Below are 72,089 nucleotides of genomic sequence, written 5' to 3' on the forward strand. Positions count from 1 at the left end.
AAACTGTCTAGAGGCATAAGCCACTACCCCTCATCTTGCATCAACACACATCCCAAACCTTTCAGAGATGCATCCGTATACACTTCATATGGCAATCGTGGATTAGGAATAATCAACACCAGTACCGTAGTTAGTTTCTCCTTACAACTTTTGAAATGTGATCTTGCACTTGTCATCCCAAATGAACGGCTGATCTTTTCGGGTCAATCTGGTCAATGATGAAGCTATTTGAGAGAAACCTTGGATAAATTTATGATAATATCCACCCAATCCAAGAAAACTCTGTATTTCAGTCACAGAACTAGGTCTTTCCCATTTCAACACTGCATCTACTTTATGCAGATCGACCGCAATCCCTTCCGTTGACACAACATGTCCTAGAAATTAGACCTCTCATAGTCAAAACTCACACTTGCTAAGCTTGGCATAGAGCTTATTGTCCTTCAAAATTTATAGCACAATCCTCAAATGCTTCACATGCTGCTCCTCATTTTCAGAATATATCAAAATGTCATCAATAAATACCACTACAAACTGATCCAGGTAAGGCTTAAATATGCGGTTTATGTAGTCCATGAAAACCGTAGGCGCATTTGTTAACCCAAATGGCATGACTAAGAACTCATAATGCCCATATTTGGTACAGAAAGCTGTCTTGGGCATATCCTCTAAGCACACTCTTAATTGATGGTATCTTGACCTCAGGTCAATTTTTAAAAACATCAAAACTCCTACCAATTGATCTAACAAATCATCAATCCTTGGTAAAGGATATTTGTTCTTCACCGTTACCTTATTCAACTGTCTATAATCAATATAGAGCTGTAAGCTACCATCCTTCTTCTTAACAAATAGCATAAGTGATCCCTAAGGTGACATACTAGGTTTAATAAATCCTTTTTCAAGTAACTCCTTTATCTACTTCTTCAACTCAGCTAACTCCATTGGTGACATCCGATATGATGCCTTTGAGATTGGTTCAGTTCTTGGCACTAGGTCTATGGTGAATTCCACTTCCTTTTCTGGAGGCAAACCAAAAATATCATCCTTAAATACCTCAGGGAATTCATTTACTACCCCAATCTTATCAATATTTCTATCATAGACCTCATGCACTGATAAGAAAACCATATAAGCCATACACCCTTATTGCATTAGTTTCTTTGCTTGTACCACTGACAAGAACTTAGACTCACTAGGAATATTAACCGGTATAGTATGTACTGGTAAGAAAACTATCTTCCTAGCATAATCCAAGGTGGCATTATTTGCCATCAACTAATTCATACCGATAATCATGTCCAAACCCTTCATAGGAATTTAGATCAAATCTAGAGTAGTCGAATGATTTTCAAACCTCACTTTTACATTCAAACATGCTTTATTGGTCATATCAGATGACTCAGATGGCGTAGACACTTTAATCACATAAGGCAATTTATGCAAAGGAAGTCCTAACCTCTCTACACATTCATATGAAATAAACGAATGTATAGCACCAGAATTAAATAATGCTTCAATTTTCTGCTCACAGGTAGAAATAATACCTTTTATCAAATTTGGCGATGCTCTAACCCCCTCCTAAGATAGTGTGTAGACTCATCCTAGAATGGTAGACCTCTGCTCTTCCATCTCCATTCTTCCCTCGGGGCATTGTCTTACTAGATGGCTAGGTATCCCACATTTAAAACATGATCAGCACCTCCCAGGATGTGACCTCCCATACTTAGCACACGGTGGTGGTTGAGCTGTACTCAAGGTCGAGGCAGGCATATTAGAAGCCTGTTAGGATGGTTGTGGAATACCAGAACTCCTAAATCCACCCCTCTAAAATGTTCCTCGAGTCTGTGGTCCTCTAACAAAACTCTTCTTACTCGGTTCTGCAAAACTACTCAGGCTATAACCCATCTTCTTAAAGACTCCTCCAGAAGGGACTAGGGAGGACAAGAAGCTCCCATAACTATCTCGTCTCTTTTCTGCCTCTACTTCCCGACCCCTTCTTGCTGTAATTTAGAGTCGATTACATATGTCACCATATGTGGTTACTCCTAACAGAGCAATTTGTTGTCTATATTGAGGTGTCATCTTTTCCAAAAGCCTCTTGGCCTTCCACTCACTATCATTGGTCTCATTCAGATAAGTAGAAAATTTTGATAGCTGATTAAACTTCTAGATAAATGCTTCCTCATCAAGATCTCCCTGCCGAAATGCATGAAACTCAGCCTCTTTCTCATCTCTAAAAGCTGGAGGAAATGATGATCAAAGAAAATTTCCTTGAATTGTTCCCATGTTAGCTGGCATCCATCTACTGGTCTTGCAAAATTCTACCAGTGTTTAGCATCTTCAACAAGATATACTGTGGCTATAATCACCTTCTGTTCCGTAGAGCACGGTACTACCTCAAAGATAGTCTCAACTCTCTCAATCCATTTCTCTACTTCTCCTTCCTTCATAGTTCCATTAAAGGTTGGAGGGTTAAACCGAGAGAAAGTCCTTCATGCTCAATCAATAGCCATCCCTTGAACATCTCCATCTGCTTTCGTCCTAGACGATCCAGGTTTACTACCAGAACCATGAGATGGTTCCAATCTGCTCTTATGAGCTTCCTCTTGTCTCCTTTATTCCTCCTCACGACCTCTATTATGGAGCAGAGTATCATGATCTTATACAATTCTCTGAATATTCCTCATCATATCTCGAAATTCTTCTAGAATTACATCATTACCCTGGGGCCTTTGTTGTTGTTTCACTTGTATCTTTGGCTGTACCTCTGGTATAGGCCCATCATTCTCCAGTAAATTACCGGTATTTTGAGTACTTCTTCTAACCATTTTTCTCCCCTCCTAAGGAAGAAATCAAGTAGAAAAGGGGAATTAGTGGGAAATAAAGGAAATGAGACAAAGGGAAAGGGTTGTGTACATAAAGTTGCCAACTAATGAGAATGAATGCAATAGACACATCACCACAACCAAATCTCAAAACCCGAGAAACTGATACCAAAGTGAAATGTCCACCTTGACATTACTAAAATTCACTACACAATCACATCAAACAATCATAATTAGGAGCAAGGATTGCTCCTAAGCTCACATTATCCATATAAGGGTTAAAACTAATAATCTTTTAACAATAATTGTGGAATAATTGAGATCCCATAAAAACCCTTTAAATTGATAGTTTGAGCTCAAACTTAATAATTTATAAAGGTATTGGAAGCATGGAAAAGTTTTGGGAAGCAAAACACTTCAAAACAGGGTTAAATATGTCATTTTTGAGCGTTTTGGTCCATGTGCCGCGGTTCGTGGTCCATGCACTGCGGCATGTGGCACAGAAAGCCAAGTTCACTCACTGTACCACGTGCCGTGGCTTGTGCAAAATGCGTTGCAGCGTACGTGTCCATGACAGCAATGCTGTCATGATAGCTTTTCTGAATGAACTTCGAACGCGTGCCATTTTCGCATCCGATGTCTGATTGGAGTGATTCAAGCGGTCACGTGAAGCTTATTCAATAAGCTAACTAATGGTACAATTTTCGTTACAATCTAACACCACATGAGAATTTTGGACACTTAGATGTAAAAGTCAGTTTTTAAAGAGATTTTCAAGCATCCAAGTACCCAAAACTCATAACTTATACCATTGACCCATTGTGAGGCATGAACCAAGTCCAATGGACTGAAATACACTTAAGTGAACATTCAAACACACAAAAACATACCAAACACAAAATTTGGCCACTCAATGGCCTTTTTGCCCAATATGGCCAAAATACCAATCAACATCATATATGCTATTTAGCCTCTATTGCTACATAATACACTAAAAATACATTGTCACCACATAGATAAAACATTCCTTGTACTTGTAATAGCTTTTTAGCCCATCACTATAAAATTTTCACATATTCACATCATATACAATATTGGGCTAAAATACAAAACAATATAGTATTTATCTAGTTATACAAGGTAATAAATAATGCAAATTATCTAGTTACCTCAACCATTTTGTTACTAAAAGGGTTACTTGTGGTACTAATTCTCTTCTTGTATCAAGGTAAGTCTTCCCACACCACAATCTACATTAACAAGTACTATATAAAAATTTTCAATTAACACAAGCACTATTAGCTAATAATAACCTCTTAATTCTCCCACCTCTCACTCATATTCTCAAGAAAGAGGCTTGTCAAGATTACAATTTGTTCACATAATCCTTTTAAGCCTCCTTCTACTCTATTACAACATAAAACTTAATATCTCAACTTATCATACTTCAACACCCTATGATTAAGTTAGGGCTTGATCTAAAATTCACCAAATAAGAAAGTAGCTTCCTATTACCACATATCTAAGATCAATAAACCCAAATTAAACCTTTAGGGTCAATAGAAACCTTCAAAACATTAACTCATGGCTTAATCCAATTAGACCAAATTCTCACTCTTTTAAATCCCATGGAAAATGAGATGAAAAGGTAGAAGAGAAGGGTAGGAAACTTACTTAAGAGTTTGAAGGCTCAATTTGTCTTCAAAATCCTACCAAAATGATACCCTAGCTATGCCCAAAGTTGCCCCTTTTATGCTCTAGGTTTTCCACCCCAAAATCTGATTTTTTCTAATCATTTCTGAAATTTCAAGTTGTCTGCTGTGCCATGTATCACAGCGCATGCCACGCAAGCCGTGGCTCATGACGCAGGAGCAAAATGTTGATTTTACTCCCCCCAATGCCAACCGACTTGATCAAACTTTCATCCTGTCTCAATTTAGAGCCAAATATGACCCAAAAATCCAATTAGCAACCCAAAAACATAATTAAATAAATAAATCATATTTTTAACTAATTTATCCCTTAATTAATCAACTTTTCTAGATTTAAAATTTTAAGATGTTACATGTAGCTCTGTGCCACATGCCGCGGTGCATAGACCATTTCCTGACTTGATATTATGAATTTAGATGCATGCAATGATTGAGATAGGTGTATATGAGTCCTTTTCGCTACGTGTTGCTTTGATTGCATTGTGATTTGAATGGTTATGTAAAAAGTCTTGGGCCTAAGCTTTTCAAACAAAACGTTTAATTACTAATTGGTGTTTCTGATATGGTAATTCTATTAATCTTCTCCTATATCTGGAGGATATGGGGGAGGGTTATAGCATGTGGTACAGGGAGGCTAATTCGGTTACTATATCGTGCACCACAGTGCACATGTCCCTGTCATGATAGTAAAATGTTGTCATGACAACTTTTCAGGACAAACTTCAAACGTGTGCCATTTTCATATTCAATGTCCGATTGGAATGATTCAAGTGCCCACGTGAAGCTTATTCAATAAGCTAACAAATAGTATATTTTGTTATGATTTGACACTGTATGAGAATTTTAGATGTTTGGATGTAAAAGTCAATTTTTAAAATGATTTTTTCAAGCATCCAGGTATCCAAAACTCAAAACTTATACCATTATCCCATTTTGAGGCTTCAACCAAGTTCAATTGACCAAAATACACCTGCTTGATCATTTAAACACATAAAAACATACCAAACATAAAATTTGGCCATTTAATGTTGATTTCACCCATATGGCCAAAAACACAAAATCACTACCCTATGCACTATTTAGCCTCTATTGCCACATAATACACCACATATACATTATCACCACATATATACAACATTCCTTGCACTTGTATTAGTATTTTACCCCATCACCATAAAAATCACCATATATTTACATCATATACAATATTAGGCTAAAATACAAAATAGCATAGTATAATACAAATGCAACCAATCAATATGGCATGTATTCCTAGTTGGCAACTCATATTCTAATATATTTAAATTTATGTACACACAACTCAAAACAAATTGGGCATTACAATTGTAATGTAGCAAGTATGCTAGCCCTTGCCTGATTCCTTCCCTTGCTCAGACTCAATGGAGAACATACAAAATGATAACTACGGGGTGAGACAAAAAACTCAGTAATTAAATTAATCTACATTATCGATTTACATGTCAAGTTACAAACAAGCTTTAAAATAATCATAATAAACACACCATATATAATCATCATAATTTAAATACATGATTACAAATCATCCAATCTTCTATATTAATATAGAATGGTTACCCGATGTTTGTTCTGCTATATTAATATAGTTTTAAAATTATTTTAATTATCCCTTTTATATTCATGTATTAGATATTTATTTATTTATTTATTTATTTATGAGGGAGGACTTGACTCAGAATTAGACTCTGAGGCCTATGCACCCTGTGATGAGGATCAAAGTCCACGTAGTTCAGGCTTGAAAATTGTTGGTGAAAATATTTTTTGAACAGAAATTAATTAAAAATAATTCACTATTTTGCAAATAAAACAATTTCTGAAATTTTGATATGTGTGTTTTAAGTTGCAAAAAGTAATTTAATTTTAATTATTTTCTTAATTTTTGAATTTTTGCAATAAGAAAGAAAATTGAAAATTTTAACTGCTATATCTGCAGAGCCTTATTAGTTCATGCGATAATGTAGTTGTTCTAAATATCTACGGAGATTTTGAAATCTCACGTGATAAAAGAATTTAGCAATTTAATTTATTTATTTATACCCTTATGTATATTTTTAAGTGTTAATAATATATTTTAAGTGCGTATATACATATTTTTTAAAGAATATTAATCATCATACCTGTAAAGCCTTATTGACTTATATGGTAATATGATTATTCTAAATATCTGTGGAGATTCTAAAATCTCACACGATAAAAAATTAAATAATATACACTTAAATACATTTTTAATTTGATTTATTTAATATATAATTTATATAAATTTTTTAAAAACAACTGAATCACTATATCTGTAGAGTTTTATTAACTTATACGATAATACGATTATCTTAGAAGTCTATGGAGATTCAAAAATCTCACATGACTAAAAGATATAATCAATATATGTGATTATAATTTAAATATATTAATTTGGTTAATTAATTTTCTAAATTGTGTATTATATGATTATTTACAAAAATTATTTATTATTATAAAAATTGAAAATCACTACATCTATGAGGACTTCTTATCCCACACGACGATGAAATTAATTTAAGTCTCTATAGAGATTTTTGAAATCTCACGTGAAACTTAAATATTTATTATAAAAAATTAATTTTAATAATGGGCCTTCAAAACCCATAAAAATACCTACAAAATTAATCCTCATACCTGCAGAATCTTATTGATTTACACGGTATGAAATTATTCTAAATACCTACAGAGATTCTTAGAATCTCAAACGATAAATAGGTAATTGAAATATTTGCATTTGTAATCAGTGTATAATATTATGATTGGCTAAATAATTTATGCAATAAAGGCAATGGAAAAATAAATTAATTTGATAATTCAGTATTCTTTGACTTGAGGATATATTCTAAAAAAATCAGATTTGGCATAAACTTTTAGCAAGATCATAACCACAATAGACATGATTCCAAACCATAATCAACCTCACAAATTATCAATAATATTTTCATAGGCTCTTTTTTTTATTTTGGCCATATAATCTTAGATATTTGGCTTGATGTTTCAGAGATATTCAAAAGGAAGAAAAATAAATAAATGAAACAGAAACATTCTTCCTTTAAAACAACAATCACATAAACTTAAAGGGAAGCAAGGTAGATCACATATAAGGCAACTAGTCACTTTAATGTCTCCATTTTGCAATTTGTGAAAATTAATCATAACCCACATAGCTTGACAAGGCATAAAATAAAACAGAACATCTAATATAATTCTAGAATCATAAGTGAAGATAGAAAACACATTACCAGGTGCTTATCAGGAAGAGGAGAGGCAGACTCAGGGAGATAGTTTCACAAAATTCTTTGATGCCTTCCCTGGTATCTCATGTTCTATCCTAGAAATGTTTCACAATCTCTCTCTCTAAGCTCTCCTAAATCTCTTTGGATTATCCAGCCCCCTCAATCTCTTTCTTATTCTCTCAGTCTCTTCCCTTCTACATCTACCAGTCAATCTGAAATTAGTTTCCCTCATCTTTTCCTTATGAACCCACCACCTAACATATCTTATAAGTGTTTGACCAAAATTCACATTAACTAAAGAACTCAAAAAATAAAACCTAACAAGCAATTGGCTTAAAATAAAGCTTTCTCAACCTAGAAAACAAAACAAGAGTCACACACATCATACCCACTAGAAAACTCTCGCCGACCAATGACCTGTGATCTAACTGTCAAATTGAAGAACAAATCATCCACAAAGCTTGAACCCAAAAAGAAGAGAAAAAAAATATGGGGATCTCGGTGGAAATTGTTAGGGCTTTCTGGCTTTTTACAACATCAAGACTGTGCATGCATAAGTGCCCCAAGCAGCAGGGATGAGCTCAATATATTTCTTATTTTCTCTTTCAAAGTTCTCTCCTTCTGATCTTGGTCTCTTCTTTCTCTCGATCTCCTTTCTAGCTCTCTTTCTCAGTGCCTCTCTTCTCTTCCTTAGTCTCTGCTCTCTTGTTCTCCTCTCTTCTCTTTTCTCAGTCTCCTTTATTACTGTGCTACTTCCCCTCCCTCCTCTTGATTCTAATCCTCCTATCTCCTCTTCTACTTTACCGTTGAGTTTTTTTTTTTCTGCCCGCACCTCCATGCTCTATTTTCTTTTCATTCTCTACAACGTCTTCTTCTTCCCCTCGTCTCGATTTTCTCTCCTCCTTTTTATCTGGTTTTTTTTCTTCTGTGCTTATCGCTGAAGCTTCTGTTCTTGCTATACACATCTCTTTCCTTCCTTCCACTTGTGTGCATGCTGCATTTCTGCTCTGCTTTTGCTTTTTCTATAACATGTATCTCTGTGCTTTCTTCTCTACTATAGTTGTGTGTTTTCAACTGGTGTGTGAGTGCTACATTTTTGCTATCCATGTGTTTCGTGTCTACTGCTCTATATGGCTGAAAGTTTCCTTTTTTTTCTGCGTTTTTCTCTGTGTTTGTTTTCTGCGTTTCTCTCTTTTTCTGCTGCATGGCCTTAGCTCTGCCTTCGCATCATCTCTTTCCACTCTTTGCTTCTAGCTAATCTTGCGTCGGTGCTCATTTTCTTTCTATGTTTTTCTCTGTGTGTATCAGTTGCACGCAAACCATATAATCTTGTGATGAAACATTGATCCATCAGCGCTTCATCCAGCCTTTTTTTCTTTTAATTTTTTTAAAATTAAATTAGCACACACACACACACAGATATATATATATATATATATATATATATTTAATGAAAAATAAGATTTAAAGAGAGAAAAGTTAAGTTTCAAAAGTTGACTCTTAATATTTTTGGATGATTGAGATAATTTGGGAGAGATTTTAAAAAAAATAAGCAAGATTATTATTTTTTTTGAAAATATAATCCTAAAAAGGATTAAATTTTATTTTTGTATTTTTGTATTTTTTGGTTATTTATTATTATTTTTATTAAATTAAAAAATACATGGATAAAATACAATATTCACAGTTGCCCCTCTTTACTTGTTTTTTATGTAAGTATATGAAAAGGTGTGTTTTTGAATTCTTACATAAGTGACAAGTAAAGATAGAACATGTATTTTGATTGGCCGTGCAATGTCTATGAAATGACCTAATTGTCCCTGACATGACAAAATATGATTAAATACAAGACTATTGCATAACAAACATAATGACATGATTTTTTTAGCAATGTGATGAGGTGATATGATGCGAATGAAAATGATCAATTGACAAAGATCCAGACACAATGCAAGACTATTGGATAACAAACAAAGTAAAATAATTTTATTTGTTTTTTTTTTTAGCAATGTGATGCAAATGAAAATAATCAAATAATATAAAAGAATGCAATACTATTGGATAACAAAGACAGTAAAATAATTTTTTTTTTCATTTTTTGATTTTTTTGTTTTAGCAATGTGATGTAAATGAAAAAACCAAATAACATAAAAGAATGCAAGACTATTGGATAACAAACACAATAGAATGATTTTGTTTTTTAGTTTTGGCAATGTGATGCAAATGAAAATGACTAAATGACAATGATCCAAACAAAATATATGTTAACTAAATGCCCCCACTTCATTTGATTTCTAAGCGAGAATTTCATGAGATAATATTCTTATCTGAGAAATGAATGAAGAGAGAAACATGTATTTTGTTTGGAGGAGCAAGACTCTTAGGTACCTATAACTAAACAAAAAAAACAAAAAAAAGACAAAACAAAATAAAACAAAGGGTTTAAAATGAAATGTGATTTAAGAAATAAACAAAACAAAACCTCAATAGAGATGATTATTTATGTTTCAAGGGACTTGGCTAGATGCCTGCCTTCATAAGGCTTTAAAGAATTGTGCCAGTTAATATTAGGCTTTGAGGGTGCCTATCATTACAAGGCTTTAAAGAATTATGCCAGTCGATACTTGGCTTTAGGGTGCCTGCCATTACAAGACTTTTAAAGAATTATGTCAGCCGGCACTGGGCTTTTGGATGCTTGTTATTACATGGCTTTTAAAGAGTTGTGCCAGCCGGTACTAGGCTTTGGCGTACCTACCGTTATAGGGCTTTTAAAGAATTGTGCTTGCCAATACTAGGCTTTGGGGTGCCTGCCATTATAGGGCTTTTAAAGAATTGTGCCAGCTGGTACTAAGCTTTGGGGTGCTTGCCGTTATCGAGCTTTTAAAGAATTGTGCCGGTCGATACTAGGCTTTGAGGGTGCCTTCCATTATAAGGCTTTTAAAGAATTATGCTAGTCGGTGTTAGGCTTTAGAGTGCCTGCCATTATAGGGCTTTTAAAGAATTGTGCCAGCAGGTACTGGGCTTTAGAGCGTTTGCCATTACAGGGCTTTTAAAGAATTGTGCCAGCAAGTACTAGGCTTTGAGGTGCCTGCCGCTTTAGGGCTTTTAATGAATCATGCCAGCCGGTACTAGGCTTTGGGCTGCCTATCTTTACAGGGCTTTAAATAGTAAAGAAGTGCCTACCCAAGTAGGGCCTTGGTGCATGCCTGTCTTTACAGGGCTTTGTACGGTAAGGAAGTGCCCACCTAAGTAGGGCTTTAGTGAGTTCCTATCTTTACAAGGCTTTATACGGTAAGGAAGTGCCTATCCAAGTAAGGCTTTTTGTAGGTGCCTGTCTTTATAAGGCTTTGAACGGTAAGGAAGTGCCTATCCAAGTAGGGCTTTAGTTAGTGCCTATCTTTACAGGGCTTTGAACGATTAGGAAGTGCCTTCCCTAGTAGGGCTTACGGTAAGGAAGTACCAACTCTAGTAGGACTTTTGATAAGTGCCTGTCTTTACAGGGCTTTAAACAGTAAGGAAATGCCTGTCCAAGTAGGGCTTATGGTAAGGAAATACCTACTCTAGTAGGGCTTTTAGTGAGTGCCTATCTTTACAGGGCTTTAAATGGTAAGGAAGTACTTGTTTAAGTAGGACTTACAGTAAGGAAGTGCCTACCCTAGTGGGACTTTAGTGAGTTCTTGTCTTTATATGGCTTTGAATGATAAAGAAGTGCCTACCCAAGTAGGGCTTTGGGTGGGTGAAAGAATGTGTTTCATCCCACATGGCAAATTATAAATAATTCATGAGAAATTCACATGTGAGGCTTCATGTTGTTTCTTCTCTTGCTTCCTTGGGTTCTGCAAATTTTGTTTTGCCTTAATCTAAATGGGGCATACTTTCTACGGCCATGCATGCAATGGGGTGATGTGAAATGCATATTTTTTTATTTGCCCCAACATAAATGGAGGCAAATTTTTGTGTTAAGCATGTAATGGATAGATGATACGTAATGCATGATTTTTTGATCAAAAGTTCAATTTTTTTCTACCTCTAATTTAAATTGTGGCAATTTTGATGCAATGCATGCCATAAGTGATATGGAAGAGTGAATGATTTACTTTTGATTTGTCCCAATCTAAATTGTGGCAATTTTTATGTGAAATATGTAATACATGATTGACTATTTTTCAAGAGTTCAACTCCTTATTTGCCCCAATCTAAATTGAGGCTTACTCTGATGTGAAAAATGTAATTTTTTTTTCAATTCATGTGAACATATGGAATGCTCAATGCATTTGAAATTGTAAAATGTATTTCTTTTTATTTGTAGGATTTTGATGCAAGAGGGAAACAAAAGTTGAAATTAGTAAAATGCTAGGGTTTTCTTGGTCAGTTGCAACAGGAAAGTTATTGGTCTCCCCAACGAAATTGCAAGTCAATGACTTAACAACTTTTGCCACAAGAATTGGACACGAAGGGGTCACACTTTCAGATATTTAAAACTATTTATTCGTCCCATATTGAGAATTTTCAAGACAATTTGTTTGCCTATATGAAATGCTTGTTAGACATGGATGTTTCATTTCGTCTATCTTCATCATCAAAACTTGTATAGTTAATAAGTGAAATTGGTACTAATTTTTATTTAGCAATGTCAATGAAAACAATCATTATAAACAAAAGGCCGTGTCTGAAAATGAAATGGAGTGGCCAATCAATGGAATGTTGGGAATGTTTAGAGACATCTCCATTTGGGTGGAAGAAACATATGAAGAATAGGCATCATGTGGATAAGCCAAACTGTGAAGTGGAAAGTGATGGAATGGTAAAATTGAGGACTATCCAAATTTTATATGATGTGTCTTTGGATGGTATAGAGAAGAAAGGGGATGAATATGGAAATTAAAAGGAGGGTCCCCTCTTTGTTTGGTATGTTTCTTTAAAAATAACACAATTTTTGAGTAAAAGATCTTATGTTGAACTATAAGCTTGCCCCACTTTTAACAATCTACATTTTAGAATGATCTCCAATAAGAAAAATGCCCCAATTATATTCAAGCAAGTCAAATCTCAATGAGGACTTATGGGGTTTATAATGTGGCCTAGGTAAATTGGCTCATAAAAGAAAATGATATTTAGCTCAAAAGTTTTGTGCCCCTATGTAAATTCTTCCTTCAACCTTTTTCTTCTTCTACTCTAACATAAAATTATGCTAAAATTCACCTAACAAGAAAGGATATTCAAGAATTGTGATGTAGCAGAATAGGATAAAATTGCTAGTTAAGAATGGAAAGGATGTGATGGTCTAAACATACAAGTGAAACAATGGATTTTCTTTTTTGGACATGTGATCTTGTGAGGCTTGACACTTTTATGGAGTTATCATTAGGAAAGGAAGAAAAATTCTCTTCTATTTCTTCTTCTTCTTTTGTTTCCTTCCTTCCATTTTAATTTGCCTCTTCATGTCCCATTCAATGAATGAATGCTAGTGGAGGGATAATCTTTTTTTAATTTTTTATCAGTAGGAGTGCTTTTTTTTATTTTTTTATTTATTATTAGCTCTTGAGCTTTGATTTCATAAGCTTGGAAATGAAAAGAAATTATTTGAATGAAAAAATTTGAAGGGTTAAAAAAAGGCTTTAATTGGGTGAAAGAAAGTCTTGATCCTCTCTTGAAATTTGAAAATTCAGTATAAACATATGTTCGAGTACCTTACCCCTGTGATATTTGTAAATAGGTGAATGAAAGAATCACTACTCCTAGCTCAATATGGGTAACTAGGGGGAACACCTTAAGATTTAGAAAAGAAGAAAAAAAAATACCTCATATCTTTGACTTAACTTGCTAATGAAGCATGCTATTTTATCTCTCTAATCAGTCTCCTTTTCCTTTATTTCTTTTCCCTTGTTTTTATTCATTCATTCTTTTTCTTTCCTCCTTTTTTTTGTTATTTTTACATTTTCATGAAATAGGAGCATTTTTCTTCAAGTTGATCTTTTTCATATCTATTGTGATTTTTTCATTGCGAATACCAAACATTAAGGGAGTAATGCATGGGATAAGAGAGGTTTTATGGTCAAGGGGTAAGACCAAAAAATAGAGGTGTCAAATGAAAAAGTATGATTACAACATTGACAAAGTTAGACAAGATCATTTCCAGTGATAGATTTTGACCATACAAATATTACATAATGAAGATAAGACATGTTAGAAACAATATCTTTGAATTCTCTCTTCAATGATGAATGTGACATTTGGGCTTGATTTCTTTACCTCCTCCCTTTATTTTTTTGACCTCACAACTTGATCAAAAAAATTATACGCCCCAAGTGAATGCTAGCATCCACACTTGCCATATCATTTTTGATGGTCAAGGCAAGGGTATGAAAGTATATTGTGAAATACTGATGTGCTTTGAATGGATGAGATAATGAAAATAGGCAAGGAGTGAGAAAATTGCTGGTACTATGGCAAGTAAGGTGGGGGACCATGACCTTCTTTTGTAAAGGACCCAAAAAATCCAATATTTCAAAATTTCCAAAGTCTTTATCATGGCATGTGATATGAAAATGCATGGATGCAAATGCATTTATTTGCCATATATGGCCTTACTCTAATGGATGATTATTATGGAATTAAGTGGGGGGTCGAGAAGTGAACATGTAAAGTATAGTATCAATTTATTTACAACCTTATGCTGGTGTAAGGGACAAATTGAAAAATTTTGAATCTCACTTAGAGATGTAAGGTTTGTGATCGAATTGAAAGAATTTTGAATATCATTTTTGCTGGTTATCTATAAATAAGGGTTAAATAAGCACACTTGTGCCTTAAACCTTTATGCTAAGGAAAGCACAAGATGATTCGGCAATTCTTATAAAAGGGTTTAGATATTAAAAATAGTGTAATTTTGCATATTCTCTTAAGTGATTACAAGGCTACCTCATTTATGCCAAACAAAATTTCCTTTCCTCCATGTGCTTATTGCATCATAGGGAAATGGAAATAACTATTAACCTTTAAGGGAACAAAATCCCTACATGATTAAAGTCATGAGAGTAATAGCCTTATAACTTGTTAATTTTTTTTAAGGAAAGAAAGAAAGAAAAAGTTAAGGATATTTGATTTTTAGACATTTATGCGCAAGAGTCAAGTAATTCTTGTTAAACAAAGCTTAATTTGTCATTTGGGTAAATGAGAAATTACCAATCTCCTCCAAGTGCTTATTGCATTATAGGGAAAAAGGATTAACAATTAGCCTATAAATAGTTAAAACTAATACATGGCTAATGTTTCACTTTCAAAATGAAATGTGTTGTTTTACCTTATGACAAGAAAAGTTATTTAACTAAATTAGCTGACAAAATGTTATGAAAAGACCCATGGGCAAAGCTTATTTATTTAATGCTAGTGCCATTTATATGCTTATTGCATCAAAGGGAAATGAAAATGACTATTAACCTACAAGAGATCAAAATCCCTACATGATTAAAGTCATAAGAATAATAGCCTTATAATTTGTTTTTTCAAGGAAAAAAATCAAGGATAGTTTGTTTTTAGACATTTATGCACAAGAGTCAACTAATTCTTGTTAAACAAAGCTTAATTTGTCATTTGGGTAAATGAGAAATTTCCAATCTCCTCCAAGTGCTTATTACATTATAGGGAGAAAGGATTAACAATTAACCTATGAACAGTTAAAACTAATACATGGCTAATGTTTCACTTTCAAAATGAAATGTGTTATTTTACCTTATGACAAGAAAATTTGTTTAACTAAATTAGCTGACAAAATGTATCAACTCTTCAATGTTATGAAATGAATTTATAGTCACTGGGGTTAAAGACCCATGGGTAAAGCTTAGTTATTTAATGCTAGTGCCATCCTTGTGACACATTAACATTGATTAGTGTAATGACATTCAATACTTGTTCAAGCATAAGGTACCAACAACCATTTTCCTTAAGGTAGCATGCACAAATGATATGTCATGATGATGATAATGATGCAATAAAACATACTCTCATTTTGTGTCCTATTTAAGAAGCTTAAGTCTGTTTATCTTTGTAATCATCAAGTATGAGCTAAAATGGTTGGCTACTAGCTTTCATCTAAAACATGTAGCTTCAGGGTAGATTTATAGTCCTGATAGATAGAAGGTTCCTAAGATGCCCTTACCACATGGTGAAGACCTTACTTAATAATTTTAACCCTCCAAGAACATAAGCTCTATAGGGACAGAATTTACTGAGTAAGTAATAGCTTAGGTGAGGTATTCACATAACCTTCGAGAGTTCAAAACTCCACAGGGAAACCACTACTAACCTCTACTAACCTATGATATTCACAAACCTGGGTATAAGGCCCAAAATGTGTGTGTTGAATTGTGTAAGTGCACAGTGTGTGATAAGAGCATGCAAGCAAGTTATCTTATTCCTATATGCTACCCGACTCTCATCTGTTAATCAAGTCAAATAAAGAAACAAATATATGTACAAATAAAAGTCTTCTATCCTAAGATTTATTCCGTATGTCATCTATCCTAAGACATGTAAAAAATGAAAAGTGAGAGAGAAGAGAAAAACAAAGGGGGAAAGGCACATTAAATTAAAAGGAATAATAATAATAATAATAAAATATATTATATTTGGAGCAATAAGTTGGAGAGCCGGTTGAGTGTGGGGAAGGTGTTAGGCATTCCACAACACCTGTTCGTCAAAACGGTTACCTGAAATTTGTTGTGCTATATTAATATGGTTTTAAAATTATTTTAATTATCCCTTTTATATTCATATATTTGATATAAAAATGATGAAATTAAGTGATAAATATTTATTTATTTACGAGGGAGGACTTGACTCAGAATCAGACTCTGAGGCCTACATACCCTGTGATGGAGATCAAAGTTTATGTAGTTCAGGCTTGAAAATTGTGGGCAAAAATATTTTTTGAAGAGAAATTAATTATAAATAATTTACCATTTTGCAAATAAAATAATTTTTGAAATTTTGATATGTGCATTTTAAGTTGAAAAAAGTAATTTAATTCAATTATTTTCTTAATTTTTATATTTTCAGAATAAAGAAAGAAAAGCATTTAAAATTATTATTTTTATGCTTTATGATTAGGAATTTTAACTGTTATATTTGCAGAGCCTTATTAGTTCATACGATAATGTAGTTGTTCTAAATATCTGTGAAGATTCCAAAATCTCACACGATAAAAGAATTTAGCAATTTAATTTATTTATTTATATTCTTATGTATATTTTTAAGTGTTAATAATATATTTTAAGTGTGTATATACATGTTTTTAAAAAAATATTAATCATCATACATGTAAAACTTTATTGACTTATATGGTAATATGATTGTTCTAAATATCTATAGAGATTTCAAAATCTCACACGATAAAAGATTAAATAATATACACTTAAATAGATTTTTAATTTGATTGATTTAATATATAATTTATATATTTTTAAAAAAACTTAATCGTTATATCTGTAGAGTCTTATTGACTCATACGATAATATAATTATCTTAGAAATCTACGAAGATTCAAAAATCTCACATGACTAAAAGATATAATTAATAAATGTGATTACAATTTAAATACACTAATTTGGTTAATTAATTTTCTAAATTGTGTATTATATGATTATTTACAAAAATTATTTATTATTATAAAAATTGAAAATCACTACATCTATGAGGACTTCTTATCCCACACGATGATGAAATTAATTTAAGTCTCTATAAAGATTCTTGAAATCTCACGTGAAACTTAAATATTTATTATAAAAAAATTAATTTTAATAATGGGCCTTCAGAACCCATATAAATACCTACAAAATTGATCCTCATACCTACAGTTGATTTACACGGTATGAAATTATTCTAAATACCTATGGAAATTCTTAGAATCTCAAACGATGAATAGGTAATTGAAATATTTGCATTTGCAATCAGTGTATAATATTATGATTGGCTAAACAATTTATGCAATAAAGGCAATGGAAAAATAAATTAATTTGATAATTCACTATTCTTTCGACTTGAGGATATATTCTAAAAAAAATCAGATTTGACATAAACTTTTAGCAAGATCATAACCACGATAGATATGACTCTAAACCACAATCAACCTCACAAATTATCAATAATATTTTCATAGGCTCTTTTTTTATTTTGGCCATATAATCTTAGATATTTGGCTTGATGTTTCAGAGATATTCAAAAGGAAGAAAAATAAATAAATGAAACAGAAACATTCTTCCTTTAAAACAACAATCACATAAACTTAAAGGAAAGCAAGGTAGATCACATATAAGGCAACTAGTCACTTTAATGTCTCCATTTTGCAATTTGTAAAAATTAATCATAACCCACATAGCTTGACAAGGCATAAAATACAAAAAAACATCCAATATAATTCTAGAATCATAAGTAAAGATAGAAAACACGTTACTAGGTGCTTATCAGGAAGAGGAGAGGCAGACTCAGGGAGATAGTTTCACAAAATTCTTTAATGCCTTCTCTGGTTATCTCATGTTCTATCCTAGAAATTTTTCACAATCTCTCACTCTAAGCTCTCCTAAATCTCTTTGGATTATCCAGCCCCCTCAATCTCTTTCCAATTCTCTCGGTATCTTCCCTTCTACATCTACTAGTCAATTTGAAATTATTTTCCCTCATCTTTTTCTCATGAACCCACCACCTAACATCTCTTATGGGTTTGACCAAAATTCACATTAACTAAAGAACTCAAAAAATTAAACCCAACAAGAGAATGGCTTAAAATAAAACTTTCTCGACCTAGAAAAATAACGAGTGTCTGACACACATCATACTCGCCAAAAAACTCTCATCGACCAATGACTTGTGATCTAACTGTTAAATTGAAGAACAAATCATCCACAAAGCTTAAACCTAAAAAGAAGAAAAAAAAACAAATACAAGGATCTCGACGAAAATCTCCAAGGCTTTCTAGCTTTTTGTGACATCGAGACTATGCGTGCCTAAGTGCCCCAAGTAGCAGGGATGAGCTCAATCTCTTTCTTGTTTTCTCTTTTAAAGTTCTCTCCCTTAGATATAGGTCTCTTCTTTCTCTTGATCTTATTTCTGGCTCTCTTTCTCAGTACCTCTCTTCTCTTCCTCAGTCTCTGCTCTCTCGTTCTCCTCTCTTCTCTTCTCTCAGTCTCCTTTATTGCTGTGTTGCTTCCTCTCTCTCCTCTTGATTCTAATCATCCTGTCTCCTTTTCTACTTCACCATTGAGGTTTTTTTTCTGCCCCCACCTCCATGCTCTATTTTCTTTTCATTTTCTATAACATCTTCCTCTTCCCCTCGTCTCGATTTTCTCTCATCCTTTTTATTTAGTTTTTTTTCTTCTGTGCTTTTTTTAAAGCTTCCATTCGTACTATACACATCTCTTTCCTTCCTTCCACTTGCGTGCATGCTACATTTCTGCTCTGCTTTTGCTTTTTCTGCAGTGTGCATCTTTGTGCTTTCTTCTTTACTGTGGCTTTGTGTTTTCAGCTGGCGTGTAAGGGCTGCGTTTCTGCTATGCATGTGTTTCATGTTTGCTGCACTGTATGGCCAAAAGTTCCCTTTTTTCTGTGTTTTTCTCTGTGTGTTTGTTTTCTATGTTTCTCTCTTTTTCTGCTGCATGGCCTCGGCTCTGCCTTTATATCTTCTCTTTCTACTCTTTGCTTCTGGCTAATCTTGCATCTGTGCTCATTTGCTTTCTGTGTTTTTTCCCTGTGTGTATCAGCTGCACGCGAACCACATAAGGCTTGTGATGAAATGCTAATCCATCAACATTTCATCTAGCCTTTTTTGCTTTTAATTTTTTTTAAATTAAATTAACACACACACATAAACACAGATATATATATATATATATATATATTTAATGAAAAATAAGATTTAAGTAAAGAAAAGTTAAGTCTTAAAAGTTGACTCCCAATATTTTTGAATGATTGAGATAATTTGGGAGAGATTTTAAAAAAAATTAAGCAAGATTATTATTACTATTTGAAAATATAATCCTAAAAAAGGATTAAATTTCATTTTTGTATTTTTATATTTTTTTAGTTATTTATTATTATTTTTATTAAATTAAAAAATGCTCGGACAAAATACAGTATTCACAGGTAGAATTAAATGTAACAGTTCGTGTAACAAATTCTCTACTTCAAACTTCATAAATGACTCCTTTCATAGTGTCTTTGTGCCAAGTGTTCATTAGACTTATAAATATATCGATTTATACTTGCTTCATGTTAATTAAAACATTGAACACTTTACCCAATGCTTATCTCTAATAAAGATATTATGTTTCATAGAAAAGATGGAAGAAAGAAATTTTTCTAACTAGGTTACATATTTTAGACTTAAAGCAAATACGTACTAAATATCCTGACATTATTACTGTTGAACCAAAGACTTCAAAATATTTCAAGAAACATCAAAATATATATGTAGACATAAGAAACTTTGGATTAAAGAGATTAAAACTTATCAAAGCATAATCCAAGAGTAATTTGAACAAAAATAGGTTTAGAATCAATAAAGAATGAATTTAGATTAATTAGGAAGGATTATCATAGTAGAGAAGAAGTTATGGTATTTTGATAAAATTTGGCTCTTGAAGAAACTTCAAAGCATTTGATTAGAAACTTTGAAATATCAACTTGAGTTCCAAAAAGAATAAAAAGTTTCAAAATATTGAACCCAATTTTCAAAATATAGAAGTTCAAGTGGAAGCCAGATGAAGATGAGAACTTTCAAAGTATTCTACAGAAAATTTCAAAGTATATCAAAAGGTATATCGGATAGTATAGAAATTTCAAAAATAAAGACAACACTTTGAATTATAATAGAATTTGTATTAAAGGTACACAAACTTTAAAGATTTTCAAGGAAAATTTTGAAGTATTAGGAGTTAAGATACAAAAGCGACGAAAAGTTTAAATACGAGAGGAAACTTTGAAGTATTTAATCAAAGTTTTGAAGCTTTTAGAGCTTAATGTCACAGGGCTAGTCTTTTGACCCGTGCGGCACTTAAACACTCTTCATTGGAAAATGATAAGTAAGCTTGATTTGTTGAGAAGGAGGATACTTGGCTAAGTTGGGGAAAGGAAAATCTTGAGAGCAAAGGATAATTGAGAGAACTTTGAGAATATGAGAGTTATATTGCTTGAGAACTCAAGGGTGAGAGAAACTCAAGGATGATTACAAATGAGAAGGGATGGGGTATTTATAGGCCTCCCCTTAAATCTAGAAAATTTTCACCTCCTTAATAGACAGTGGAGATTAATTTGATCCTATAGTTGACACTATCTCTAAAATTTTCTATAAAAATATCTACAAGAAATATTTAAATATTTACATGAAATTTTCTAAATACTATCTCACAATATGTCAGGAACATTCTAGAACATCCTAGAATATCCTAGAATATTCTAGATATCTTTACATCCTTCTACAAGCTTTTAGAACCTTCTAGATCCTTTTAGATTGTTCTAGATATTTCTAGATTATTCCAGATGCTTTTAGAACATTTTGAAACATCTTAGATTCTTCTTGAATGTCCAGAATGCTCTCTTTAGCTCTTAACATTCACAAAATATGACATTCTTCCCTACTTAATTTTGTGATATCCTTGTCGTGCCTTCCTCTTCTGTGAATTGCCACAAGAGGTTTTCACATTCCTAACTTGCTTCAGAGTTAGCTTGACCCTTCCACTTGACTAAGTACTTCGGGTAAGTAGGAACTCCTCTCTTTTGAATCACCTTATCTGTGAGGATTTTCTCTACCTCCTTGTCATCCTCGATGATGATCGTTGTTGGTGCTCTCTTAGGGATAACTCAAGATGAAACTTCTTTATCCTCATAGTACTTCTTTTAGAGGCTAACTTGAATGACAAGATGAATCTTAAGTTTTAGAGAAAGTTGTACTTGGTAAGCAACCTTCCCAACACATTTGACAATTGGAAAGTGGCCTTCACATCTCCTTACTAATCTCTTCTACACTTTGTGTAAAGTCCCATTCCTCATCTCGGGCTTTACTTATATATCACACTTTAATTTACAACACAATATAATATCAAAGCCATAGCCTTTAGTTTGTTATTAAAATATAGGATCTTGAATTCTTAAAAATATGTTCAATAAAAAGGACTAATAAAAGCATAAATGCCATTTCTAAAACTTAAAGAATCAATATTGATTTTTCTAAGAAATGTGCCATGCACTGCAGCTTACACCACATGTGCCGTGTCATGTGATACAAAGCAGCGTGTTCTGGTTCTGTGTCATGTGCCACGGTATATGTATCAGATTCTGCTATCATGGTAGATTTTTGATATGAACTTCTACTGCACATTATTTTCACACTCGATATCTAATTAGAGTAATTCAAGTACCCACACAAAGCTTATAATATAATCTATCTAATGAGCCAAGTTTAGACATGATCTAACAATTTGATCTTAAATTGGACACTAGTGCAAAAAGCTACTTTTCTTTCAAAATTTGGCACCCTAAGTGCTCAATTCTCATATCTTGCCTCATTAGACTACTTTGGGCCTTGAACTAAGTCTAAAAAAACCATATACAACTAATTAGCACATTATACCATATATATCACATCATATGCATAATTTGACCACTTAATATCACACTATACACTTATAATCTTATATGAGGCGTAACACATAACCATACAAACAAAAAAATACTTGTTCTGTTTTCAACAATTTGACTTCCACATAAGGGTTGAGCCTCACCATATGGTCCAAAATCACAATCCACTTAACTTGCACACAAATGAGGCTAAGCATCACCATTTAGTCATGTTTCACATACACACACATTTTCACATGATAGATTCATATTCACTAGTAATGGAACAAGTTACACACCATAACATAAACTTGCTTAGTTAGCATCTAGGTCTATCCACATATTCACCATTGTGATACACTCAGCGAGATGCAATATCATTTACACAAGCAAGCTATTCAACAAGTTTACCTCATAAACACATATGCATACACAGATGCATCTTAGTTGGCAACCTAAACAGTTAACAACATTTTTATACACTCATTACACTAGGGTGGTACTACTATAGAAAAGAAGCTAATCCTTCCTCGCTTCTTTTCCCAACCATTTTGTACTTTCTTCACCTGTATATAAAGGTAATAGAGTGAGACATACATCCTAGTAACTTTGATAAATCCCAAATATCAATTGGTAAGTAAAATCATAAACAAGAGACAAAGTAGCATTATTTTCAATAAAGCAGTATAGATAGTGTATACATGAAATCAAACACAACCATCCACTATTCTCATGCACTCCTGGTTCCAACTAGCAGAGCATACTTAACGCTTGGACTGTTCGGACTTTTTAGCCTTACATAAAGTAGGGCCATGACCCTTTACCCTAGTTTAGGGTACCCTCATGGATATTCTCCTAGGTCTTTCTTGGTTGAGCAAGATCTATGCTCAAGACTTCCCAGCTTTACATAAAGTAGGGCTACAACTCCCTACCCTAGTCTAAGGTACACTTGCAAATGCAAATGCATATGCCTCTTTGCATACATTTCAAACATCACTCACACACCCACATGTATAATTTTTTTGCAATACTACTACTCTATCAGTTCATGAAACACAATGCATATAGTTAATGTGAAATACTTGTAAATAATTTTACAAACTAACAAATAAAAGGATTATTCTCATTACCTTTTACCCTTATTACCAAGTGTTACCATTCTTACTAAACTTCCCAATTTGTGCCAACTTCCACGAGAAAATCCTCTGATACTTAATCTACATAAGAAACATCCCTTTCTTAATTTTCAACATTCAATACAGGGTACTAATTCTACCAAGCCAAATTCCGTGGCATAAAAAATAGTTCCATTAATCTCTTTTAGATTTACTTAATCCATTTTCTATAGTCATTTGCCCATAAGCAAATCAAATGACCAAAGCACCCCTCTTTCTCATTTAATCAACATTTACACCCCCTTTTAGCTTACATTTAAGCCAATTCAAGCCTATATCCTTAAGGTTCAACTATTAAACCCCAGACCAATCATAAAACCTTAGTTTCTCACCCCAAGAACTCTTTTAAATCCTTTCTTTAGATTTTAACTCTTTAGAACTCCTTGTTATAATTTTTTTACTAACCAAACTTAGAAAAATTAGGGTAAAAGTATAGTATAGGGCAGTATAAAACTTACTCAGCAAGTCACTAGTTGAAGCAAACTTTCAAGCTCTCGCATATCAATACCCTAGCATAGCTAGTCCTTCTCCGTCTCTCCCATGCATTTTCCTCACCTTTCCCTCTTGATTTTAGGAGCTGAGCATGTCAACTTTATCCAAATTCTATGCCAAGAGTTGCGACGCATGAAGAACATGTTGCAATGCTTAGCATAGTGAGACAAATCTCACTAGTGCTTGCACGTTATGTTTGAAATTGCAGTTCTACCATTCAACCTTGTTAACATACCAACCAATAACACAATACATCAATCCATCATTCAAATCCATAATCAATCTACTAATTACTAATTTACCCCTAATTAACAACTAGTTTCTTAGATTGAAATTCAAGATGTTACACTTTGCACAGAGACTTGAATTGATTTGGTAATAACTTCACTACCAAGTCTCCAACCTAAAATTTAGTAGGATGCCATTTCTTATTCACCCAATTTTTTAGGACGCTTTATCTAAGCTTGCTTGATTGGTGGTCGCTTCTTCTTGCCATTATTTGGCAAACTTGTATGCAGCTAGATTGTGTCTCCCTTATATGGAGTAGTAAGTGCACATGGGGTTAGATGTTCAAGTAAACTAGCAGGATGTTGCTGTTCAACCTTATCTGGTTAGCATACTAGACATGTCTTCACATATGCTTTAACATCATCTTGGATACATGGCCAATAAAAGTGATTTTATACGGGAGCATGTGTTCATGCCATACCTGGATAGCTAACCCACTTCAATTCATAACACTCCTTGAGGATATCTCTTTATTGGTTGCGCCATGTTGGCACGCAAACTTGGTTTCTAAGGGTGTAGAGTATCTCATCTTTCACTTAAAACCTTCAAGTCTTGTACTTTTTAGCAAGCTTGACTAAGTTACTTACAATAATTTCTTGAGACATACCTTTTTTAATTAGGCCAACAAAGTCATTCCAAGGCATGCTTGCTGTAAGAGTAGACAACTCAGCCTCCTGAAGTTGTCTCCTTGATTTTATAAGTTCTAGAGGCGATATGGGATAAGGTGCCAAAATAGGCAATTTTGCACCAGCTCCAATTCAATTTGATGCTCTAACTCTCTTTTAGGAGGCAATTTCTTCGGTAGTTTATCAGGCATGACATGCTTGTTCTTATAAATAGGGTGACAAAGCCTCTAGTATGTTAGTCATTGATTTGTCACATTATTTATGCATTTATTCCATTTATTTAGGACTTATTTTACATGTTATATTTTCTACTTTGGTGTATTTGTAGTTTTAATTGTAATAAAATCATATAAGGGGCAAATTTATGTATTAGGGGGCATTTTAGTTTAAAAATGTAATTTTTATGAAATTAAGGTTAATGTTGGATTAAATGTGTTTTATTCCTAGGAGAATGAATGTGAAATTAGATTTTGAAAATTCAATATGGTTTGGGAGATATTAATTAAAAATAATAAAATTAAGATTGTTGACTTTGTTGACCTAATTAGGGTTTTGTGCATATGTGTGTGTACTGGGTTTCATGTGGGGCAACTTTAGACTACATTTTATTATTTATCTCCAATCTAAATAATTAATTTCATGTTCCTAAATATAAATTTTTATGTCACATGCATTTATTTGACTAATTTTATTCATTATGTGACATAGGTGACACATGTATTTAGACTTGTATCCATTTATTAAAGAAGTGCAAGAAGAGTGTTTTGAACATAAGTGGCATGCTAAATGGCTAAAGGATAGGGTACATCAGATTTTCTAAGTGAAAAGCATGGGAATATTTATATGAGCGTAGGAATTATCATCCAACCAATGACAAGGTGCCACCTACGAGCATGCATACAAAGTGTGAAGCTTTCCCTTTGATTTTATTTTATTTTTTGAATTAATTTTTTAGAGCCAATCTGATCTAAAAACATGTCTTCCTCAGCTCCTCTCATTAGAGTTCAAATTCAAACACTCATTTATCGCATAATCACTCATCTTTTTTATTTAGTTCACCTCTCTCTCTCTCTCTCTTTAATTCTTCATTTTCTCTTCCTTCTCTCTAGAAACCCTAATTTCATCCACCCTCACTTCTTCACATCTAGCCACTTGATTTTTTGCAAAACCACCACTATTCTTCTCCTCTCATCCTCTTTTTCTCATCTATACCAGTTGATCTTTCATATAAGGTCGCAATCTTCAAAGTCATCTATAAAGAAATTCGGCCACCTTGAAGAACTCTTGAAAATGATGATGAAACTTAAAGGCTAAGGATCTGATGCTTGGAGGAGGAAGAGACTAAATGAATCACTTAGAGCCTCATTTTATATAACATTTCTCTTCTTAATTTCTCTCCATTAACTTGACATTATAAGATCATAGTCTTGAATTACTTTGTTATTGGTTTCCAACCATAGTATTGAGTTTATCATTTTGTATGGAGATGAATTTATAGACTCATTTTCTTGTTTATTTGGTTTAGTGATTTCATGCACCCTGTTTCATTTCATATTTGTGAATTCTTGCTTGGTGAATTGACCTTCCATATGCTTATCCATAGTCTTAAGGAGTATGTGTGGGTCAAATTATGATCAAACATAGTCTTGCTTGTCACTTTATCTTATTGGCTGAAGCATTTAACTAAGAAAATCATTAAGCACCTAACCATACTCTTAAAACTAAATTAGGGAATTAAATTAAGCATTAGAGTCTTAGGCTTAAGAATTGACCCTAAGGAAGTTTAGTTGATAATGATGGTTTTCCTAGTAGCTATCATTTTGGTTAGGAAGTGGAAGAAAAATGAGAGCATATGCATTTGTTTAATGGTAATAATTCTAGTTAAAGTCCAACTCTAGGTACCATCTTCATAAGGAATTTACTTTTTCACTAGATTAGGTTTTAAACTCGTTTTTAGGATACATTAATGATAACAACCAATTCTAGAAAATTAATTTGCACACTTGTGAACCACTATTTTTTTGACTTGAAAGACCTTTTTGGGTGATGACCTAGCTTCCCACTATATTGCATAGTTGGTTTCTTAGTACTTTTTGAAAGGCTTGCAATAATCCTCCTTCAATCATGCGATCCTCTTCTTCAGCCATTGATCATATGGTGGCAACCTAGCCTTCTAAATTCTTGAGACCCTATTTGAATTGCAAGGCCAAAATTATAGGTTTGGATTTCTCCAAGCACTTTGAAGGGATCACACGAATCATACCCATGTCAATAACTACTATAGATTTGGCTTTGGAATAGGAAAGGAAAGTGCATTGTAGAAGAAATTAAATCGCAACACAAATGTGAAATCATCCATGATGACTATGGTGAAATCTAACATACCTTACCAATCCCCAATCTTCACTTTTACATCCTTGGCAATGCCAAGGACTTGTTTTGTTAGGGAGCTTATTGCCTTATCGGTGCCTTCTCCCTTGTTGAATTGGATGTCTAATTGCTTTACCTCGTAGCCCTCTATAAAGTTATGGCTTGCTCCTATATCGAGTATGGTAGAGGCAGAATTGCCTTTAATGGAAATATCGACATGGAGTAGATGCTTCTCTTGCTTCTTAGTTGGAGAAAAGAGTCTAGTCCAGGCACTCAAGTACTGCAAGGAACCAAGGTCAACCTATAGCTCCTTATCCTACTTCTGCTTTATTTTAGCAACCAAGGCATTCATAGCCTTACGATTAAGGCAATCACAAGTCTAGTATGGACCATCACATATAAAACATGGCTTTGGAAGCTTTGAGGCATCACGCTTGGTTGATGATATTTTATTTTGCTTAGAGCCTACACAAAGGGTTTTATATATATAAATTTGTATATATATATATATAATATATATATACATATCAGATATACATATAAACATGAATATATATATTTTAAAAATATATATATAATTATATTTTGAATTTTATATTTCATATAAATAATATATATATATATAAATATTTATCAAATAAATATTTAAATATATATATATATATATATATAATTTGTTCACCCTAGAAAAGCATTACATTCATTGAATCTAGGCAAATTCTAGATTCAATGAACTTGAACATTATAGCTCGAGTTAGGCTATTCTTGTATGCGACCCTGTAGGACCATATGAAGTTAGCAATAGGCTACTTATATTACTAGCCCATAAGTCACAAGTGGCTTTTAGCAAGACATTACAACTATCCAACTCATATGGGGATTAATGATCCGATGTAACCACATCACATCCCTTTTGCCACACGATATTTCAATCAAGTATGAGACATGAAATTGTCATTCTCCTTTACCTAGTCATTACTTTCTCGATCTCTGAGTAAAAAGATTATAACAATAAAAAAACCTTTTCCATTGTAGTATTGCCATACTTTTTCTTAGTTTTACTCATCAAGTGGCCCAATAATATCTCTCAATTAACATAAGGGACAAATTCTATCTTGACCACTTATATTTCTTTGCATGAATATCAGTAAACTCAATCATTGCCTTTATGATCACCCGGTCAAAGTTCAGTAGTCATCATGTAGGAATCCATGATGATCTCAAGTCTAAGGGCTTAGTGATATGATTATATATGAGATAAGCTTATGACTTATACCAAGCATCTTTCTCATAACAGGTTAGTCCAACACATCAAACCCTTTCAAGTGCCTACAACTTTGATTTATATCTCTATAATCAATCAAAGTTATACTAGTCTTGTTTCATCTATGATCCTTTATAGATGACCGACTAGGGTCATTTAGGATAATCAATATAATTTATCCAAGGATATAGTTATCATAGTAAACATGCAATTAGTATGATAACAAAAAGAGAAATTTTATAAATAACAATGTTTATAGTACAATGATTGGCCTTAGGGCACAATTTCCAACACTTTCAACCTATGAGCAACAGCGTTGAAGTGCTACAACTTGTAGGACTGCCCATACATTGATGAGAATCCTATTTTTTATGAATCTCACCCATTTGAAAGTATAGACTACACAACTCATCCTTCACATGCTTATAAAGGCCCGTGAAGTCTCGAGTAAGGGAATAAATATCCTTGCCAAATTCGCGACCAAGTTCTTCAATCATCGACTTGCCACCACACCTCAGCATTCTCTTGAATGATATTACTGAGTTGATCATCGAGTTTCCCCTTAATAATTCTCACATTCTCCATGTGAGTTTCCAAGCTAGTCATTTGAGGTTTGAGGGGCTGACCTATGAAAGCCTTGCTCCTACTTCACTAGAACTTGGGTTGAGATGAGCTTGCTCTTGCACTTCCACGCCAACAACATTTCCTTCCTTAATTGCCATCATGCAATACCTTCCTCTAAGCACAATGGTTGAACCGTACTCTAATGCCAATTGTCACAGGGCTACTCTTTTAACCTTGCGGCACTTAGACACTCTTCATTAGAAGATGCTTAGTATGCCTGATTTATTAAGAACGAGGATGTAACATCTGAGAACTTCAAATCTAGAAAAATTGACTAATTAAGGGATAAATTAGTTAAAAATATGATTAATTAATTTAAATATATTTTTGGGTTGCTAATTAGATTTTTGGGTCATATTTGGCTCTAAATTGAGTTCGTATGAAAGTCGAATCAAGTCGGGTGGCATCGGGGGAGCAAAATCAACATTTTGCTTGCTATGTCATGAGCTACGGCTTGTGTGGCATGCGCTGTGGTGCACGGCACAGTAGACAACTTAAAATTTTAAAAATCATCAGAAAATGATAGTTTTTATGGTGGGAAACCTAGAACATGAAGGGGCAAGCTTTGGGCACTACTAAGAGATCAATTTGGGAGGATTTTGAAGATAAATTGAGCCTTCAAACTCTTAAGTAAGTTTCATACTCTTCTCCTCTACCTTTTCATCTCATTTTTCATGGGATTTGGAAGTGGAAGAATTTGCTGTAATTGGATTAAGTTATGAGTCTATGTTTTGAAGGTTTCTATTTACTCTAAAAGTTTGATTTAGGTTTATTAATCCTGGATATGTGGTAATATAAAGCTGCTTTATTGTTTGGTGAAAGTTGGATCAAGCCCTAACTTGATCATGGGCTTTTGAAGTGTGATAAGTTGAGATATCAAGTGTTATGTTGTGATAGAGTTAGAAGGAGGCTTGAAAGGATTGTGTGAACAAATTATAATCTTAACAAGCCTCTTTGTTGAGAATATGAGTGAGAAGTGTGAGAATTGAGAGTTATTGATAGCTATTAGTGCTTGTGTTAATTGAAAATTAACATATAGTACCTATTGATGAAAATTATAGTGTGGGAAGATTTGCCTTAACATAAGAAGAGATTTAGTACCATGAGTAACCTTTTTAGTAACAAAAGGGTTGAGGTAACTAGATAATTTGCATTATTTATTACATTGTATAATTTATTCTCAAGATGCTTTTCTATGACTTGTTGTGTATATATGTATAAATTTTGTAAAGGTTAACTATTTTAGAAAATGAGTGGAGTATTGGTTTGTGAAATTCCATATTTTTGAAGTAAATGGTAAGATTTGTTGTATTTGTTTAGAAAGTTGTTTATGCATGGTCAAGTAGAGATATGTAGTGAAATGTGGCAAATTAGAGGGTGGGAGGTCACCCTAGTGGAGTAGGGAATATTAAGTCCATATGGCATTGCTGGCACCTCGAGATGCCAAGTGCAGCATTTACTCTCCTTAGTGCCCGAAAAAGGGTGCGGTGTTAGAGACTTACTCTTCTTAGTACCCAAAAGGGTGTGGAGTTGGAGAATATGCTCCTTAGCATCCACAGGATGCGATGTTGAAGTAATGATATCCTAATTACTTGTAATAAGGAGAACCAGTAGTCCAGAAGTGGTTTAGGACACATTGGCCAGGTAGTCCTACCATGGATGGTGAGCTTGGGGACCATACATGTGGTCTGATTCCATGAAATAGCCTCCCTGTTCGGTCAAGAGTATTGAAGGACCAGATGGTTAGGGATCATGCATATAACTTATGGCGATTTTATATGATGTGTTTATTTTATTTATTTTATGGCTTGCTTATAACTTGGCATGTTAATCAATAATGTAGATTACCTTAGTTACTGAGATTTTTATCTCACCCCGTGGTTATCATTTTATAGGTTCTACCGATAAGATTAAGCAAGGGAAAGAATCGGGCAAGGATTAGCAGATTTGCTGCATCATGAATAGTAATGCCCGATTTTAGTTTGAGTGGTGTACATAAACTTACATGGATGATATTATATGTTGCCAACTAAGAATGCATATCATTTTGATTGGTTGCATTTGTTTCATACTATGTTATTTTGTATTTTAACCCAATATTGTATATGATGTGAATATGTGACAATTTTTGTAGAGATAGACTAAAATAATAATACAAGTGCAAGGAATGTTTGATCTATGTGGTGACAATGTATATGTAGTGGATTATGTGGCAATAAAGGCCAAATAGTGTATATGGTGTTGATTTTGGTATTTTAGTCATATTAGGTAAAATAGCCATTGAGTAGCCAAATTTTGTGTTTGGTATGTTTTTGTGTGTTTGAATGCTCACTCAAATGTATTTTGGTCTATTGGACTTAGTTCAAGTCTCACAATGGGTTAATGGTATAAGTTATGAGTTTTGGATACTTGGATGGTTGAAAATCGCTTTAAAAACTGACTTTTACATCTAAGTATCTAAAATTCTCATATGATGTCAAATCATAACAAAACTTATACCATTAGTTAGCTTATTGAATAAGCTTCGCGTGGGTGCTTGAATCACTCCAATCGGATATCGGATGTGAAAATGGTGCACATTTGAAGTTCATCCAGAAAAGCTGTCATGATAGCATTGCTGTCATGGAGACGTGCACCGCGGTGCATTTCAGTACAGCGAGAAAAATTACCTTTTTGTGCCATATGCCGTGGTGCATAGACCACGAGCCGCAGTGCATAGACTAAAACACTTAAAAATGACATTTTTGGCCTAGTTTTGAAGTGTTTTGCTTCCTAAAACTTTTCCATGCTTCCAATACCTTTATAAATCATTGAGTTTAAGCTCAAACTATAAATTTGAAGGGTTTTTATGGGATCCTAAATATTCAACAATTATTTCTAAAAGATTATTAGTTTTAACTCTTATATATATAATGTGAGATTAGGAGCAAATCCTTGCTCCTAATTATGATTGTTTGTTGTGATTGTGTGGTGAATTTTAGTAATGTCAAGTTAGACATTATAGAGGATGCTTGGCTAAGTTAAGGAAAGTGAAATCTTGCTACAAAAGGGTAATTGAGAGAACTTGGAGAATGTAAGAGTTGTATTGTTTGAGAAATCAAGGATGAGAGGAACTCAAGGATGATTACAAATGAGAAAGGGGTGAGGTATTTATAGGCCTCCCCTTGAATCTAGAATTCCACCTCCTTAATAGACAATGGAGATTAATTTGATCTTATGGTTGACACTATCTCTAGAATTCTCTATACAAATATCTACAAGAAATATCTAGATATTTACATAGACTTTTCTAAATACTATCTCACGATTTGTCAAGAACATTCTAGGACATCCTAGAGTATCCCAAAGTATTCTGGATATTTTCACATCCTTTTGCAAGCTTCTAAAGCCTTCTAGATCCTTCTAGATATTTCTAAATTGTTCCAAATGCTAACATTCTAGAACATCCTATATTCTTCTTGAATGTCTTAGAATATTCTCTTCGCCTGTTAAAATTCACAAAATGTGACATTAAGGCACAGAAGCACAGAAGCTTTGAATTGTTAAGATAAACTTTGAACTTTTGACAATAAGGAATAGGGAAACAAACATCAAAATATCAAAAGGAAAATTTTAGAAGATTTGAAACTTTATAAACTAGAAGATTTTGAAAATGGATAAAACCTTCAAAGTTTTAAATCAGAAAATTTTAAAGTATTAGAGGAGTTTGAAAAAAGAGAAATTGAATGTTTTAAGCCATCAAAGTTAATCCTTTATCATTTTTTAAGCAAATAAAGCTTGTTAAAAACTAAATCATCTCTAACTTTGCTAAAAGCAAAACCAAGGCAACATGTTTCTATAGACCCAACCCAAGAGGCCCCGATGAAGAAGCAAAACAAGGCAACATGACCGACTGTATCCAGTAGCCATAACCTCTAAGCCACAACTCCAATTCATCGCCCTACTTCCCTTTCTCCCCTTAGGTCCTATTTTATGACTTAGACCTCATGTAAATAGTCCATAAAAGAGAATCTTGGGGTTCTATCGAGTGAGGGAGGTTCACTGGAATCTTGGGATTTTATTCAACCTAGTGACTTTGATTCATCCTCCTCCCTCAACTTGTAATATTGGCATAATTAGTAAGGGGAAAGTAAAAATGAATGAAGAAGATTGAACATAGATAATAGTGGACACATAGTTTTTTCTTAGTATTTTGCATTTGCATATTCATGAAATATCACTTGAAAATTAAGGGTAGATTAGTCAAAAAATTTAGCTTGCCTGAAAAAAAAACAATTTGAAGAGGAGCAATATTGAGAGGAAGGGGAGGGAGAGGAAATTTTGGCTCCCCTCCTTTCTAATCTACTAAACCAGATACATTTTTAGTGTATGACATCCACAAGTTTGTTATCTCGAATTGTAAAATATTATTTTATTTTATTTTTCAGTCAATTTCAATTTTAATCTTAAGAAATTATGATTTTTTTAAATTTTTATCTAATTTTAATTTAATTTTATTAATAACAAAACAATTCAGGAATTTGGGCTAAGTCATTTGGGTTTGGGCTTCACCTAGATTTCTTTTCTTGGGCTTGTTCAACCAGTTTGAATAAGCCCAAAGTAAAGAAAAGTTCTTAATGTGTGTTTGGTTGGAGGGGAGGGGGCCTCCCCTCCAAAACCTCCCCCCCTCCAAAAAAATTTAGGGGGAGCCCCCCTCCCCTCTCCTTAAACCAAATAGACTTTTAAATTCTCAAACTCGATACTAAAATTTTTCAAGTTTATTCAAATTGATACTTTTAGTTTGAACCAAATTATTAGCTCTAACATTTCCTAATCTATTAAAATAACTTGATGTTGACCATTAAGTTCTAATAATATAAGTTAATGAATTGGGAAAAGTTAGCCTATTTTATAATATTAATGACTTTAGGATACCATAAACTCCTAGAGAATTTTTTTTATGATTATTTTTAGGCCTTATGTTTTTTTTAACAGTCAATGTTAATGAAAATTAGTCAAATTTAATAATTTAAACACTTGTGCGCCTACTTTGTTAACATTATGAGTACTCCACTTTCGGTTAAGAATATTGGGTGTATGTGGAGAAAAAATTCATGTGTATTTTTGTCCTTTAATCCTTGATAATATATATATCAATGTTTATATGTAAATGGATGAAAATTGATAATTGATACAACAACAACAAGCCTTTATCCCACTAGGTGGGGTCGGCTACATGGATTGCAAGACGCTATTGTGCTCTATCATTCATCAAACTTTTAGGAATATTATTAATTAAGAGATCGCGTTCAACAACTTCTGAGAGTGTTCTCTTAGGCCTTCCTCTACCCCTTTTAATCGGACTCAAAGTTATATGTTCCACTCTTCTCATTGGTGCCTCCCTTGGTCTTCTTTGTACATGCCCAAACCATCTCAACTGATTTTCTACCATTTTTTCCTCAATAGGTACTACCCTCACTTTTTCGCGTACGTGCTCATTTCAAATTTTATCTTTACGTGTATGTCCGCACATCCATCGTAACATTCTTATCTCTGCTACTCCAACTTTATGCTCTTGCTGTCCCGTTAGAGCTCAGCATTCACTACTATATAACATTGCCGGTCTGATAGTAGTGCGATAAAACTTTCCTTTAAGTTTATTAGGTATCTTACGGTCATAAATAACTCCTTTAGCTTTTCTCCAATTAAACCACCCAACTTGAATCCTATGTGAAATATCTCCACTGATTTCGCCATCATTTTGAATAATGGCTCCCAAATATCTAAACTTTTCCAATTGAGGTATAATTTGATCTCCCAATTTCACTTCCAAATTATTGTCCAATAGTCTCTTACCAAATTTACAATATAAATATTCCGTCTTACTCCTACTCAGACGGAAACCTTTCAACTCCAATGTCCTCTTCCATAACTCAAGTTTGCAATTAACCTCTTCTCTTGTCTCTGCTATAAGAACTATATCATCTGCGAAGAGCATACATTTGGGAATTTCCCCTTGAATATGTTCCGTCAAAACATTTAAGATCAAGTTGAACAGATAAGGACTCAGAGATGATCCCTCATGTAGTCCAATCTTTATAGGAAAATCCTTTGTTTGACCACTAGGCGTTCTTATACTAGTTTTTACCCCCTCATACATATCTTGTATGGCTTTAATATAAGCAATCCGTACTCCCTTTTTTTCCAACGCTTTCCAAAGCACTTCTCTTGGTATACAGTCATAAGCTTTTTCTAAATCAATAAAAATTATGTGTAAATCTTTATTTTTACAACGATACTTTTTCATTAATCCCCTTAATAGATAAATCGCCTCTGTAGTTGATCTACCTGGCATAAAACCAAACTGATTCTCAGAAATACTTGTCTCCAATCTCAACCTGTGCTCAATTACTTTCTCCCACAATTTCATTGTGTGGCTCATAAGTTTAATTCCTCTATAGTTAGTACAATTTTGAATATTTCCTTTATTTTTATAAATAGGAATTATTGTACTTCTCCTCCACTCATCAGGCATTTTTTTGGACTGTAAGATCATATTAAATAACTTAGTTAACCATCTCACCCCTTCTTCATCTAAACATTTTCACGCTTCGATAGATATACAATCAAGTACGTTGGCTATACCATTTACCATTTTCTTAAGAGCTTCCTTTACCTCCTTATCACATATATTAAAAATTAATAATTGATAAATTAGACTAAAAATAAAAGAAGCAGGTAAAAGAAAAAAGAAAAAGAAAAATGTAAAATACTGAGAGTATACTGGGAGTACCCCTTGAGCGGGGGGGAAAATCTTCTACCCATTCTTTCTCTTCCTTTCTTTTCTTGGGTAAAAACTTCTCAACAACAGCGTCTATGCCCGTTGTCCTGCTTTTTTAACTGACCCAGCCCAGTTAGCCCAATGTTAATTTCGTAATTTTATAAAAAAATTGAAGTGTGCTTCTTATGAACCCTACGGCAACACGCATCTTCTAAAGTTTCTCACACCAGATATTTTGAAGCGAGGCAGCAGCTGCAGCAGCCGATATGGTTCTGAAGTAAGTTATATTTTCTCTTTCGTTTCTTCTTTAATCTCTCGTCTGGTGTATGTGTATACTCTATACATAATACACATTTTTTGGCTATCAATCTGAAACTTTTATTGAAAAAAAAGAGATGCCTCTTTCCGAAGAACCCATTTAGATCCATGCTTCTCAGTTCCTTTATCGATAGCGGAACAATGGGTTTTATTCTTTACTGCATAAACATCCTGCTTTTCCGAAACCTACTTGTAATGTTCTTATCTAAGAATTAACGGTTCTGTAATCATATGAAGTATCGATGAGATTGAATGAAAGTGAATGTGTTTCTTTTCTTTTCCTAGTCTTGTCTGATTTCGGGGATTCTAGACGGAGATTTTAGTGCCATTTTATAATTAGGAATTGCTCTGTCGGGATTATTTGCTTTTCATGCCTCGAAAGTACTGGTTCCTGGATACTCTGTTCCCCAAAATATTTTGTTTGATATGATTATCCTGCATTATACCAAAATTATTGGCCTATTGAAGCTGAAATTAGACACCTAATGGCTTGATACTGTGACAACTTAATTCGACATAGTTACAAAATAATAGTCCTGTGTTGCTAGCTTTTGAGACATCCTTGGCTTGGACTAATTGGGAATTCTTTGCAAGCATGTCTGATTTTTCTCGGACCATAACAACAAACAAACAATCTTCTTTTTAATTTTTTTTTCCCCAAATAATTGCCTCTTGACAAATCTGGAATCTGGTTTTTGATATGCGTATATCAGGACTGAACTCTGCCGATTCAGTGGGGGCAAGATCTACCCTGGAAAAGGCATTAGATTTGTACGAGCTGATTCTCAGGTGACTTTAATTGGATCAACCTTCCTTTTACGGATATCATATGATGATCTATTAAGCGCTAAATGGGTTCGTTTTATATTTTTATCAGGTCTTCTTGTTTGCCAACTCAAAATGCAAGAGGTACTTCCACAACAGATTGAAACCTTCGAAGCTCACCTGGACTGCCATGTACAGGAAGCAACACAAGAAGGTATTGCTACTATCAAAATTTCCATAGTTTTAGTCAACCTTAACTGATACCATCCATTATAAGGCGCTGCTTAAACAAACTTTCTGTAAATTAGCCTTGGCTTGTGGTTTATGTTTGCTGCACTGGGAAGTTAGAATTAGCACATATCAACAAGATTCTAGTGAACTGTTTGAAATGCCTGTGATCTCTCATTGGTCAAATGCATGATTCTTGTTTATGTATGTGATCTCTGCAGGACATTGCCCAAGAAGCTGTGAAGAAAAGGCGTCGTGCCACCAAAAAGCCTTACTCTAGGTCTATTGTTGGTGCAACTCTGGAAGTTATCCAGAAGAAAAGAACTGAAAAACCTGAGGTTCGAGATGCTGCTAGAGAAGCTGCACTCCGGTCTGTATTCCTGGCTCTCTTCTCTGAGACTCTTTTATTGCATCTCATGTTGGATAGCAGAGTTATGTTACCATATATCATCTGATTATCCGAATGTACGATGCAGTGAGATTAAGGAGAGGATCAAGAAAACAAAAGATGAGAAGAAGGCAAAGAAGGCAGAGGTGATGGCCAAGGCACAAAAAGCACAAGGCAAAGGAAACGTTCCCAAGGGCGCTGCCCCAAAAGGTCCTAAACTTGGTGGAGGTGGCGGGAAGCGCTGAGTTACGTTTTCTTTACCCTAATTTTTATTTTTGGGGCCATTTTTGGCTGAGAATTAGATAGGGGGCTTTGAGACTTATTCTGATAAGTTATATTTTACTTGATTTATATGTTATATTGAGCTTTTGTTTTGCTGTTTAGAGCACCAAATTGAATTTGAATGCATTTTCTCAGCAGTTATTGGTTGTGTTCTTATTTTAGGCTTGCTTGCCCGTTTGGATAATCGATATGTTTGGTTTGGGGCTACCGTTCTGATGGATTCTCGCCAGAGACATGAACGTGAGACGCCCCTTTTCGTTGAAACAGACGATTTGCCAAAACCCCTTTAAAAGTATTCGGCATGCACAAAGAGAGGTTAAATCATAGTTGAAAGCATTGTTTTAAAAACCCAAAAGAAAGGATGGTTGGATTGTCGACCGAAACTATTAACAGTTTGGTTTGCATTAAAATTGTTATTATGATTGAGTCAGGATGAATTAGAGTTTAGCTGTTATCGAGTTGGAAAGCATATTCAAATTGAGAACTGAAACAGTTTTTAAAAAATTAGATGATTTTAAACAATATCATTTTTTTTAATTATAGAAACTCAAAAATTAAATTTTATTAAAAGTCAACTTCTTTTTGAACTCTTCACATATATATAAAATGATTAGACTTTTTTCTCCCCAAAAAAGATGTTATTGGTGAAAATATATATACTTTTGAATATATATCAAATTTAATCAAGGTCCAGTGATATGTGATAAATTAGAAAATTATAATTTATAATATTAATATATATATATATTTATGCATATTCTATTAATGATGTGTTATTTATAAAATTATAATATTATTATATCAAATTTAAAAAGATGTTATGGTTATGATGTGTTATTCTATTAATGATTTGACATAAATTTACTTCTTATATATATATATATGTGTGCATATTATATTTCTTATACATATACATTAGTATTATTTATTATTGGATTAATGAGTGAATAGTATCTTGAACTTTTGCATGAAAATCATCCTGGATTTTAAACTTTCAAAATATGCAAATAAACTTTCAACTTTTAAATTCATAGTAAAATAAACCTTAATCGCTAACTTTTTAATACTGTTATTGTCAATGTAAGTACTATTCAGGGTTTATTTTCTTATAAATTTAACTATAAATATTATTGTTCTCGTATGAACAGTAACAGTGTTAAAAAAGTTAGCAGTCAAGATTTATTTTGTTATTTATTTAAAAGTTTAAATTTTATTTTACATATTTTAAGAGTTTTGGATTCAGGGTGATTTTGAACAAGAGTTTAGGATCCTATTCGTTCATTAATCTTTTTTTATTTCATTATTGTATTACTAGTTCAACTGTCGGTTTAATTAGTTAGATCATAAAAATTGAGACTCGTTGAGGTTTTTGGTTCAACATTATTGGTTGAAGGTTTAGATTTATTGAATTCGTTTTGGAGTTCATATCTAGATTTATCTTTGAAATTGTTGGATATTTCCTATGAAGGAAGCGCAAGAAAAAAAATTGCTTGATACTGGATGGGAATATAGATAGAAGTGATTACCAGTGATAAAATGAGTTGGAAATAGACTACAATACACACACAATGGTATAGAAAATATCTTTAAAAAAAGTTATTTCCCATTGAATTTGACGTGTCAGTCATATTGAAAAAAAAAAAAAAAAGGAGCTTGTCCATCCATCTACATTGATGGACACTTGATATTCATTTTCCATTCTCCACCATTTAGCTTGAACTTAAGAACTAAACATGGAGTGTGTGTGTGTGTGTGTTTTTTTTCTTTTTAATTCTTGGGAGTAAAGAGATTTTATTAATCACCAAAAGAAGTTAAAACACACACTAATAGTTGAAGCTGACAAAGAAGAGACTCAAAACCTATAGATACAACCTACCCGAAAAGGAAAAAACAATTTAAAAGCAAAAAGCGCTCAAAAACAACAAAATAGGAGCAAAAGTTTAGCCAATCCCTTATCTACCAACCTCAAAACAGGCATGCCAAGCACTTCCCCAAATTCTTACTCTTCAATCTAATTAGGTTACTAATATTTTAAGAGAATTTAAGAGTATTTAAATACACTGAAAAACAACTCATAATCAATGAGGGCTTGTAAGAAGTAAGAATGAGTTGTTCTTTTAATCAAAGATTTTCAAAGGACAAATGGTAATATTTTTGAGTAATTCTTCTTTGATTAGAAAATAGACATTTCAAGCATTTTATAGAGTTTTAGTTTGCAATTTTCAAAGATGTGTGGAATTGATGATGAATTTTCTAAGTTGAATCAGTGAAGTGATATTGTTGGCTGTGGCCAGTGGCACTTTTAGCCATGGTGAATAGTGTTTTTTAATATTTAAACATTCTTTCGTGCACTAGAATGCCATATTTGATTTTGTGAGAGGTTTTGGGTGATTTTTTAAGAGCATTGCTAGAGTTTTGGAGTTTCGAACTCAAGATAACACTTATAATCCATCTCCCACCTTTTAATCTTCTCTTTAAGATAGTTCAAGTAATAGGCAATGTGGTGTGTTCACTTTTGGAGATACCCAACCATTGGGTTCGAATTATTTGAGTTATTTGAGATTAAATAAGTGTTGTTTAGGTAATTTAGATGATAATTTTGGTAATGAGATGTTACAATCCAAAAACCCTATACTTGAAGGGAGATTATTACGCTGATTAGAGGTTGCAGAGGCTAGATAAAAATATATAAGTGTATCAATGATTATGGTAATAAAGTTTATGCTAATAGAAGTTATAACTAAGTTGTTGTTGATGAGTTGTAATAAGTATGCAAGTGTGGCTGATTAGGAATATGTTGAAATATTAGGATATGCATGAGTATGAATTTGCATGTGTTGAGTTGAATTGGCATGAGTATGATGGGTGAGAGTTTAACCTAGATGGGTAGAAGGCTACACTAGTAAAATTCACATGGTATAGCCTTTATTGTATCTATGCACAATAGTTGGCATGTTTTTTTTTTTAGTGACTTATTACTGTTAATAACTTACAGTTGTGGTGTGGGTTCGGCATGATGCTTAATATCACTAATCTTGGACTAGACGGTATAGGTTAGGCACTTATGACACCTTAAAATTTGAATAAGAAGAACCCATGATCTGAGAATGAGTGTGGGATCCTTTGGCCATGTGATACCTCATAATTGAAAAGCGGTGCTAATCTAATCACATGGGTTAGTTCTATATGAGTTTTTAGCTTATGGGTTCGATCAGATGATATAAGAAGGCACATAAGATGGTTGCATTTATCATAAAGCACTAACATATTAATATCTATGAGTATGTGATGGGTTAAGTTATATATTATGAACTTCCTATAAGTATGCAACTATCACACTTTAATATGCCTTAATTAGATTTCTTGATCACTAAGGTTGTATAATCTCACTCTTAATTGTTAACTTTTTCTCAAGAAACATGAAGTGTAAGGCTAATAAGGGAAGCAATGAAGACTACAGACGCTTAACTTCACAAGTTAAGCCCTAGGTATTTAGTTGTGTAATTGAATACTTAATACTACTAACATTAAGGATTTATACATGTTTTGATCATATTTCAATTGGATAAGCCTCGCATTTAACTTAGGCATTTAACATTTAGGATTTGTGTCTCGGGAAAGACCATCCATGTAAGTGTATTGACTTGATTGACGACCTTACTTCTTATCATAATCTAGTATATTGATTTTAGAGTAGTTTTTATGCATGAGTTTAAATTAATTATATTTATTTGGAAATGTTATTCTTGCTATTACATTACTGCATTGATAGTGTGGAGCTTTCCATGGCGAACATGGTTAGCTATGACAAATATGTATGTTTGTGTTGGTCACAGTGAGAAGGCCTTGTGCTATAAGCTGTGACTTTTTTGCTATGGCGTGAGAGTTAATAGCCGTGATATATGCATCAATGTGGGGTTGGCTGTGGTAGAAGTAACGTCTATCATGGCTAGTGTGTCAATGTATAGTTGGCCATGGTTAAGGAGTCTTTGTAATGTTTGCTTTGGTATTATCAAAACATAGCATAACCACTATTATGATAACCGTGATTAAGCAAATCCTTATATTAGGTCATCTTAATAGACAATGGTTTAAAATTCAAAGATATTAAAAGTTGGGATCCCAAGAAAACCTTTTTTAGAAAGCATTTGAGCTTAGACGATGGTTTAAAACATCAATAATGCAATTACGAAAGCATAACAAGAGAAAACATCACATTTGTCCATCAAAAGATGGAAAAATGGACAAGTTCTAATTTGTAATGGATGGCACAGAGGGGAAACTCCCCTCATTGTACTAGACACCATAACGCACCTTTGCTATCATATCATCAATTTATTGTTATGATCGGACTTCGGGACCAAATTCTTGAGTGTACTTGTTTCGCCACTGATGTCCTTTTCAAGCGATTTAAGTTTTCACATGTAACTAATAAAGCTGCCTAAATATTGGCATTAGTTTCACAACAAAATACTATACTAATTAAAAGTTGGACACTCGGGGTGCAAAAAGACACTCTTTTCTTTTAAAACTTGCCTAAGGGTATCTAAAACTCCAAACTAAATGCCAATACATCTAGGACCACTTAAATCAACTCATACGTACCATATTATACTTAATAAAGCAGTCAAACTTGTGAACATATATCTCAAAACATATATTGGCCATTAAGACCTCGATTTAGCATTAACCAAGGTTCAATAGTATAATTCAACATAGCTAATCTTGGGCCAATCCAATCAAACATCTAACATCATAATGACACTTGAACTAGTACTTCAGCCTCTTACAATAATTTCCATCATAATTATAATAACCTAGGTTGAAATACACCAAAGCATCTTCATTTCATGCAAGTGACCACAATAATAATGCATGTCCAAAGTTGGCATAATATATATAGTTAGTTACACAAAATACTAAAAGAATAGAGCTATACAAATGAAAGCTACTCATTTCTTAGTAGTATCCTCCTTCCTTTTGCCTTTATCGAAGCCTTCACCTAAAAATATAACCATGGGGGTGAGAACAATATTTCATTAATCAAATAATTTAATCTATTCATAAGTATACTAGAATTGTTCATGAGTATGTGAAGTGCCAAATGAAACAAGTTATTTAGATATATATCATACATATGAACATAAATTTTCATCCATAACAATGCATGATTAATACTCCACCTTATATCCTCCTTGTTTCCTGTTACTGAATTTGTGAGCTAACAATACAATAGGACCAAATCCATGTGACTTGACTGGCCCAAGCTTGGTAATCATAGGAGGCAACTCGACTAAAGATGCCTTGGCCCATTTTTGGACCATTGATTTTCCCTCTCGAATATCTGAGGTGTCGTATGCCTAATCTATCACCAAGATAGTACTGGACTTTCAAACAAGAAAAAACTAAGCACCAGAGCCTCCATGATGCCAATGTATTATATGGATTTCAAACAGTACAAACCCTACAACCATAGGGTGAACTCCTGCCCATTCACAATGATCATGTTTATACAATCCAAACATGCATATTCAATTCATCATAGCTAATCATAAAACAATTACTAGCATTGCAAATTTGTATCCGATTTCATATTTATCGATAAATAAGTATAAATGGGCTTTTGACTCAAGCAATACTTCAACTAATGCCACATTTCACATAAATTTGCAAAACACCAAACATTCATATTAATGAAAAATAAATTTTCGCAATAGATTATATATATACACACACATATAATTTCACAAGACTCACAACTATCCAAATGTATAAGAAAAAAGATTAGATTATCCAATTACCTCAATCATTTTGTTACAAAAAAGGTTATTGTAGCAATTATTGATTCCCTTAGACTCTACTAGCTCAAAAGGGTCTAATCAATAACTAATCTACATTACTAAACACTAATCATCAATTTAGGATTCTAATAAACACCCTTTTTTGCCTAAATTTGGGTTCCTACACTACCCATATTTGATTTATATCATAATTAACACTTCCAACACATATCATTGTCCTTATCTAGCATTCATAGACCTAGAATCCATCTATGAAGATTGGACTAAGAAAGAAAAGAAATTGTTTTCTTTGAAGATTAGGGTTATGAATATTTTATATAGTGCTTTAACTGAAACTAACTTTGTGAAAATCAAATATTGCTCTAATGTTAAGATTATTTGAGATACTCTTGAATCCATTTATGTTACTAATGATTTTTTTGAGCTTAAAAGTGTTGACAGTTCTCTAAACCTTGAATTACAAGAGGACTAATGCTTACTAACTTTTTGAGAACACATGAAAGATGTGATTGAAGAAGGAGAAATCATTGAACACTTCCATAGTTCAGTCAATACAATTGGACAAGAGGAAGATGATCCCCAAGAACATCTTCACATGAAAGATTCAACTATATCACAATTTGAAGCTTAAGAAATATTTGAGGTATATCATTTTAATAATCTTTATGCTTGCAAGTCACATGATATAAAAAATTTTCATAGAGCAATTTTCAAACCTATAATTGAATCAGTTTTGAAAAAAATACAAGAAATTTTAATTTTATTAGAAGTGCTAGAAGTACTTTTGAAAAGAGAATACTTAGAAAAAGGTATTATAACAGAAATTTCTCAAGTGACAAACAGACAAATTGCAAAAGTTTTTAAAATGCATACCATCTTATTATTTGCAATTATTGTGGTAAATTTGGACATGTTTCTCACACATGCTATATTAGAAGAAATTCTAATATGAGAAACAAGTTTGTTTGGATTCCTAAAGGACAAGGAAAGTCCAATAACAACCATCAAAGATCCAAACCCAAATGGGTACTGAAATGTCCTTCTAGTGCTACCTTTGTGTAGAATAAGAAGAATGGATAGCTTGGTGTAAGAAAGGAAGAATGTCCTTCTAGTACTACTTTAAACATTGTTTTTCTCTTATTTCTTTGTCTTAGAGTTTCTTTTGGGACCTTTTTCACTTGATTTTGCCTAAAGTGCAAAATATAAGTGTGGGAGAATTGATGAAACAAATTTATTACTCACTTTTATTTGTCAATTAGGACCCTTTTATTAATAATTTATCATAAAGTGCACGCATTGCATTAGATTTGAAATTTTACTTAATTTTTTAGGTTTAGTGTACTAGGGGCATTTTGGTCTAAAAAATTAAACTTTTGAGAAAATGTATAAAAAAATTGAAAAAGTGTATTTTATGTCTAGTTGATGGGTGGTGAAATTATATTTTTAAAATTTATTTTAGTTTGAGAGTAATTAAATAAAAAGTAAACACTTCCTTAAGTATTTTAGTGTGACTTAGTTTTCGAGTTATCTTTGTGTGAAAATTTTTATATAATTTTATGTAGCTTGAAACCTGGTTATTTTAATTAATTCTCCCTTCTAATTATGAATTCCATTCTAGACTTTAATTAAATTTTATATTATCACATGTTATTTAATTGAATTATGTGATTTATGTGACATAGGTAGCATGTGATTTGTGCATCAATTGGGCAAATGGAGTCAAAAGTCCATGGGGTCAAAGATTGATGGTTTGGACATGTAAGAATTCTATTTGGTTGTTTAAATCAGCTAAAATTGTGGATGACAGATGGGATTAATTGTACATATATTAGAATCATGTACAAGCCAATAAGATGGTGCCACCTTGCAAGTGTGACAAGGCTCTCATTTTTTATTCCATTCCATTTCTTTTTTTTAATTGAGCTTTAGCTGATGGGGAAACATTTAAAGCATGTCCCACACCCCCAAAATGAGATCTAACACTCATTTCATTCATCTCCTACATTTTCCCTCACTTGTTCATAGTGTTATTCATTTTCTCTCTTTTGTTCTTCATTTTTCAGCATCATAGCTTTCATTTTTAGCTATCAAACCTTCACAAAAATCACACCATTCTTCTCCTTTCCTCAATTTCATCTTAACCCTCCTACTTTTACAAGGGTTGAAGCTTATTTCCATCATTCAAGAGCTATAGAGTTTGGCCTTCACAAGCAATTACCAAAATTCTTGAATATAATGAAGATTGGCTAATTTATTTGATGGAATCCTAGAGAGATAAAGATGGAGGATGAGTCTTGAACTTTAAATTGGCTAAGTTCTTTTATTTCCTATCCTCTTTTCTTTTTACTAGATGGTTAGGTTCCTTAATCTAGGGTTTAATCATCTTAGCTTGTAAATTCTAATTTGAATTTGATGTTGATGTAAAGAGAGAGGATTGTTTCATTTAATTTCTTTCTTATAGCCATGACTGAATTTGGCCACTCTTTATTTGGCACATAATCTTGTATTTTTCAATTAGTGAATTACATGTGTTAATATTGCATAATCTTGTGATGTTAATACTTGAGTTGTTAAGTAGCTTGATATAATCTTGTGGTTACTTGATTCCTTGTCTTGGCTGTGGCATTTGAGGGAGAGTTTTGAGTGATTCACTTGACTAATTTTTACACCAATTGGTTAATTGAACTAGGGACTTTAATCTAAGACTTAGGAAAGTTAGCTAATGAGGTTAATTGGCTGAGGATAATTTTTTTAAGTCATGACAGCTTTAGTTAAGAGGAAAAGGAAGCTAAATTTAGTCTAATCAAAAGAAGATGAGTCAAAAATCAACTAATCTCTAGGTTTTCATTCTTGTGAAAAGGGAAGTGCATTTCACTATCTTTATTTAGCATTTTAATTACTTGCACGTTAGGTAATTAGTTTAGATAATTAGATAACTAAATTCCTACAACTTTGGGTGATTTATTTCACTAGATAACTTTTAATTAGACTAAGACCATTCTTTGGGAGATGACCTATGGTTGGCCCTATATTGCATTAGGGTTACTTTTAGTTTAATTTTAAGGATAAGCGATTAAATCCTACAACATATACTCCTTAATGCTTGATGAGATGCGGTGATAGAGAATTACACCTCCTTAATGCCTTTCAAGGTGTGGTATTAGAGAAGATCTCTTTAGAGCCCATTGAGGTGTAGTGTTAGAAATATCAAACTCCTTAGTGTTTGTGGGATATGGTGTTGGAGTCAACGACATCCCATTGTATGTGTTGGAAAAAACCATAGTCTACAAGTAAGATATAACACCTTTAGCAGAGTGATTCTACCACTGAAGGTGAGCTTAGGGTCAATGAGAGTGTACATTAGTCTAAGGCGAGCTTAAAGTTTCATGTCAGGGTGATTTAGAGGTTAGATTGATAGTGATCATGCTATGTGATGTAATATATTGCTACATGTGGTTAAATAGAGAATAGTGGTAAAATAAGTGTAGAAGTGATATTTGAAGTAATATATGTGATATGTTGTATTTAATAGTATATTATGCTTTACTTTCATATAGTTGCATGTGATAGTTAATAGGAGCAAGTTATTTCGTTAGTGAGATCTTTATCTCACCCCTACGGTTACATTTTTATAGGATCGAGCAGTGATCAAGGCAAGAGGAGAGAGATAGGGCTAATATAGTGGTGCCTTTATTGTGGAAGTCTCTTGTGTATTTGAGTTGCTATAAGATTGCATGCATGTTTTGAGTAGTGATTTTATGAAATCTTAGCCCATTTGTATATATATGTGATGAAATGAATCAAAGGCTAAAGATTGAAATGTATATGAGTTGAGACTGTTGTGTTTTTGGGTGAATCTTAGCCCATATGAGAATTATGATGAAATGAGTAATTTAAGGCTAAGCTTGAGTAGCAAATGTGATATTATGTGAACATGTATTGAGAAAAGGCCGAGTAGGCTAGGCTGTTTCAAGTAATGGCAAATTGCTAAAAAAATGTGAAATGTGAAATGTGAAAATTGGCCATTAAGGTGTCAAATTTCAATATATGTGTATAATTGTGATAGATTTTGGTTAGTCAGGTGTGTTAAGTCTTTTTAGACTTAATTCAAGGCCTTATGTGGTCTAATAAGAGAAAGAGATCGATTTGAGCCCTTGAGTTTGCAAAATTTTCAAAAAAAGTGACTTTATACACCCGAATGTCTAAATTTTGATCAAACCAATATACTATGTCTAAACCTATCTCATTAACTAGCTTATTGGATGAGCTTCGTGTGGGCGCTTGAATCACGCTAATAAGATGTTTTGTGCAGAAACGGCGCATGCTAGAAGTTCATCATTTTGTTGTCAAAATAACAGCAAAAATTTTGGACATGTGTGCCGTGGTGTATGCTATCACATGTTACAACACTTCACATAGAGAATTGGCCATGTGGCTCTATCACGCTGTGGCACATGTACTGCATGCTGTGACACACAGCCTAAAATTCAACCTAATTTTATGATTTTAATGGCATGCAATGAGTAATGTGAATGCATATAAATGGCTTCCACAATGTATTACTCAAATGCAATGTGGTTTTTGAAGATTTTTGTAAACAAGTCTTGAGCCAAAGCTTTTCAAATAAATTATATGATCATTGATGAATAATGAATAAGTAGTGATTTTGTTAATCTTCTCTTGTATCAAGTATATATGGGAGGAGGTTACAAAATTTGGTATCAGTTTCTCGAGTTTCAAGATCTAATTGTAGTGATTGAATTTTGTTTAATGTATTCATTTAGAAATATGGCAACTTATAATTGTTTATTACACAACTCTTTCCCTGATGCCCTTTCTATTTCTTATTTTCGTCCTTAGGAGGGGAGAAAATAGTACAATATAGTAAAATATGAGGAGTGCTAGTATTATGTCTAGATGGATTGTAGAGGAGGAGCAGGAGTCGGAAGTTCAATTGATTCAATTATGAAGGGATAGACATGATGAGATACTTAAGGAGCTAGAGATATGGTAGTAGATATAAGACAAACTGTTCGAGATCATGACATGATCCTAAGAGGCAGGGAGCAAGAAGAGAGAGTTGAGGGCCAAAATGTTCTAATACGTGAGGAAGTATATAGTAGACCAAGACCATCTTAGCATTCGAGTAGCAGATAAGAGATTCTTGGCATTAATCCATCATTTAATCGTGCTTGAAAGGTGTTTGTAATGTTCAATTCACCGATATTTGATGGTAGCGTGAGATAGGGGGAAGTAGAGTTGTGGATCGAGAGACTAAAAACCATCTTTGAAGTAGTGATCTATACCCTTGAATAAAAGGTTATCTTAGCCATGATGTTACTTGTTAGTGCTACTAAGAGGTGGTGGGAGTCTATGAGGCTGATAGGTGGTGTTCAATTGAGCTAAGAAGAGTTTAAAAAGATCTTCTTTAACTAGTACTTTCTAGTCCTTTAGGATTGAAAAGGAGGAAGAATTTCATGCATTCAGGCAAGGAGACCTTGATAAGGGTAAGGAGGTTCAATAATTTGTCAACTTACTCCACATATCTCCAGCACAGTAGTGATACAAAGTGAAAAGCTGAGGGGTTGTTAGAAAAGATGAGATCGAAGTACTGGCAGCAGATTGTGTTGTTTGAAGTGACAACTTATGAGAAAATGTTCCACAAGCTGAGAGTAGTAGCTGGGCATGGTAGCGAGGTAGATACTGAGAGAAGACGAGATAGTATGGGGAGATTTTCATCCTCTTTGGGTCTGATAGGTGGAATTTCAAAGAGGTTTGGGTTCAATACAGGTAGTTCTAGTTCTTCAAGAAAGAGAGATTTTAGCAAAGGATCTCAGTCTCGACCCGTGCAGAGAGGGTCAATATAGAGATGTGGAGGTACGAGAATTGGGCCTCTAAAATCTTTAAGGCAAGCATCGAATGTTTCAACTCTAACTCTGAGTACTAGAAGGACACCCTAGTGCAACATTTACAGCTGATCTCATCTAGGAAGATGTTGGGGCTTGCTTCAAGTATAGCAAGTTAGGTCATATAGTGAGACAGTGCCTTGAAGGTAGAGTTGAAGGGACTGAGCAGCATTCTACTATTCCTGGCTGAGTATTAGTAGTCACGCAGGAAGAGGTTAGAGCGTCTTCGAATCTAATTAGAGGTACAATTTTTGTTTGTGATCACCAAGTAGAGGCATCATTTAATTCGAGTGCCACACATTCTTTTATGTCTGAGGAGTGTGTGGATAGACTGAGTTTGTCTCTGCAAGAATTACCTGTGCTCATTAGAGTGACGATGCCTTCTGGATCATTTAATATTACTAGTAGAGCTTGTTAAGGTGTGGAAATTTGATTTGAGGATAAAATTTCCAAGATTGATTTGATTTGTATTCCTATGAAGGAAATAGATGTGGTTATTGGCATGAATTGGCTAGCAGCGAGTAATGCTATGCTTGATTGTGCCAGAAAGGTGGTTTCACTATTGATATTGTGTGCAGCAGAGGATTCTTTACAGCAACCTAAGTTCTTGTCAGTGGTTAATGCTAAAAAGTTAATTTAGCAAGGTTGTGAGGCATATATAGTGTTCTTTATAGTTAGCACAGTGTATGATGGTGGAATTGAGAAAATTAGGGTAGTAAGTGAGTTCCCTAAGGTGTCTTTAGATGAAGTGATTGGGTTACCTCCTGGAAGGGAAGTTGAGTTCTCAATTGATTTGGTTCCTAGAACCAAACCAATATCAAAGGCCCCTTATAGAATGTCGCCATCGTAATTGGCTAAGTTAAAGAGGTAGATCAAACATTTACTAAACAAAGGATTCATCAAACCAAGCATATCACCTTGGGGATCGCTAGTATTGTTTGTGAGGAAGAAGAACAATAGCCTACGCCTTTGTATAGACTATTGATAGTTGAACAAGGTGATTGTAAAGAACAAGTATCCTTTGCTAAGGATGGATGATCTTTTAGATCAATTGGCCGGTGCCTCAGTCATTTTCCAAATTGATTTAAGGTTAGGGTATCATTAGTTGAGAGTCAGTACAGTGGATGTACCCAAGATAGCTTTTAGGACTCGATACAGGCATTATGAGTTTTTTGTTATGCCATTTGGTTTAACCAATGTGCCTGCAGTGTTCATAGACTATACAAACAGTATATTTAGGTTGTCCTTATATTGTTTGCAATGGCCTTTATAGATGACATTCTGATATATTTTAAGGATGAGGAGCAACGTATGAAGCATATGAGGACAGTGCTTCAAAATTTAAGGGACAAAAAGTTGTATGCCAAGCATAGTATATGTGAGTTTTGGTTCAGAGAAGTTTCATTTTTAGGACACTTTGGTGTTTGCGGATGGAATTTCTATGGATTTGCATAAGGTTGATGCAGTATTAAAGTGGGAACATCCTAGTTCAGTCGTATACATAATTTTCTGGGGTTAGCTGGATATTATTGATGATTTATCCAGGAATCTTCCTAGATAGCTTCTTCTTTAACCAGGCTAATAAGGAAAGATCAGCCTTAGATATGGGGTGATCAGTATGAAGTGGCATTTTAGAAGCTAAAAGAGAAGTTGACTATAACACCAGTGTTGATTATCCCTAATCCAAGGCTACCTTATAAGGTATATATGAATGCGTCTTTAAGAGGTCTTAGTTGTGACTTGATGCAAGATAGTTAGGTTATAGCTTATGCTTCTTGACAATTGAGACCACATGAAGAGAACTATCCTACGCATGACTTAGAGCTCGCAGCGGTGGTGTTTGCTTTAAAGATTTGGTGCCATTACTTGTACAGTTCAATGGTAATTGTGTTTAGCAACTATAAGAGTCTAAAATACCTAATGGATCAAAAGGAATTGAATATGAGATAAAGGAGATGTATAGAGCTTCTTAAGGACTATAACTTTGAATTGAAATACCATCCGGGTAAAGCTAATGTGGTTGCTAACGCATTGAGCCGGAAGACTTTACATGTGGCAAGTCTAATGGTGCGAGTATAAGTTGATAGTATCTTTTGTTGAGTCACAACAAGATGCACCATTGAAAGCATTAGTTGGTGCCTATTCTACAGAGGTCAGCAATGATTTTTGGAGAGAATTGAGAATGGCACAACTGGAAGATGAGAGTTTTTTGAGGATCAAAGAAGATATTGAAGCAAATTGAGCCATTGATTTTAGTTTTAATGATGATAGGTTTGTGGTTTACCGAGACAGGATTTGTGTGCCTAATGATATAAACCTAAGGAAAGTGATATTGAGTAAAGCTTATTATAGTAAGTACACAATCCATCTAGGAGCTATGAAGATGTACCAGGATGTGAGGCAATATTAGTGGTGGCCTGGTATGAAGAAAGATGTTATAAAGTTTGTGACTCAATGTTTGACTTGTCAGAAGGTTAAAATAGAGCAACTAAGACTAGCAGGGATGTTGCAACCATTGGATATTCCTAAATGAAAATGGGATAGTATTTTCAAGGATTTTATAATTGGGTTACAAAGAACTCAGTCAAGACATAATGCCATATAAGTTATAGTCGATGTTCACTAAATTGGCTCATTTTCTAGCTATTTGGATTAGTGATTCTCTAGAAAAGTTGGCAGAGATCTATATTCACTAGTACAAAATAGAATTTTAATGACACATTTTTTGCCACAGTTTCTCAAAAACTTGTGCGCATATAGAGAAACTTGTGGCAATATATGCGCAAGTGGCTTTTTTGTAATAAAATGCTTATGTATTCCATTTATAGCCACAGTCCTAAGATTAACTATCACCATAAATGAAATTAGTTAAAGTAAATTAATTTAATTAATTTTTAAAAATTAAATCATTTAATTTAATTAATTAGTTAAAGTAAATTATTTATTAAAAAATTTAATTTTAATAAATTAAAATAAAATTTAGTAATTAATAATATAATTCTAATAAATTATGTTCATTAAGTATTTCTTATTTTAGGTAAATTAATTTTTCTTAAATAAATTAAATTAAATAAGTATTTTTGAAATTAATTTATCTTATTTTAAGTTAATATGTCTGAATTTCAGACATATTTATGTCTGAAATTCAGACATCTTCGGCGATAGGCGCCCTGGCATTAATATGTCTGAATTCAGACATCTTCAAACAACACAGCGCTGCGCCTTCATCTATATCTCCATTTCCCTCAGCTCGTTTCCCTCAGCTGTTGTCGCTACCGTCATCCCTTAGCTCGTTTCCCTCAGCTCATTTCCCCTTAGCTCGTCCTCTTCTCCAACTCTGCCGTAGGTTCTAGCTGCGCTGTCTAGCTGCCTTTCCCACAGCTCACCTCCATTTGCATTTCCCATAGCTCGTCTCTCCACCTCTCTAGCCGCCGCCACCGCCGTCAGCTGCTATCTCTTCCGGATTTCGTTTATAAGTTTTTTTTGGGGCAATTTTTTAGCTTCTTTTTTTCACTTAATTATTTTTAGCTTTTAATCTTTTTTCTATTTTTTTATTTCCTTTTCCTACTATTTTTTTTCTTTGTAAGTTTATTTGTTGGGTTAAATTTTGATTGTTAGTAATTATTATTTATTACTTAATTAGTTTATTTTTTTTATTATAGCTCGCCTCTTGTTATTTTTTAAGTTTTTTTAATTTTTTTTAAAGAATTATACTATTGATTGTTGATTAGAGTTGATAATTATTAAAATTTCAATTAAAATTTACTTAAATTGATCAAATTGAGAGTTTGGTATTTGGAAAATCTCAATTTATAAGTTGTTCTGCTGTCAATTTTTTTTTAAAATTATCATGACATTAATTTCTTTATATTTAGTATAATTAATTTCTTTTTAAGTTTGTTTGTTGGGATGAATTTTGAACCCCATTATCATAAATTATAATATTGATTATTGATTAGAGTTGATAATTATCAAAATATCAATCGTGGTTTACTTAAATTGATCAAATTGAGGGTTTAGTACCCGGGAAAATGGACTATATAGACCCTAGAGAATATATTGAGAGTTTATGTATTAGAGTTGAAAGGTAGCTAGGATAGCCATCTCCCTTTGGTTAAGTTCGCTTACAACAACAGTTACCACTTCAGTATACAAATGGCACCATATGAGGCATTATATGGAAGCAAGTGTAGATCACCTCTTTGTTGGATAGAATTGAGTAAGACGAGTATATTGGGACCAGATATTGTGGATCAGAAGACTCAAAAGATTGAGTTGATTAGGTAAAAGATGTTGGCAGCTCAGAGTAGGCAAAAGAGTTAAGCAGATAGGTGTAGAGGGTCGTTAGATTTTCTGGTGGGAGACCATGTGTTTCTAAGGGTTACACCAATGATGGGAATCAAGAGGTCGATTAGAGCTAAGAAGTTGACTCTTTAATGCATTAGTCCTTTCAAGATTCTAGAAAAGATTGGACTAGTAGCCCATAGAGTTGCTCTGCTACCATAGTTATTTGGTATGCATGATGTGTTTCAAGTATCGCAGTTCAAGAAATACTAGCCAGATCCTTCATATTTGATAGAACAGGAGGAAATTGACCTTTAAGGCTGAGTTAGAGCGAATACTAGATGTGAAAGAGAAGCAATTAAGGAATAAGACCATATGATTGGTTAAGGTTTTCTGGCGAGGCATGGTGATAGGGAAATTAGTTGGTTATCCTCAAAATTAAACTAAAGCTAACCCTAATGCAATATAGGGCCAACCCTAGGTCATCTCCCAAGGAATGGTCTTAAGTTTAATTGAAAGTTATCTAGTGAAATAAATCAACCAAAGTTGTAGTAATTTAGTTATCTAATTATCTAAACTAATTACCTAATGATTAAAATGCTAAATAAAGTGAGTGAAATGCACTTCCCTTTTCACAAGAGTGGAACCTAGAGATTAGTTGATTTTGGACTCATTATCTTCTCATAATTAGGTTAAGTTTAGCTTTCCTTTCTTCTTGACTAAAGCTATTATGACTTAAAAAATTATCCTAAGCCAATTAACCTAATTAGCTATCCTCCCTAGGTCTTAAATTAAAGTTTCTAGTTCAATTAACCAATTGGTGAAAAAATTAGCCAAGTTATTCACTCAAAATCCTCCCTCAACAGCTATGGTCAAACACATAAATTGAGCAACTACAAGATTATGTCAAGCTACTCAACAACACAAGCATTAACACCACAAGATTATGCAATATTAATACAAGTAATTCACTAATTGAAAAACACAAAATTATGTACCAAACTAAGAGTGGTAAAATTCAGTCATAGTTATCTAAGGAAGAAATTAAATGAAACAATCCTCTCTCTTTACATCAACATCAAATTCAAATTAGAATTTACAAGCTAAGATGATTAAACCCTAGATTAAGGAATCTAACCATCTAGTAAAAAGAGAAGAGGATAGGAAACAAAAGAACTTAGCCAATTTGAAGATCAAGACTCATCCTCCATCTTCATCTCTTTAGGATTTCACCAAAGAAATTAGCCAATCTTCATCATATTCAAGAACCCTAGTGATTGCTTGTGAAGGCCAAACTCCATAGCTCTTAAATGATGGAAATGAGCTTCAATCCTTGTGAAAATGGAAGGGATGGAATGAAAATAAAGAGAGGAGAAGAATGGTATGAGTTTTGTGGAGGTTTAGTGGCTGAAAATGGAGGTTAGGGTGCTGGAAAATGAAGAACAAAGGAGAGAAAATGAAAAACACTATAAACAAGAGAGAGAAAATGTGGAAGATTAATGAGATAAGTGTTGGATCTGAAAATGAGGCGTATGGACATGCTCCTAAGTGTTTCCCATCAGCTGAATACTCAATTAAAAAAAAGGAAAAGAAATTAAAATGGAAATGGGAGTCTTGTCACACTTGCAAGGTGCCAACCTCCTATTGGTTGGTAGATGATTCCAATGTGTGTGTAATTTCCCATGTGTCATCCACATCACTTAAGCTAATTTAATCCCTCAAAATAATCATAATTCACGTGCAAACCATCAGCCATTAACCTTAAGGAGTGTTGACCTTAATTGCCCAATTGATGTACAAGTCACATGCCACCTATGTCACATAAATCACATAATTCAATTAAATAGCATGTAATATAATAAAATTTAATTAATGTTCAGAATTAAATTCATAATTAAAAGGGAGAATTTATTAAATTAACTAAGTTTTAGGCTGCACAAAATTATATAAAATTTTTTACACAAAGACAAACTGAAAACTAGGTGAAACTAAGATACTTAAGAAAGTATTGACTTTTTATTTAATTACTCCCAAACTAAAATAAATTTTAAAAATCTAATTTCACTACTAATCAACTGGACATAAAATGCACTTTGTCAATTTTTCTTGTACATTTTCGCAAAAGTTTATTTTTTGGACCAAAATACCCCTAATGTACTAAACCTAGAAACTTAGGCAAAATTTCAAATCTAATCCAATGTGTGCACTTGAAGGTGATAAATAATTAATAAAAGGGTCCTAATTGACAAATAAAAGTAGGTAACAAATGTGTTCTATCACATGGCTCCTGATGATGCTACCTTAGAGATAGAGGAGAGAATGAGTAACAATGTCCTTGCATGCTTCTTTAGGTATGTGTTTATATGTTTTATGAACTTTGGGGGAAAAATTCTTAAAAGGAGGGGAGAACTATAATATCCTGAATTTATTAATCCCATAATTAGTTGTTAATTAAGGGTAAAGTAGTAATTAATGTAGGATTAAATATCTGGATGATTACTTGATTAATTCACTTGTTGGGATGTTGTATGAATAGGTATGAGTGGAAGGATTGCATTTCGAATCAAAGCAAGTGCGCGTGGTAAGAATTATTCTTACTATGTTACGCACAGTGACTTATGCTGCATGCGTCGCAGCACTTGGACCTAAAAATGACCTCTTAAGTCATGAAATTTCAAAAATTTCAAAGGAGAGAATTTGAGAACACACAAGAGAAGGAGAGAAGAAGGGCTGAAGAGTTAGGGCAAGCCATTTCAGGCTATTGGAAGGTGCTTCTGATCAATAACTTAGCAAGTAAGTTGCATATAACTCTTACCTTTCATTCTACACAAATTTCTCTAAAAATTAGTTTTAGGGAAATTGAATTAGTAGAATTTGAGGGGTTTGATTCTTGCACAATAGTGATAAAAAGGTTCTCGAGAGTTAAATCAGAGCTTTGCGACTGGTTTAAAGCTAAATAATAGAGCTTTGAACCAGTAAGCTCAATTTGGCCTTAGGTTACAAAGAGAAAGGGGTAAAAATTGTGTTTGAATAGAATGAGACCAGTTGAGGTGATGTAAATGAAAAATAGTTTACGGGTGAATATAGCCATAAGTAGTAAATATGTGTTTTTGGTCAAAATAGACTAAATAACTAAAATGTGTCAAATATGTCCAAAGGGACATATTGGATGTGTGACTAGAGAAAGAAAGCTTGAGAAAAGCTATTGTGATAGTTGAAAGTCATAGGTAATCTTTCTAGTGATAGAAGGGTTAAAGTAATCAAATAATTTCGTTATTTAACTGTTTGTTGTAATTGTGTGTGAGTTTGCTATGTATTGTATGAAAGTGTTTTGAACTAAGCATGTTTTGTAGCATTGTGTAATCATTGCATGAAACAACTTTTGATTGAAATAAAGCATTGAAATATGTGATTTCAAATGGCATGTAATATTTATGTATGTTATGTGTGTAGGAAAGTACATAAGTGATGATTTAGAACCTATGTAGTTCAAAAAATATGATCATAGGTGTGAGAGTTCACCTAAGTAGAGAGGTGGTGATAAAACCATATAGCATATTTTCCTTAACGCCCGACGGGGTATGGTGTTGGAGAATTATACCTCCTTAGTGCCTTCTAAGGTACGGTGTTGGAGAAGATCTCCTTAATGCCTATTGAGGTACAGTGTTGGAGATTTTAGACTCCTTAATGTCTATGTGATACGGTGTTGGAGTCAACAATACCCTATTATGTGTATTGGGGGAAACCATAGTTTGAAAGTGAGATAGGACACCTTTTGCTGGGTGGTTCTACCACTAAAGGTAAGCTTAAGACTAAGGAGAGTGTATATTAGTTTAAGGTAAGCCTATGTGTTTTGTGTCGGTGTGATTTAAAAGTTCAATCAGTAGTGAACATGATATTAAATGTTATATAATGCAATATGTTGCTATGTGTGATATAAGTGGAGAAAAGTGGTTAAATAACTGCAAAAGTGATGAAATGTCTTAAATGAGTGCTATTTGAAATGAAATATGTGATTTGTTATATAAAATGATATATTATGCTTTACTTTTACATAGTTGTGTGTGATAGTCAATAAGAGTGAGTTATTTTATTACTGATATTTTTATCCCGCCCCCATGGTTATATTTTTCTAGGATAGAGCAGTGATCAGGTTAAGGGAAGAGAATCTGGGCCGACTTAGAGTTGTCAACCCGTGTGATTCTAGAGTTTGTGTAATGAACTTGGAAACTTGTGTATGTATGTGTAAATGAGTTGCTATAAGATTGCATGCGTGACTTGAGTAGTGATTTTGCGGAAACTTAGCCCAATTGTATGTATTTGTAGTGAAATAAATCAAGGGCTAAAGGTTTAGGTGCCTATGTGATGATTTCTTGTACATGTTGGTGAATTTTAAGCCCAAGTAAGAAATTACGATGAAATGAGTAATTTGGGGCTAAGATTGAATTGTGATTGTGTTATGAATGTGAACGTATATGTTTATCTTGAGAAAAAGGCCAATTGGGCTATGTCATGCCAAGAGTTGGCAATTTGTGCAAAGTTTATGAAATGTGAAAACTAATTGTTGAGGGGTCAAATTTTGAAATGTATGTATTATTGTAATATATTATGATCAATCAGGTGTATTAGGTCTTTTTGAATTTGATTTAAGGCCTTGTATGGTCTAATGAGAGAAAGGGATTAATTTGAGTGTTTGGGTGCACAAATTTTTCATGAAATGTGACTTTTTGCACTTAGGTGTCTAAATTTTGATCAGACCATTAGATCGTATCTAAACCTATCTCATTAATTAGCTTATGAGATAAGCTATGTGTGGGCTTTTGAATCATTTCAATTGGACGTCGTATATAAAAATGACACATGCTAGAATTTCATCACTTTACTGTCAAAATGATAGCAGAAATTCGGACAAGTACGTTGCAGCGTATGGTGTCACATGTCGTAGTGCACATCGTAGAGAGTTTAAGTGTGTGGCTTTGTGTCATATGCCATGGCGTACGTACTACACACCATGATGCAGGAACCATTTTTTGACTTAATATTGTGAAATCCAATGCATGTAATGATTTTGATGGATGTATATAAATCTTTTTCACTACATATTGTTGCACCTGAAAAAATGTGATGCAGACGGTGCACGAGCGGAGGTCTCGGCATTCACAGCGGGAATCGGATGGAACGAGGAGTTGCCACCAAGATTTTGAGGTAAATCTCGGAAAACCAATTAATAGAGGATAAGGATGGTCTGCGAAAACAGAAGATAGGTCCAAGAGTCTGTTGAGTGTGGGGAAAGTGTAGGCACCCCACAACACCCATTCATCAGAACAGTTACCTAAAGTTTGTTGTGCTCTATTAATATGGTTTTATAATTTTTTTAATTATCCCTTTTATATTCGTGTGTTTAATATAAAAATGATAAAAATCAGGTGAGAAATGTTTATTTATTTATTTATGAGGGAGGAAGGACTTGACTTAGAATACGACTTTGAGGCCTACGTACCCTATGATGAGGATCAAAGTCCACGTAGTTCGGGTTTGAAATATTTTTTTTAAAAGAGAAAATTAATTAGAAATAATTCACCATTTTGCAAATAAAACAATTTCTAAAATTTTGATATGTGTATTTTAAGTTGAAAAAAGTAATTTAATTTTAATTATTTTCTCAATTTTGAATTTTTGGAATAAAGAAAGGAAAGAGTTTAAAATTATTTTTCTTTTATATTTTATGATTGAGAATTTTAACTGCTATACTTGCGGAGCCTTATTGGTTCATGCGGTAATGCAGTTGTTCTAAATATCTACGGAGATTCTAAAATCTCACACAATAAAAGAATTTAACAATTTAATTTATTCATTTTTAAATGCTAGTAATAATTTAATGAAGCATGTATGTACATTTTTTTTAAAGAATTTTAATCATCATACCTACATAGCCTTATTAGCTTATACGGTAATATAATTATCCTAAATATCTATAGAGATTCTAAAATTTACACGATAAATGAATTAAATTTAAATACGTCTTTTAATTTAATTAAGTTAATATATAATTTATATGTATATATTTTAAAAACTTAATCGTTATATCTGCAGAGTCTTATTGACTCATGCGATAATACAATTATCTTAAAAGTCTACTGAGATTCAAAAATCTTACATGACTAAAAGATATAATTGGTAAATATGATTACAATTTAAATTCATTAATTTGATTAATTAATTTTTCTAAATTGTGTATTATATGATTATTTATAAAAATTATTTATTATATATATTGAAAACCACTATATCTGCGAGGGCTTATTATCCCACATGATAATGTAATTAATTTAAGTCTCTATGAAGATTCTTGAAGTCTCACATGGAATTTAAATTATTTAGATTATAAAAGATGATGGGCCATAGGAACTCATATTTATTATATAAATTGAATCTTTATACTAATGAACTCTTCTAGTTTGCACAATAGGAGATCCTTTTTAATTGCTTATGAAAACTCTTAAAATTTTACAAGACCCACAAATAAAATATGAATATATCTTCTCTTCTTGTTTTTTTCATCATTTTTTATAATCAAATTAGAGTATTTAAATTCACTAAACACAGTTACATTAAATTAAAACAACTATAAAATAATTCAACCTTAAATGCACATACACGGTATATATCATCACCATGTCAAGCGGGTAGAAAACAATTTGACACATTAGCTTGACAACATTTACTTATGTTGTGTCAAGAGTTTAAAAAGAACCACTAATCTTCGGTATATATATCAATATTATAGTGAATCGCATAGTCATAGTATAGCAAGGTGTACTATTTATAACAGTAAGCAATTCATGTTGCATACGTGATCAATATCCACACAAATCATAAAATCTATAACAAGCCACATACTTATAATTCAAGAATGATAATGTTGGGGCAATTAGATTTCATGTAATACATGGAAGAAAAAAACATGTTGAGTGTAACGTAAGGATTAAAGAAATGAGAGGATTACATTACTTGGAGTAGTCAGCGTCAGCGGAGATAGTAAAGGGGATAGAGATTATGGCCTCAGGTCCTTCACCACATCACTGCATGATATTACAACCTCTGATGAATATCTCCTTCCTCATCCTCTCGACTTCTCTTTTTTCCTAGCCAGAACAGCTTCTTCCCTCATCCTCTTAGTTTCTTTTTTTCAACTAGAACAGCTCCTTAGTCCCTCTCACTTTGTCTTAGTCTCTTCCTCTCTCAGCCTCTATTTCAGCTTCTGATCTCTGCCTCCACCTCGTTCATCCTCGGTGTTCTGTTTTCATGTCCCGACTATGGCATTTTCTTCTCTTTTTCTCCCTTTCTATCTCTATTTCTCTTTCTCTCCAGACTCTCTTCGTTTTTGTCTCATCTCTCTCTCCTTCTCGTCTCAGTCTTGGTCTTTTCTTCCTTCTCTCAGCCTCTATTTTTTTTTTCAATCCAGCCTCCTTCTCCTCTCTTCGTTATCTCTTTACATAGAGAATGGAAAAGGTGAATCATTACTCTCTTGCTCTACTTCTCCTTTTTCCCTTCTCTTTCGCTGCATTTTCTACGTGTGCCGAAAACTCCCTGCTCTGTTTCTGCCTCCTCTAGCTGTGTGTGTACGTGCTTCCTTTTTTCTCTACTCTGCATTTCATTTTTCCTATGTGGCTCTAGTTTCTGTTCACATGTTTTTGTGCACGTGAGGCTGATCTTTTTGGCTTTCTCTCCTCTTCCCTTTTCTTTTGTTCTGTGTTTGCTTCTCCCTGGTCTGTGCTTTTGCGTGTGTACTGCTGCATGTTTTTGTTCGTGTTTCTGCTTTCTCGTGTGCTATGTTGGCGCATGTTTTGTCCAGCTTTGCATTTCTTTTTCTTATCCACTTTTTGCTATAATGCGTGCATGAAGGACCCAACTTACTTTATATGTTTTAATTTTTAATAACTCTTTTTTTTAATTATGTTTATTAATTTCAAAAATTGGATTAAGGGACTTAAAAAAATTAATTTTGGATTAAGCGAATATTTTTAAAAATATAACCTAAAAAGAAAATATAATAACTCTTTTAAGAAAATATAATCTTAAAAATCCTAATAGCTCTTTTTTTTAATTATGTTTTTTTATATTTTTATATATTTTGGTTATTTATTATTATTTAAAAAAATGTCTGGATAAAATACGGGGTTCACAGTGTCCCCTCTTTACTTGTTTCTTATGTAAGTATATGAAAAAGTGTGTTTTTGAGTTCTTGCATAAGTGATAAGTAAAGATAGAATATGTATTTTGGTCGGCCATGCAATACCTATGAAAAGACCTAATTGCCCCTGACACAACAAGATATGATTAAATGCAAGATTATTGTTTAACAAACACAATAAAATAATTTTTTTTATGATTGATTTTTTTAGCAATGTGACGCAAATGAAAACAACTAAATAAAATAAGATAAAAAGAAAGATGTTGTAAACAAATGACAATGATCCAAACAAAATATATGTTGACTAGAATGTTGCCCCTCTTTACTTGTTTCTTATGTAAGTATATGAAAAAGTTTGTTTTTGGATTCTTACATGAGTGACAAGTAAAGATAGAACATGTATTGTTTTAGAGGGGCAAGACTCTTATGTGCCTAAAGAAACAAAACAAAACAAAACAAAATAAAGCAAAGGGTTCAAAATGAAATGTGATTTAAGAACTAAACAAAACAAAACCTCAATGGAGATGAATTGCCTATGTTCTAAAGGACCTGGTGGATGCTTGCCTTTACAAGGCTTGGAGGGTGCCTGCCGTGGCAGGGCTTTAAAGAATTATGCTAGCCAGTACTAGGCTTTAGGGTGCCTAACGTGACAGGGCTTTTAAAGAATTGTGCCAGCCGGTATTGGGCTTTTGGGTGCCTGCCGTAATAGGGTTTTTAAAGAATTGTACCAGCCAGTACTGGGCTTTAGGGTGCCTGCCGTGACAAGGGTTTTAAAGAAATGTGCTAGCTGGTACTGGGCTTTGGGGTGCCTGCCGTTACAGGTCTTTTAAAGAATTGTGCTAGCCAGTACTGGACTTTGGGGTGCTTGCCGTTACAAGGCTTTAAAGAATCGTGCCAGCAGGTACTAGTCTTTTGGGGTGCCTACTGATACAAGACTTTGGGGTGCCTGCCGTTACAGGGCTTTGCAGTGCTTGCCTGTGACAGGGCTTTTAAAGAATGTGCTAGTCAGTACTGGGCTTTTGGGTGCCTGTCGTGACAGGGCTTTTAAAGAATTGTGCCAGCCAGTATTGGGCTTTAAGGTGCCTGTCGTGACAAGGCTTTTAAAGAAATGTGCCAGTCGGTACTAGGCTTTTAAAGAATTATGCCTACCATTATAGGGCTTTAAAGAATCGTGCCAGCCGGTACTAGACTTTTGGGGTACCTACTGTTGTAAGGCTTTGGGGTGCCTATTGTTATAGGGCTTTACGGTGCCTGCTATGATAGGGCTTTTAAAGAATCGTTCTAGCTAGTACTAAGCTTTGGGGTGCTGCCATTACAGGGGTTTAAAGAATTGTGCTAGTCGGTACTGGGCTTTGGGGTGCCTGCCGTAATAAGGCTTTTAAAGAATCGTGCTAGCCGATACTGGGCTTTAGGGTGCCTGTCGTAACAAGACTTTTAAAGAATCATGCCAGCCGGTACTGGGCTTTGGGGTGCCTACCGTGACAGGGCCTTTAAAGAATCTTGCCAGCCAGTATTGGGCTTTGGGGTGCCTACTGTGACAGGCCTTTTAAAGAATCGTGCCAGCTGGTACTGGGCTTTAGGGTGCCTGCCGTGATAGGGTTATTAAAGAATTGTGCCAGCCGATACTGGGCTTTAGGGTGCCTGTCGTGACAGGGCTTTTAATGAATTGTGGTAGCTAATACTGGGCTTTGGGGTGCCTGCCGATGATAAAGCTTTTAAAGAATTGTGCAAGTCGGTACTGGGCTTTAGGGGTGTGAGAATAGGTTCCATCTCATGTGGAAAATATGAGAAACTCATAGGTGAGGTTTGTTATTTCTTCTCTTACTTCCTCAATTTTTTTTTAATTTTGCTTTTCCCCAATCCAAATGAGGCGTGTTTCTATGACAAGGAATGCAATGTAATAATGCGCCATGTATGATTTTTTCATGGGTGCTCAAAATATGTACAAAATACCATAGATGGATGATTTGCAATGTAAAAGGTTTGAACCATTGTTTGTCTCAATATATGAGACTTCTTTTTGCAATAAATGCAGAGGGCAAGACGTGCTTATTTGCCCTAATGTAAATGTATGGATAATGCAAATGTATTGCAAAAATTTTTATTAGAAGGCTTGATGTTGACAACTATCTTAATATATATTCCTTTTTGAAAATTTTCGTGCATATTGAATAAACCATTTCAAACACAAGGTAATACCTCCAAGCCCATTATTTAACCTTTATTCATTAATATGTGTAGTATCACAGTATGCCATTGTCCCTCTTTAGAAAATTCAAACGACCAAATTCTCATCACTTGATCTTGCCTTCAAGTTAATGAAATCAACTTTTATGACTAAATACTGATAGCACACATGCTCTCATTGTCATTTTACACCTACGCGATGATTTTGATACCTCAAGGGCAAAAAGTAAGAATAAAGATACCAACATTCTACATCAAGTAAATGTATCAATAAATATTGTTTCTTGAATGTGAACCTACCGTAATATATGAGATATGAATTCTAATATGATAACATGAAAAGAGAAGAAAGATGGTCTCAAAGGAGTAAGGGTGGAAAAATTCATTCTCTAATGCCAAAATTCATAGAGAAATGGGAATATCTTGGTTTATGAGTACAAATAGCCTAAGCGCAAATGGCATATGTGGATCCACTTAATCACATCTCTCTCCTTTAGCTTTTCAAAACCCTAACAAGTACTTCACTGAGCTTCCATTGATATGTATAGTGTGAGGGACGATAGAGTCAACTTTCCCAAACATAGATACTTAACTTCTTATGCCTTCCTTTCTTCTCTTAAGATATCGTTTTGTCTTGGTGAACTCTTTTTCTTCTTATCATTGCTTTACTTGTTCTTTTCTCTAACTTTTGCTTAAGTTGCTTTTACAGGTTTTCAACCCAACGAGCTATTCTTTCCTTTTTATTTTCTGTTGGCTCTAACTTTTGCCTAGGTTGCCTTTACAGGTTTTTAACCCAACGAGCACTTCTTTCTTTTTTATTTTTTGTTTAAGCAAAGTAATGCTTGACAGCATCCGCATTAATGGGCTTTGCTAACTCTTGACCGTCCATGTCAGCTAGGATCAGTGCTCCTCCAGAAAAGGCATGTTTGACAACATAAGGTCCCTTATAGGTCAGAGCCCGTTTGCCTCTATTATCTTCTTGGTTAAGGAATATTTTCTCGAGTACAAGATCACCAGCACTGAATTCCCGTGGGCGAAGTTTTTTATCAAAAGCTCTTGCCATTCTCTTTTGATACAATTATCCATACATATTACAGTAAGCCTTTTTTCTTCAATCATGTTGAGCTACTCAAATCAGGCTTGTACCCATTCATTTTCCTCTAAATCTAACTCAGCCAATACTCTCAAGGATGGAATTTCCATCTCAATGCGTGTGACAGCTTCTATTCTGTAAACAAGGAAATATAGGGTTACCCATATGGATGTGCATACAGTAGTACGATAACCATGTAAAGCATAGGGAAGCATCTTATGCCAATCCTTATAAGTTATTGTCATTTTCCCAATGATCTTCTTAGTATTTTTATTGACTGCTTCAATTGCTCCATTCATTTGAGGTCTATATGGGGCTGAATTATGATGCTTGATTTGGAACTTCTCACAAAAGTTTTTAACTTCCATTCCATTGAGATTGGGGCCATTATCAGTAATAATCCTTTTAGGAATCCTATATCGGCACAAAAAATTTGTCTTGTGAATTTAAGGAACGTTTTTTGTGTGATGCTAGCAAATGAATTTGCCTCTACCCATTTTGTTAAATAGTCAATTGCGATAAGGATGAAGTGATGTCTATTTGAAGCTTTTGGGTTAATTGGACCAATAATGTCAATTCCCTATATTGAGAATGGCAAGGGTGATACCAAATCATGTAATGGGATTGGAGGAGCATTTATCCTGTTAGCATAGATCTGACATTTGTGGCATTTCTTGACATGCTCAAAGCAATCTTTCTCTATTGTTAACCAAAAGTGGCCACACCTTTGAATCTGTTTGGCCATAGTGTGACCATTCGCATGCGTACCACATATGCCTTCGTGTACCTTAACCATAATATTCTTTGCTTCTTCTGAACTCACACAGTGAAGTAAGGTACCATCATAACCTCTCTTGTACAAAACATCTTTACTAATAAAGAATGTCACAGCCAAATGACGAAGGGTTTTCTTTTTATTTTCAGTCATTCCAGTTGGGTATGATCTCTTAGTGATATAGTCCTTAATATCCTGGAACCAAGGATATTCTTCTTGATCTTCTTCAACATTCAGACAGTATCCTGGAAAGCTTTTAGCTTTTACTCGAATGGGTTGGACATGGACTCTACAATCAAGTTGGATCATTGCTACTAAAGTGGCTAAAGCATTAATGAAATGATTTTTTATCTCGAGTCAAGTGATAAAAGCTAACAACCTCAAATTGCTTAATCAAATCTGTTAGGAGTTATTGATAAGGAATCATTTTTACATCTTTTGTTCTTCGTTCTCCTGTTACTTGATGAATAATGAGAACTGAATCACCAAACACCTTTAAACATCGTATGCCAAGAGAAATAGCTGCTCGAAGAGTATTAACACAAGCTTTATATTCTACTATGTTATTAGTGTAATCAAATTCTAATTTAATAGCTACTGGAAATTGTTTTCCTTCTGGTGAAATGATTACTACTCCTACCCTATTTCCATGCATGTTGGCGACTCCATCAAAATACATTTCCCATTCTTGCTCTTCATCATTTCCTTTATCACAACCTTCTTCTATAGTACATATGCCTTTATCAAGAAATTGAAAATCTAACGGTTGGTCATCTTGTAAAGGATTATCGACCAAGTGATCTACTATCGCACTACCTTTGACTGACTTTTACATCACATGCTTTATATCATATTTAGATAGCACAACTTGCCATTTCAATACTCTACCGACAATGTGTGGGCTCTCAAAGATGTACTTGAGTGGGTCTACTTGTGAGATTAGCCAGGTAGTGTAGTAAAGCATGTATTGCCTTAGCCTTCTAGTTGCTAATGCTAGTCCACAACAAGTTTGCTCAATCATTGGATAACGAGCTTCACAATCGTTGAACTTCTTGCTCAAGAAATAAATTGCTCTTTCCTTCTTTCCAGAATCATCACATTAACCTAGCATTGCTCCCATTGAGTGAGGTAAAGTTGCCAAGTAGAGGATTAGTGGACGTTCTGGTGATGGAGGGACCAAAATTGGGGGATTTAACAAATAATCTTTGATTTTATTAAAGGCCTTTTGACAATCGTCATCCCATGTCTCCTTGTAATTTTTCTTTAACAGATTAAACATCGGTTCACAAGTAGCCGTTAGATTGGCAATGAATCTAGCAATGTAATTCAATCGTCTTAAGAAACTTTTGACTTCTTTCTCTGTTTGGGGAGATGGCATTTCTTGAATTGCCCTTACTTTATCTGGATCTACTTTTATCCCTTTATGACTCACAATGAACCTAGTAACTTCCCAAAAAGAGCTCCAAAGATGCATTTATTTGGATTCAATCTTAGCCGATATTCATACAATCTCACAAATAGCTTTCTAAGAACTTCAACATGACTCTCATTCTCTGCTGATTTAGCTACCATATCATCCACATATACTTCAATTTCTTTATGCATCACGTCATGAAATAGTGCTACCATAGCTTGTTGATAAGTTGCCCCAGTATTTTTCAAACCAAAAGGCATCACACGATAATAATAAGTTCCCCATTAGGTTGTAAAGGTTTTTTTCTCTTTATCTCCTTCATGCATAAGGATTTAATTGTACCCTGAATAACCATCCATAAAGGAATAGCGATAGCTTCGAGCAGTATTATTGACTAATACATCAATGTGGGGTAATGGAAAATCATCTTTCGGGCTCGCATTATTTAAATTACGATAATCAACACACATTTAAATCTGACCATCTTTTTAAGGAACGAGAACAATATTTGCCACCCATTGGGGTTGGTTACTACCTCTAAGAATCCTGCTTCTAACTGCTTCATTACTTCTTCTTTATTTGCAAGGACACCCCCGCATTCATTCTCTTTAACTTCTATTTCTTAGGCTCAACCTTGAGAAGCAATGGTATTTTATAAGAACCAATGCTTGGGTCTAGCCCAGGCATATCTTTATAGGACCATGCGAACACATCAATGTATTCTTTGAACAACTCAATCATTTGTTCCCTTTCAGGATTATCTATTATTTTGAGCATTTTTTGATCCTCCTTGGTTCCCATATTAATCATCTCAATCACTTCTTCATATGGGCATATTCCCTTATCATTCAATTCAAGCATCTTAGAAAAAGTTTGGATTACATCTTCACCATCATACTCACAATCATGCATATCAGTAGCAATGAGTAGATCATCTTCACAGGGTTTATTAACCTCTGGGTGAGAGATGGGATCAGAAGAAACAAAATCCCTGGATGATAGAAATGAATATGGAATAAAAATATGGAAAAGAAAAGAAAGGGAAAAAATGAATTGAAGTAGATAGGGTGGAATAAAGAAATAGACATGAATGCAACTGAAATTCACTTTCATAAATTACGTGTATCAAAAGTTTGAATTGGAGAATAACCAGGATCTATTACTTAAACCTGGGCTTAAAAAGTGGATAGCAAAATAAGAACAGCATAATTGAAATAATTACTCAAAACTAATGACATCATTGCCTCTTCAAACTCCTAATTCGCCAGAACTTTACTGGAATCACCGATTGCATTTGAGGCACTTATTCCACATGTTATTATAAGAGATCATTGAGATAGTTGGTTCACATATCACCTCAGACGGGCCTGGAAAGGATTCTTTGATGTGTGGAATCTCCAATTTACTAGCCTTTTTGCCTTTTGCCAAACTTGCTTTATCATTCATCTGATCTTCTAAGGTAGGCTCATACCCTAACCCTTGGCGATTACAATTATCCAAAACCTTAATTGGACATGTAATTCCTTGTAAATGAGAGCCTAAACCTTTCCCTTACATAAACCCACACTTCGTCATGATTTTCGCAACAATAGAATTGATGTTATAAGTACTGTCACAAATACCCTCAACTTCTAAGCCTTGAAATGACATTCCATGATCCTTCTCTGTAGCCTCAATATAAGGGAGTGAGCTTGGTTTGCTCACCATGATTTTCTCCTCTCCTTTAACTGCTACAATTCCCTTATTATTGATGAACTTAACCTTTTGGTGTAGGGTAGAAGGAACAGCTCTAACAGAATAAATCCATGGCCTTCCTAGCAGTATTGTGTAGCTTGGATCTATGTTCATAAGTTGGAAATCTACCTTAAACATGCCTGGTCCTATCTCCAGAGAGAGACAAATGAATCCTAACACTTCCTGTCTTGATCCATCGAATGCTCTTACCACAATATTAATTTTATGTATACTTGAAGCTTCTAGTGATAATGATTCAAATGTAGAGAGCGGCAAGGCATTTAATACGAATCCTTCATCAATCAATACTCTTGCTATTATGAACCCTTCACATTTCAAAGTGATATGCAAAGCTTTGGTTTGGTTTAGTAGACAATAGTTTCTATAACTTCCTCTTCTAAAAAGGAAATGGTAGAGGAGGCTTTTATAACATTCATTACACTTGTCACCTTCTCAGGGGTTATATTAGGCTGCACGAAAGCTTGATTTAACACTTCTTGCAATGCTTGGCGATGCACTTCAGAATTCAAAATCAAAGAAAGTATTGAGATATGCGCTGGAGTTTTCTTCAATTGATCCATAATGCTGTAATCACTTTGCTTTATAATCGACAGAAACTCATCTTCTAATTTTTCTATTTCTTTGGGATTATCTTCCTTTGGCCTGTCAACATTCACATTTTTCTCTCTTACCATTTTCCTAATGTAAGGTGGTAAGTATGGCTTTCCACTTCGAGTAACACCTCTTGGGTTTTCTATTTCATTGCTTGTTCCGACAATCAACGCTGCATTTTTGTGGTTCTCCATAATGCTTTGATATCTCCACGGGATTGCTTGATCACTTTCATGGGGAAAGGGATGAGGCGTGCTTATGGTCAATGTTGGTTGTCTTGTGTGAGGTGCAAGATCTATAGAGGCTTTGTTGATCGCAAAAGAGACTACCTAGACTTGCTCTTTTAGGCTTGAATTTTTAATGACAAGCTTAATACACCTTTTCTCTACCATGCACATTTGGTATCTCCCTTCTTTACAGACATAATTCCTAATACCATTATTTTTCTAACAACTTCTTCAAACTGTTCACAACTTTCTATGTCATGGCCTATTATCTCCTGATGATATTCACAATATCTAGGCATTTTATCATTGATATTATCTATGAGGACCATTTCTTGCATATAGCCATACTCATTTAAGTGAGAATAAAGCTTATTCATAGGCATCTTGATCCTTGTAGAGCTTTTGAAACACGTATCCTCTTCTTCAATAGCGTTGACTCATTTTTCGTGATTTGAAAGTAGATTAGGGTAATGGTAAAGCTTCCCTCTTTTTTAAGTTGGATATGATTAGAATCAACTAGGTCTAGCACATTCCTTTTAAATGTCACATAGTCTTCTATTGAGTGTCCAGGTGCACTCATGTGGTATTCAAAAATAGCATTTGGATTATACCATACTGGGTAAGGCAGACTAAGAAGCTTATAAGGTCATAGACCTAATAATTAGGCTGCCAAAAGTTTATGGTATAATTCAGCATTTGTTAATCCAAAATTGGGCCATGAGTGACTATCCCTAGATTGGATATTTCTCCTCTCTCTATCCTGCCCGTGCTTGTTAGGCTTGAACCTAAATTGTGGCTGTCTTTGATTCCTTCCCTCTATTTGATAAGGGACTTGAGGACTGGTAGCTGCTTGTCTTACAGGTTAAATATAGTTCACATTCTCGTCTTTCTTTTTTTGGTTATAGTTCTTTTGTAAACTACTTTCAGCTTGAGAAGTGGCTATTTTCCTCTCTCGTATGTCTGTGTCAATCCTTTCTCCTATTACCATTAAATCAACAAAATCAGTGACATGTGTTCCTATCATGTGTTGGTAAAATGGCTTAGGCAATGCACGAATGAAGTACGAGCAAAGTTTAGAGTTCACCATTAGAGGTTGCACTTGTGAAGCTACTATTCTCCATCTTTGAGCATATTCTTTGAATGATTCTGGTAATTTCTTGGTTATCGCTTTCAATTGTACTCTGGTTGGAGCATTATCAAGATTGAGCTTGTATTGTCTCATGAAAACATCTACCAGGTCTTTCCATCTTTTAATCTTGTTTTGGTCTAATTGCATGTACCAAGTCAATACGGCTCCAGTTAAGCTTTCGGGAAAGAAGTTTATTAGAAACTTCTCATCTTGTGACCATATGGACATCTTTGTGCAATAGGCCCTCAAATAATAAATTAGGTTACTTGTACCATCATATTTATGAAAGTTTAGCATCTTAAATTTCTTGGGAACATCAATTTTTAGGGTCAAGCATAATTCCTTTAAGTCTAAGGAACGCTACGTGTTCAATCCTTGAAGAGCCTTCAATTAATCTTTCATCTCTCTAAGTTCTTCTTTCAACTCCTTCTCTTTGTGTAACACTTGTGGGATTTAGAACATGTAGGCATGATCTTCCTCAGGACCATCTAGTATGTTAAAGGCCCCTATCCTAGAATCTTGTTTCTTTAGCGTGGGTACCTTAGGATCTGATCCTTTGTTTGGCTCAATTGTTACGTTAGCTACATTCTCATTTGCTATGGTATTCTGTGGTGGATTATCATCACTCTTTCCTTTTAGAGTCTCTATTAGTAGTTTTATCATGTCACTTATTTCGGCCATTTTAGACTCTACTACAGACATCCAATCATTTA

The 72,089-nt window shown here is 33.8% G+C and overlaps 1 protein-coding gene across 1 annotated transcript; it reads left to right on the forward strand.

Moving 5' to 3' along the window:
- The first annotated feature begins 36,237 nt into the window (after window positions 1-36,237).
- Window positions 36,238-38,181, forward strand: LOC129284565 (60S ribosomal protein L24). Its single transcript, XM_054920077.1, has 5 exons — window positions 36,238-36,316; window positions 37,071-37,146; window positions 37,235-37,336; window positions 37,572-37,720; window positions 37,827-38,181. Exons 1-5 carry the CDS (start codon window positions 36,306-36,308, stop codon window positions 37,981-37,983), a joined length of 495 nt encoding a protein of 164 aa, XP_054776052.1. The 5' UTR covers window positions 36,238-36,305; the 3' UTR covers window positions 37,984-38,181.
- The last annotated feature ends 33,908 nt before the right edge of the window (window positions 38,182-72,089 follow it).

This window comes from Prosopis cineraria, unplaced genomic scaffold (assembly GCF_029017545.1).
Source record: "Prosopis cineraria cultivar Desert tree isolate PC_DT_omini unplaced genomic scaffold, ASM2901754v1 PC10, whole genome shotgun sequence".
NCBI lineage: Eukaryota > Viridiplantae > Streptophyta > Magnoliopsida > Fabales > Fabaceae > Prosopis > Prosopis cineraria.

Excerpts from the sequence above, each read along its gene's own strand:
- LOC129284565 (XM_054920077.1), top strand. Across the intron at positions 37,337-37,571 it reads ACAGGAAGCAACACAAGAAG|GACATTGCCCAAGAAGCTGT; the intron begins GTATTGCTACTA and ends TGATCTCTGCAG. Across the intron at positions 37,721-37,826 it reads GCTAGAGAAGCTGCACTCCG|TGAGATTAAGGAGAGGATCA; the intron begins GTCTGTATTCCT and ends TGTACGATGCAG.